Below are 72,089 nucleotides of genomic sequence, written 5' to 3' on the forward strand. Positions count from 1 at the left end.
AAAGTAAATTACACAAACGTTAATTCCTATTTACTTGATAAGTGAATCATATTGTGTTTGGTTAAGTCCGAACCTTTTTATCAAGTAACATACTTCGTTGTTGTATTGTCTCGATCTCGTATCCATAGACGATCACGCAAAGTGTGAACCGATTAGTTGTATTGTCTCGACTCAGTCCATAGACAATCACTTTCGAAGAAATGACTTATAGGTAGGAAAAGTTTTAGCTTGAGGTATATTTGGGTACCCTCACCTTTTCAAATTCTATTAAGAGATTGCATCAAGAACTTAAAAGAAAATAATATCTTGACCATGTCATAGACGTCATCACCTACAATATTCCATTAGGATTTGTAAAAAACAGCTTGAAGGTCTTCTGGTCCTGGGGATGACCAATTTTCCATGCTCTTAAAAGTTTGAAATATTTCCTTAACAGTTGATGGAAAAACAAGAATATTGTTGTCCTCTTCTGTGATAATAGTTGGTAGATAGTTATATAACTTTTCCTCAATGACATGACTAGAAGAAGTACTAATGGCTTTGAAATTTTCAGTCAACAAGCTGGCAATTTGGTGAATAAATCCAGACCCCATCTTTGTTCTTAAGAGAATCCATGTTGTTTCGGGCTCTTTTTCTTTTGGTAAAAGTATGAAAATACTTTGTGTTATTGTTCATATCCTTCAGAAAATTATCTCTTGACTTCTTTTTGTTGTATTCATACTGAATCTGATGCCATTTCTTAAGATCTTTACTGACCTCAATAGATTTTTCTGTATTTTCAGTAGAATAGAGGGAGAGATTGAATGGCTAACAACTTGAAAAAGCGGGGGTCTAACAACCACATCCAATATTTCGCTTAGCAATATGTATGGACAAACTCCAATATAATTTCAAGAGCATCAACTAGACTGTCAGACTCAATCAATGGAAATATATCCAAGAGTTGTATCTCTGTTTCACAATGTAATCAGCAAATCAAAAACATAGAATCCGTGAGCCTGATTACTATGTAAAACAACTTGAACGGTGCCAAAGACCAATGTTCAAGTGTTAATCAATATAATCAACAACAAAAGGTTGGATTCTCTAATTGATTGAACTACGCACAAAAGTGATATTTCTATTATATAAAAAAATATAATGCGGAAAAGAAATAACACAGACACCATAAATTTTGTTAACGAGGAAACCACAAATGCAGAAAGACCCCGGGACCTAGTCCAGATTTGAACACCATACTGTATTAAGCTGCTACAAACACTAGCCAGCTCCAAGTTTAACTTCAGACTGGAATGTAGTTTTGCCCTAATTAATCTCACAATGATCAAGGTACAGTTGCTTTCCTTACGTCTCTTGAACCACGTCGGATTCTGCGCACTTGATTCCCTTAGCTGATCTCACCAAAACTAAGAGTTACTACGACCCAAAGTCGAAGACTTGATAAAAATTTTTGTCTCACACAGAAAAGTCTATTGACTAGATAAATATGTCTCTCAAAGATATACCTATGAGTTTTGTTCCGTCTTTTGATAAATCAAGGTGAACATGAACCAATTGATAAACCGGACTTATATTCCCGAAGAACAACCTAGTATCATCAATCACCTCACAATAATCTTAATCGATTAACGAAACAAGATATGTGGAATCACAACCGATGAGAAGAAGATGTTTGTGACTACTTTTCAATCTTGCCTGTCGGAGAATAAATATCGAGCAAATCTTAAAGAAGATAGTACCCAATCACGGTAGAAAACAGCAAGATCAGAACACGCAATTACAGAGAAAATAGTTGGGTCTGGCTTCACAATCCCAACGAAGTCTTCAAGTCGTTAACCTACAGGTTTTCGTGAAAAACCTAAGGTTAAAGGAGAATCGACTCTAGTCGCAACTAATATCACACATGAGGTGTGGGGATTAGGTTTCCCAGTTGCTAGAGTTCTTCTTTTGTATAGTCTCCAAATTAGGGTTTGCAATCAATGTTACCTTGGTAACAAAGCATTAAATATTCACCGTCAGATGAAAACCTGATTAGATTCAAGCTAATATCTTTCAACCGTTAGATCGAACTTAGCTTGTTATACACAAATGAAATGTACCATCATTTAGATAAAGGTAACCCTACCTAAACGTGTACACTTAGTTGGTTCAACAATAGTTAACTAATGGTTAGCCATATGAGCACTTTCATATCAACCTTATTCATGTTTATCATAACTAGTTCAAATGACTCAAATGAAACTAGTTAGAGAGTTATTCATTTGTTTATATTCTCATAGAAGTATACAAGACACAATTGAAACTGATTCATCTTTCATGAACATTATAGCCAAGGTTTGCAAAAGATTGCATTTCTTATTATATAAATGTATTAGTTCATGAACAAACCGACTTTAGAACATAACCTACTTAAGTATGAAAACCATTTTACACTCCAAACTCCAGCATAAATTCACGGAACTTTAACTTCCGCCATTACGCGTACGGGTACGCATACTTAATTCCCGGACTTCCAACAACCAAATAGTACGCGCACGGGTACGCATACCATGGTTCCCGGTTTTGGACTTTACACAAATGTGAATACACTATGTTTATATCCAATCATGGTTACATGTTCTAAACCTTCATTTCAATCATTGAAACATTCTTGGAAGACGAAAATAGTTGTCTCACATAAACTATTAGCTTCAAAGCAATTTTCAATTGATCGAATGATCAATACGAAACATTCCGAGTCTACATCAAATGACTGTCTCACACAAACCATGTAAGATGTTACTCGGAGATTTTCACATGATCATCTTTTGACCTTCGTCAAGAAAAAAAGATGAACTTGGTTAAAGAGAAAGCTTACCAACACATATTCCGAGAAATATGTAAGCGAGTTAACCTCAGCTCGAAATCTCAAATGTGTATAATCGAATACTATATACGACTTTTGTCTCAATATAGGAGATAAAGTAGAAATATACTTTCCAAGTGATAGATGAGTTTTAGTCTCCACATACCTTTTGTTGATGAAGTTCGACAAGCTCTCCTTAGTAGTTCTTCACCTTCAATTGATGATCGCCGTGAAGTCTAATGCTCAACTACACAACTATCCTAGTTCGAGATATCACTATAAGTAGACTAGAAATCAAGAATTATAGTATTGATAACTAACATTGAAAAAAATATTGAGATCGAAATGCTTGCGAGTTCGACCGAGCAGTGCTCTAACACAAATAAAGGACAAACCGAAAGGATCTTACAAGCCTATAAGACTTGTACAACCTATAAGAGTTAAGCACGAAGGTTCCACAATATTCCAACAAATCGACTAAGATACTTAATTTTATTGTTAAACCGATTGCGTATGTACAATCGCTTATTTCGACAAGACCAAAATAAAGATCAGAATTAACTCTATTTCTCTCATCAGGCTCTAAATATTCAAGAGAATAACTTAGACCTTTCCCTTTAGACACGACAAACAGTAGGTTAGTTAACTAGTTTTTCTTGTCAAGACATTCGATTAGAATTGAATAACCGAATCCTCCAATTGATAAGTCTAACCAAGATCAGAATTAACTTAGTTTCTATTATCCGGAATCTAATGGACTAAACAAAGGACCTCGTAATTTTGTTAAGCCAAAAACAATATATACAAACCAAAATAAATTGACTTGTAATTATTTTTCTTAATCGAAAGCAATTGAAACAAAGTTAAACATTATAACACCATAATTGCACCAAATTTAATTAAGCAAAAATACTTGATAAACTTAAAGAAGATACCAAATCATAAGCCAATTGACACAGTTTTTCTTAACCGGAAACAACCGAATCATATAAAGCAATCCATACACAATAATGGAACATATTAATTTATCGGAATTTTGTTAAGCAAAAGCAAAATATATGCAATATAATCAGGCTTTTCTTAAACATGAAAACCGATTAACTAAAAAATAAAATCATTACCTAAATTTCCGCAGCCACTTCTCCCCAGAAAGATATATCATTAAGCGCAAGTTCAAATAATAACTCTCCTAGTGTTTGTTGTCATTCTCTCACAAGAACAAAAGAACAGTAGAATGAGAGGGAGAGATTGAAAGGCTAACAACTTGAAAAAGCGGGGGTCTAACAACCACACCCAATATTTCTCTTATCAATCTGTATGGACAAAATCCAATATAATTCAAAGAGAATCAACTAGACAGTCAGACTCAATCAATGTGAAAAAGCGGGGGTCTAACAATACCACTTAATATTTCGCTTAACAATCTGTATGGACAAACTCTAATATAATTTTTATGAGAATCAACTATACAGTCAGACTCAATCAATAAAAAGATATATCAAAGAGTTTATATCTCAATCTCTCGATTTAATCTTACTCAAGTAAACTGCGAGTCTCGATTAAAGAGAGATAAACTTGGACGGTACCAAAGACCAATATCCAAGGATCAATCAATATCAATCAACAACAAAAGGTCGGATTTCCAATTGATTAGATCAAGCGCACAACCTATATTATTTCTATTATATTAAACAAAATATAATGCGAAAAGGAAGTAACACAGACACCAGAATTTTGTTAACGAGGAAACCGCAAATGCAGAAAACCCCCGGGACCTAGTCCAGATTGAATACACACTGTATTAAGCCGCTACGGACACTAGCCTACTTCAAGCTAACTTCGGAGTGGAATGTAGTTGAACCCCAATTAGTCTCCCACTGATCCAAGGTACAGTTGCATCCCTACGCATCTGATCCTAGCAGGATATTACGCACTTGATTCCCTTAGATGATCTCACCCACAACTAAGAGTTGCTACGACCCAAAATCGCAGGCTTTAATAATAAACAAATCTATCTCACACAGATAAGTCTATCAAAGGATAAATCTGTCTCCCACAGACAAGTCTATCAAAGGATAAATCTGTCTCACACAGACAAGTCTATCAAATTTTTTGTTTCGTCTTTTGATATATAATCAAGGTGAACATAAACCAATTGATAATCCGGTCTTATATTCCCGAAGAAAAACCTAGATTAATCAATCACCTCACAACAATCTTAATCGTATGGTAGAGAAACAAGATGTTGTGGAATCACAAATGATTAGACGAAGATGTTTGTGATTACTTTTTATATCTTGCATATCGGAGAACTCTCACGATCTCAAGCCAATCAATATGATTGTACTCGTACGATAGAAGATGAAAGATCAGATCACACAACTACGATAAAAGTAGTATCGGTCTGGCTTCACAATCCCAATGAAGTCGTTAACCTGGTTTTAGAAGAAGAAAACCAAAGGTTAAAGGAGAATCAACTCTAGCTTACAAACTAGTATTACATGGACGTGTGGGGATTAGTTTGTAGAGTTGCTAGATGTCCCCTTATATAGTCTTTCAAATCAGGGTTTCGCCTTGCTCACAAAGCAAATGCTATCCACCGTTAGATGAAAACCTAATTTAGATTCAAGCTAATATATCTCAACCGTTAGATCGAAATCTTAGCTTGTTATACACAAATGAACTACACGCACTTAGGTTTTTTTAATCGTACCCAAACGTGTGCATTGTTGGTTCAATAATAGTCAACCAAAAGGTTAGCCATTTGAGCATTTCATACCAACCATTTTATACTTCACTATAACTAGTTCAAATAACTCACCTGAGCTAGTTAGAGAGTTGTTCAATTGCAAGGAAATCTCATGTACTACACAAAACACAATTGAAGCAAAGATGATTTGATTCACATGAATCGGTTCATGAAATTTATAGCCACGGTTTTCAAAAGCATTCTTTAGTATTTATGAGTTAAGTTCAGAAATCATCTTTAGATATATAACCTATACAAGTTCGCAAACTAGGTTCGCGGACTTGAAGTACTGGAAAGAGTTTTCAAACACCATCAGAAATTCTCGGGTTCGAGAGCTTCGCTGGTTCGCGGACTGGGTTCGCGAACTTGGCTCACGCATAATAGTCTGATAACTCAGCAGAAATTCTCGGGTTTGGGAACTTCGGCAGTTGCAGACTGAGTTCGCGGACTTGGCTACTAGACGATTTCCAGTATGGGACTTATGCACATATGTGTTTACACAACATACTTATGTCCACTATGGTTATGTAATCTAAAATCTCATTCCAATCATTGAACATTCTTAGAGGACGTTATATAGTTGTTATACTATTCCACTGTGGTCATAGTATTATTACACAGTGTCAAAGTCCAATTGTATCACATATTCAACAATAATACTATGGTGATATGTATCACTCCCCCTTAGTCAATACTCCATCTCAATCATGGAAACCACTCCCCTTACACAATGATCCGAAAACCATATGTATTTGTAGTGTGAACTACATATTAATTCTCCCCCTTTTTGTCAATAAAATTGGCAAAGGTACAAGAACGGGATCATAATGAAATTTCCACAAGAGACATTTCATGACTAAAATAAAAGATGCACATCATCTTAATTTAGATGCAATCACATAGCCGAAGCTAATAGCATTGATCAAGGAGTTTAAAGATACAAGATAACCCCTCTAAAATTCCACAGCCGCACACCCCTCAAGATATGACCATTAAGCACAAGTTCAAAAGAACTCTCCCCTATTTGATGTCATTCCCAAGGGAACAACAAGAGCGACCTTACTTTCGAGAGAAAAGAAGGATTTTAATGGAAACCAAAAACCATGATAAGTGATTTTCTATATCCAAAAACTCAATCAAATTAATCACAAGTAAATCCATGATTAACCTCATTGAAACATGCAATCAAACTAAACACAAAAAGTGCTTAACTTAATTGATTATGCTCAACATAAGAAATCTTACGGAACATGTGACTAACATAACCATTAGAAAATGATTAGGATAGCAGTTCATATACTCAACACAAGAGAACTCATAATTAATTACAAGAGAACTAGACTAATTACAAGAGAACCCATAACTAATCTAATTGGAATACAAACAACCAAAATAATCACGAAAGTAATCAATTTAATTGTCATTTGTTTTGCTCGACATAAGAGAACTTACGGAGCAAATAAATAAATAATCAAACAAGATGATTAATTTAGTTCACAAATGCTAACATACCTTACGGAACAACTAACCAGGCTAATCAAAATAATCAACTTAGTCATATCGTGCTCAACATAAGACATATTACGGAGCCTCACAATATTTCATAAGATATGAATCAATGAAGATCAATACTGTGGAATACACTAAGATCTATTCTATTTTCAATCATTATTTTCATAACAATAATAGACTTTATCCTTGTTCACAAAAGATTCTAACCTATTTTCCATCAAAGAATTGACAATATAGGCTTAACTTTTGTGTTTGTCAAAAGTCTATTCATCCTTAAATCAATACATGAATACCGATCATGAACGACTTTACTTTTGACAAAATAGGGACAACATAGTTCACGGGCGTAAACAACAAAATCCCATAACATATTGCAATATAACAAACCAAAGATTAAATATTGCAAACCATCATCCTCCAAATATTTTTAGAATTTAAAACCAATAAACCTAAAAAATAATACAAGAAGATGAAAATAATAGTTATGTGTAGTCACAATTATTGCTATTCGAGCACTAGTTATTCTTCCAACTAAACCAAAAAGAAGACATACCATGCAATAATAAACAAGCTAAAAACAGACTACAACGATATCCCGAACACGAACTAAGAACATAAGGACGGTTCAGAATCTTCATGAGACAACGGGTCTTTGAGCTTGTGATTGACAACAACCTCTGCATCTTTAGAAAGGATATCCTTGTTTGGAAGATCGTTTGCATGATTTTTCATGAGACCAAGGTCAGGATTAACCTTTTTCAACTCTGATTTTACCATATCAAGACGTTAAGAACCACATCAGTTGGAATCTTATCTCCAATATATGAATAGGAATCAGGAGATTAAGGAAAAGATCCTTCAACTTCAACAAAGGTTCCTTTCTTTTTATCGAACTCGAAATACACCGCATTATAAACGAAGTCTTCAGGTAAAACACAAGAACATGAAAAATAATCCATTGATAATAGGAAGCCTAGAGTGAGATATCTCAACTCGATAGGAGGGGTATATAAACAAGTTTCGAGAGACTTAGGGTTTATAAAATTGGTTTGTGAGAAAATCCCAGAACCGTACGTAACCGTAAGAAGAGGGTTCACAAAGCTCCGTCCCAAAAACTTTTTGTGACCACAACTTTTTGACTGAAAGAGTCCAAACTTTTGCTTTTCAAAATAAATTTTAAAGGCATAGAGCCAAAACTAGAAGCAAATAAGCACGGAGAATTCTTAAAAAAAAATACTCATCTAAAAGTGTTACCTGAAAATCCATCTAAGAACGATAAGAAATTAGCTAGATAATCAGTGTCACTTTGGCATAGAGTATACCTAAATATTTCTCACTCAACTAGGATTTTTGTGAGTAAGATTTCAACCTTGTGATTACTTAACACAAGTATGAGTTATTAGCTCGTTAAATGAAAATTATTTTTGGTTATCCTGTTCCTTACGAAATATTTGAGAAAAACCATTATGATGTGAAGGATATTCATAAAATTCATCAGAGAATTGATTCTTACCTGAAGGACATCGGTTTCTTCCTGATACCTTGTTCACATCAAAAGTATTATTACCTCCCCTTTTTACGATAGAAGGAATATGATCTTCTCTCAGAATGTTAAGACGTTTGTTCTGAGTTAGAACATTTAAGGAACTCATAGAACTGACTTTCCTGATAGGATACACAAAACGAGTACTGAAACCACTTGGTTTAGACATATGAAAGTAAGTTATTCCTTTGAAAATTACGTCAAAGGTGGGTTGAAGATGAATAGGGAAATTGTTACTCACATTAGAGTTTTTCATTTGTCTGACGGGTCCTTTTAAATAGGAAAAAGGACATACTTCCCGAATGTTAGAAAATACTGTCTTAACAATCTGTGGAGGTTTCCTCCTTTCACGTGATGTGCACCATTTTTTACAAGAGGGTATAAGCACATATGTTCCGCAAGAAGAGGACACTGATTTTTCTTCTGAATCTTCCTCAGTCACAGCAGTAGTTGGTGAAGATGGTCTAGGGAACTTTTTGAAACATCCTTGAATTGAGAGCTTGTTCAGGTGATGTTTAATTTCCAAGGTATCCCTTTCAAGACTCGCCTTAAGAAGAGATAAAGGCAAAGCTTCAGAGTTTTTGGAATTGTAGTCTCTTATTTCCCCAAGAAGAATTTTGACATGTCGTTTCAACCGATCAGCTTGAAATTTAACATAATTTAACATCAGTTCACATTCCTTAGATGTTTCCCGTTCATTTAGAGAGATAGACTATTTTGAAGGGTAATCGGAATAACACATGTCAGTGTTAGTCTGTCTCGTCAGTATAGAAGGTTCATCTATATTCGAGATCGAAGAACCCTTCTCTTTAATAGAGTTAGACGAGATAGAACTTTTATTTCTGGTAAAGCGTTTATCAGAGATAGTACTCTTGTCCATAGAGTCAGATCGCTACAAACACAGACTTGTGAGGTCTTAAACGTGTTTTCCTGCTCTGATACCAATTGAAAAAGCGGGGGACTACCAATACCACCCAATATTTCGCTTAGCAATATGTATGGACAAACTCTAATATACTTTTTATGAGAATCAACTAGAAAGTCAGACTCAATCAATAAAAAGATATATCAAAGAGTTTATATCTCAATCTCTCGATTTAATCTTACTCAAGCAAACTGCGAGTCTCGATTAAAGAGAGATAAACTTGGACGGTAAAAAGACCAATATCCAAGGATCAATCAATATCAATCAACAACCAAAGGTCGGATTTCCAAATGATTAGATCAAACACACAACCTATATTATTTCTATTATATTAAACAAAATATAATGCGGTAAGGAAATAACACAGACACCAGAATTTTGTTAGCGAGGAAACCGCAAGTGCAAAAAAACCCCGGGACCTAGTCCAGATTGAATACACACTGTATTAAGCCGCTATAGACAGAAGCCTACTCCAAGATAACTTCGGACTGGACTGTAGTTGAACCCCAATCAGTTTCCCACTGATCCAAGGTACAGTTGCACCCTTACACCTCTGATCCCAGCAGGATACTACGCACTTGATTCCCTTGGTTGATCTCACCCACAACTAAGAGTTGCTACGACCCAAAATCGCAGGCTTTAATAATAAACAAATCTTTCTCACACAGACAAGTCTATCAAAGGATAAATCTGTCTCCCACATAAAAACCCTAAAGTTTTTGTGGGTAGTGAAACAAGATGTTGTGGAATCACAAACGATGAGACGAAGATGTTTGTGATTACTTTTTATATCTTGCCTATCGGAGAACTCTCACTATCTCAAGCCAATCAATATGATTGTACTCGTATGATAGAAGATGCAAGATCAGATCACACAACTACTATAAAAGTAGCATCGGTCTGGCTTCACAATCCCAATGAAGTCTTTAAGTCGCTAACCTGGTTTTAGAAGAAGAAAACCAAAGTTTAAAGGAAAATCGACTCTAGCTTACAAACTAGTATCACACGTACGTGTGGGGATTAGTTTGTAGAGTTGCTAGATGTCCCCTTATATAGTCTTTCAAATCAGGGTTTCGCCTTGCTCACAAAGCAAACGCTATCCACCGTTAGATGAAAACCTGATTTAGATTCAAGCTAATATATATCAACCGTTAGATCGAAATCTTAGCTTGTTATACACAAATGAACTACACACACTTAGGTTTGTTAACCGTGCCCAAACGTGTGCATTGTTGGTTCAATAATAGTCAACCAAAAGGTTATCCATTTGAGCATTTCATACCAACCATTTTCTTCTTCACCATAACTAGTTCAAATAACTCACGTGAACTAGTTAGAGAGTTGTTCAACTGCAAGGAAATTCTCGGGTTTGAGAACTTCGGCAGTTTGCGGACTGAGTTTGCGGACTTGGCTATTAGCCGATTTCCAGCATGGGACTTATGCACATATGTGTTTCCACAACATACTTATGTCCACTATGGTTATGTAATCTAAACTCTCATTCCAATCATTGAAACATTGTTAGAGGTCGTTATATAGTTGTTACACTATTTCTCGTCAAAGCAATTTTCAAGATGATCGAAACATACATGACTTGCGTCACTAGGTAAAGAAAAACATGGTCAAAGCGAAACGCTTACCAACACATTTTTCGAGATATAGATAGGCGAGGTATACTCGGCTCGAAATACCAAATGTGTATAATCTAAGTCTATATATATAGCCTCCTACTTTTGTCTCAAGAAGTAGGAGATAGAATAAATAGACTTTTGAGTGACAGATAAGTTCAAGTCTTCACATACCTTTTTGTCAAGAAGTTCCACCGGTTCCATGAGTAGTTCTTCCACTTGTATGATGAATCGCCATGAAGTCCTTGAGCTAACTACACTTACTATCCTAGTCTGAGACTTATCTATAATAGACTAGAAATCAATACTTATTGTTTTGATCACTAACATTGACAAACACGCTTGATATAGCAACGCATGCGAGTTTGACCGAGCAGTGCTCTAACAATCTCCCCCTTTGTCAATTTTAGTGACAAAACTATCAATACATACGGAATACAAAAAAGATAATGAAACTTTAGTATCTCCTATTCCATAAGTCTAATCCTCAACATTCCTTGAAATCTTCGTCCTTCCAAGTACTCCAATGATCCCAAAGGTTGTAAGTTTAGTACCACCGTTGTTGAAGATCCGTAGCTATAACAATGAGAAAGCATTGGTCTCGATCATTGTTATACAGTGTCATAGTATTATTACACAGTGTCAAAGTCCAATTGTATCACAACTTCAACAATAATACTATGGTGATATGTATCACTCCCCCTTAGTCAATACTCCATCTCAATCATGGAAACCACTCCCCCTTACACAATGATCCGAAAACCATATGTATTTGTAGTGTGAACTACATATTAATTCTCCCCATTTTTGTCAATAAAATTGGAAAAGGTACAAGAACGGGATCATAATAAAATTTCCACAAGAGACATTTCATGACTAAAAGAAAAGATGCACATTATCTTAATTTAGATGGAATCATATAGCCGAAGCTAATAGCATTCATCAAGGAGTTTAAAGATATAACCCCTCTAAACTTCCACAGCCGCACACCCCTCAAGATATGACCATTAAGCACAAGTTCAAAAGAACTCTCCCCCATTTGATGTCATTCCCAAGGGAATAACAAGAGCGACCTTAATTTCGAGAGAAAAGAAGGATTTTAATGGACACCAAAAACCATGATAAGTGATTTTTTATATCCAAAAACTCAATCAAATTAATCACAAGTAAACCCATGATTAATCTAATTGAAACATGCAACCAAACTAAACACAAAAAGTGCTTAACTTAATTGATTATGCTCAACATAAGAAATCTTACGGAACATGTGACTAACATAACCATTAGAAAATGATTAGGATAGTTGTTCATATACTCAACACAAGAAGAATCTTATGGAATATATGAATACTCAACTAGAATAATTACAAGAGAACCCATAATTATTCTTATTGGAATACAAACAACCAAACTAATCACGAAAGTAATCAATTTAATTGTCATTTGTTTTGCTCGACATAAGAGAACTTACGGAGAAAATAACTACATAATCAAACAAGATGATTAATTTAGTTCACAAATGCTCAACATAACATACCTTACGGGAAAAAAAACCAGGTTAATCAAAATAATCAACTTAGTCGTATCGTGCTCAACATAAGACATATTACGGAGCCTCACAGTATTTTATAAGATATGAATCAATGAAGATCAATACTGTGGAATACAGAAGGACCTATTCTATTTTCATAACAATAATAGACTTTATCCTTGTTCACAAAAGACATTATTTGCATAACAATAATAGACTTTATCCTTGTTCACAAAATATTATAACCTATCTTCCATCAAAGTGACAATATAGGCTTAACTTTTGTGTTTGTCAAAAGTCTATTCATCCTTAAATCAGTACATGAATACCGATCATGAATGACTTTACTTTTGACAAAATATGGGATAACATAGTTCACGGATGTAAACACCAAAATCCCATAACATATTGCAATATAACAAACCAAAAATTAAATATTGCAAACCATCATCCTCCAAATATTTTTCGAATTTAAAACCGATAAACCTAAAAAATAATACAAGAAGATGAAAATAACAGCTATGTGTAGTCACAATCATTGCTATTCGAGCACTAGTTATTCTTCCAACTAAACCAAAAAGAAGACATACTAGGCAACAATAAACAAGCTAAAAACAGACTCCAGTGCTATCCCGAACGCGAACTAAGAACATATAGACGGTTCAGAATCTTCATGAGACAACGGGTCTTTGAGCTTGTGATTGACAACAACCTCTGCATCTTTAGAAAGGATATCCTTGTTTGGAAGATCTTTTGCATGATTTTTCATGAGACCAAGGTCAAGATTAACCTTTTTCAACTCAGATCTTACCATATCAAGACACTTCTTTGCATCAACAAGTTTCTGAACGTTAAGAACCACATCAGTTGGAATCTTCTCTCCAATATATGAATAGGAATCAGGAGATTGAGGAAAAGATCCTTCACCTTCAATAAAGGTTCCTTTCTTTTTATCGAACTCGAAATACACCGCATTATCAACGAAGTCGTCAGGTAAATCCCAAGAACATGAAGAAGAATCCATTGATAATAGGAAGCCTAGAGTGAGATATATCAACTCGATAGGATGGGTATATAAACAAGTTTCGAGAGACTTAGGGTTTACAGAATTGGTTTGTGAGAAAATCCCAGAACCTTACGTAACTGTAAGAAGAGGGTTCACAAAGCGCATTCCCAAAAACTTTTTGTGACCACATCTTTTGACTGAAAGAGTCCAAACTTTTGCTTTTCAAAAGAGAGTTTGAAGGCATAGATCCAAAAACTAGAAGCAAATTAGCACGGAGAATTCTTAAAAAAAAATACTCATGTAAAAGAGTTACCTGACAATCCATCTACGAACGATAAGAAATTAACTAGATAATCAGAGTTACTTTGGCATAAAATATACCTAAACATTTCTCACTCAACTAGGATTTTTGTGAGTAAGATTTCAACCTTGTGATTACTTAACACAAGTATGAGTTATTATCTCATTAAATGAAAATTGTTTTTTGTTATCCTTTTCCTTACGAAATATTTTGAGGAAAACCATTATGATGTGAAGGATAATCATAAAATTCATCAGAGAATTGATTCTTACCTGAAGGACATCGGTTTATTCCTGATACCTTGTTCACATCAAAAGTATTATTACCTCCCCTTTTTACGATAGAAGGAATCTGATCTTATCTCAGAATGTTAAGACGTTTGTTATGAGTTAGAACATTTAAGGAACTCATATAACTGACTTTCCTGATAGGATACACAGGATGAGTACTGAAACCACTTGGTTTATACATATGAAAGTCAGTTATTCCTTTGAAAATTACATTAAAGGTGGGTTGAAGATGAACAGGGAAATTGTTACTCAACCTAGAGTTTTTCATTTGTCTGACGGGTCCTTTTAAATTGGAAAAAGGACATACCTCCCGAACGTTAGAAAACACTGTCTTAACAATCTGTGGAGGTTTCCTCCTTTCATGTGATGTGCACCATTTTTGACAAGATGGTATAGGAACATCTTTTCCGCAAGAAGAGGACACTGATTTTTCTCCTGAATCTTCCTCAGTCACAGCAGTAGTTGGTGAAGATGGTCTAGGGAACTTTTTGAAACATCCTTGAATTGAGAGCTTGTTCAGGTGATGTTTAATTTCCAAGATATCCCTTTCAAGACTCTCCTTAAGAAGAGATAAAAGCAAAGCTTTAGAGTTTTTGGAATTGTAGTCTCTTATTTCCCCAAGAAGAATTTTGACATGTCGTTTCAACCGATCAGCTTGAAATTTAACATAATTTAACATCATTTCACATTCCTTAGATGTTTCCCGTTCATTTAGAGAGATAGACTATTTTAAAGGGTAATCGGAATAACACATGTCAGTATTGGTCTATCTCGTCAGTACAGAAGGTTCATCTATATTCGAGATTGTAGAACCCTTCTCTTTAATAGAATTAGACGACATAAAACTTTTATTTCTGGTAAAGCGTTTATCAGAGATAGTACTCTTATCCATAGAGTCAGATCGCTACAAACACAGACTTGTGAGGTCTTAAACGTGTTTGCCTGCGCTGATACCAATTGAAAAAGAGGGGGTCTACCAATACCACCCAATATTTCGCTTAGAAATATGTATGTACAAACTATAATATACTTTTTATGAGAATCAACTAGACAGTCAGACTCGATCAATAAAAAGATATATCAAAGAGTTTATATCTCAATCTCTCTATTTAATCTTACTCAAGCAAACTGCGAGTCTCGATTAAAGAGAGATAAACTTGGACGGTACCAAAGACCAATATCCAAGGATCAATCAACATCAATCAACAACCAAAGGTCGGATTTTCAATTGATTAGATCAAATGCACAACCTGTATTATTTATATTATATTAAACAAAATATAATGCGGAAAGGAAATAATACAGACACCAGAATTTTGTTAACAAGGAAACCGCAAATGCAGAAAAACCCCGGACCTAGTCCAGATTGAATACACACTGTATTAAGCCGCTACAGACACTAGCCTACTCCAAGGTAACTTCGGACTGGACTGTAGTTGAACCCCAATCAATCTCCCACTAATCCAAGGTACAGTTGCACCCCTACGCCTCTGATCCCAGCAGGATACTACGCACTTGATTTCCTTGGATGATTTCACCCACAACTAAGAGTTGTTACGACCCAAAATCGCAGGCTTTAATAATAAATAAATCTTTCTTACACAGACAAGTCTATCAAAGGATAAATCTGTCTCCCACAGAAAAACCCTAAAGTTTTTGTTTCGTCCTTTGATATATAATCAAGGTGAACAGAAACAGATTGATAATCCGGTATTATATTCCCGAAGAACATCCTAGATTAAACAATCACCTCACAACAATCTTAATCGTATGGTAGCAAAACAGTATGTTGTGGAATCACAAATGATGAGACGAAGATGTTTGTGATTACTTTTTATATCTTGCCTATCGGAGAAATCTCACGATCTCAAGCCAATCAATATGATTGTACTCGTACGATAGAAGATGCAATATCAGATCACACAACTACTATAAAAGTAGTATCGGTCTGGCTTCACAATCCCAATGAAGTCTTTAAGTCGTTAACCTGGTTTTAGAAGAATAAAACCAAAGGTTAAAGGAAAATCGACTCTAGATTACAAACTAGTATCACACGGACGTGTGGGGATTAGTTTGTAGAGTTGCTAGATGTACCCTTATATAGTCTTTCAAATCAGGGTTTCCCCTTGCTTACAAAGCAAACGCTATCCACCTTTAGATGAAAACCTGATTTAGATTCAAGCTAATATATCTCAACCGTTAGATCGAAATCTTAGCTTGTTATACACAAATGAACTACACGCACTTAGATTTGTTTAACCGTGCCCAAATGTGTGCATTGTTGGTCCAATAATAGTCAACCAAAAGGTTAGCCATTTGAGCATTTCATACCAACCATTTTCTTCTTCACCATAACTAGTTCAAATAACTCACGTGAACTAGTTAGAGAGTTGTTCAATTGCAAGGAAATATCATGTACTACACAAGACATAATTGAAGCAAAGATGATTTGATTCACATGAATCGGTTCATGAACTTTATAGCCACGGTTTGCGAAAGCATTCTTTAGTCTTTATGATTTAAGTTCAGAAATCATCTTTAGATATATAACCTATACAAGTTCGCAGACTAGGTTCGCGGACTTGAAGTACTGGAAAGAGTTTTCAAACTCCAGCAGAAATTCTCGGGTTCGAGAGCTTCGCTGGTTCACGGACTGGGTTCTCGGACTTAGATCACGCAGAATAGTTTGATAACTCAGCAGAAATTCTCGGGTTTGAGAACTTAGGCAGTTCGCGGACTGAGTTCGCGGACTTGGCTACTAGACGATTTCCAGCATGGGACTTATGCACATATGTGTTTCCATAACATACTTATATCCACTATGGTTATGTAATTTAAACTCTCATTCCAATCATTGAAAAATTCTTAGAGGACGTTATATAGTTGTTACTCTATTTCTCATCAAAGCAATTTTCAAGATGATTGAAACATACATGACTTGCGTCACTAGGTAAAGAAAAACATGGTCAAAGCGAAACGTTTACCAACACATATTTTGAGATATATATAGGCGAGGTATACTCGGATCTAAATACCAAATGTGTATAATCTAAGTCTATATATATAGCATACGACTTTTGTCTCAAGAAGTAGGAAATAGAATAAATAGACTTTTGAGTGACAGATAAGTTCAAGTCTTCACATACCTTTTTGTCGAGAAGTTCCACCGGTTCCTTGAGTAGTTCTTCCACTTGTATGATGAATCGCCATGAAGTCCTTGAGCTCAACTACACTTACTATCCTAGTCCAAGATTTAGCTATAATAGACTAGAAATTAAGACTTATAGTTTTGATCACTAACATTGACAAACATGCTTGATATAGCAACACATGCGGGTTTGACCGAGCAGTGCTCTAACACAATAGAAATATATCCAAGAGTTGTTTAAAAGTTCATTCTATCTTTTACCAATATTTGCATAAAAACATAATAGACTTAACTTTTGAACATATATGAGATAATCATAGTTCACGGAGGTAAACACACATCCCATAAAATATTTTTGCAATATATAAAACCAATAAAGATTAATACTACAAAATCATCTTCCAAATAACTTAGAATTTAAATAAATAAATCTAAACACATTGCAAGATGAAAATCGTTGGAAAAACCTAGTTATCCTTCTTAAACACAAGAATAAATTCTCATAAGAAGTTTCCTAGACATTAAGATTCTTGAAAAATTATTTATCATCCCCGAACTCCTTGTCGTCAACAGACATTGGAACATAAGGTTCATGAAGAAAGGAATCAATTCCAACACACCTTCTTGATTGATGCCGAACAAGGGCCTTCTGAATTTTAAGAGATCTTAGAACAATAAACTTTATTTGCTGCATCTCCATCCTTGTTTCTTCCAACTCTTCAAGAACACCAGAAAACTTCTGAAGATTTGAGGGGTTAGCCCTTAGTTTCTTCATATTCTTCATTTTCTCTTCAAAGTTGTAGGGGAATGGGATTTACATTTTTCCTCTATGATTGATGGCTTAACAATCATGTTAACATCTTTTCCATTAGAAGCTATGATGCTTGGAGTCTCCATTCAAATACAGGATAGTGAGAGAAATACACAAAACTAGCTCCACAAGCAATCTTTTGATAAGAATACTTTTCAGGGAAGGAAAAAAGGAATGTAGGGTTACATAACCTATATACAAACAGAGTATGATTCACGTACGAACAACTCTTAACCCTAAAAAAGGTAAAATTGTCGCTTTAACCTCTTTTAATGATCAAATAGGGTAAACCTTTTCAATACCATTTGAGGATATGAAAAGATCAACTGAATTCTAGAAAACAAAAAAAGAAGAAAAATAAACAAGATATTTTCTTTTCTTAAAACCTGATTGTGCATAACTCTTATCTCTTTGAATTCGGGCACATGAAACAAGATGCACCTTCAACACAATTAGGTTGTGTTGGGTGAACAATAATCTGTTCACCATGTGATTTCTGTATGGAATTCTCATTTCTCTTTTTCATAGGTCATTTAAATCTAGTTCTTTTCTGTAGAGGTCTAACTTTTTTTTTAGAAATTAACTTCTTCGGATATGAGTTAAATTTACATACCTCAGATGGATTTGAATTCAGAACAAGTTTGAGCTTGTTTTCTAATTGATTTTCTCCCCGTTGAAGTTTGTTGACATATCTTACTTTATGTTTGTACTTGAAATAATTAGAGAGTTCATGACCCTTAATAGTACAATAAGAACATGTCAATGTGGAGGATGGTTCATGCACTATAGCTGAGTATGATGCTAAACAAATTGAAGTACTTGAAACATCTGAGATAGAATTTTCAGTAGATAGAGTAAAATCAATTTTATCCTCCAAAGTGGTCGAAGAAGTTTCTCCAGGAAGAATATCAAGATTGATGTACGTATTGCTACAATTATCAAAATTAATATTTTCTCCAAGGAATGTAACACTTGATTTTTCATCTTTATTTGAATCATAGTGATCATACATTTCATCAAGAGTTTCAGCAAGACATTTGTTTCCAGTGTATTTTCCACGATTTGGACACTCATTATCAAAATTACCAAAACCTTTACACTTGAAGTACTGTAGCATATCCTCATCATCAGTGTTGACAGTGTCCCTATTTTTAGGAGGGACACGATCATGAGGTTTAACTGATGATCTGGGTTTATCTCTGGTGAACTGTTTACTTCTCTTCAAAAGAAGATTTCTAAATTGTCTTGTGATCAAAGATACTGAGTTATCAAGAGCTTCATCTGATGAATCAGTCTCAATTGCCAACACTTTTTATTTTTGTCAAGTAATTTAGTGTTCTTTTGTGCTTTGAAAGCAATATCCTTTCCATATTTGGATATATGCTCATGATCAAAGATCTTTAACTTCCCAACAAGAGTATTTCTGGAAAGTGTTTCAAGGTTATTTCCCTCAACGATTGCATGTTTTCTAGAATCGTATCTAGCTGGTAATGACCTGAGAATTTTCATCAAAATGTCCTTTTCAGGAATAGTCTTACCCAATGCAAAAGATGCATTGAAAATTTGAGACACTTTGTGATTAAACTCATCAAATGAATATTCATTAGCCATACGAAGGTTTCCCAATCAGAATTTAGGTTTTGAAGCCTAGATTATTTTTTAGAGGTGTTCCCTTCAAATACGGTTTCTAAGATATCCCAAGCATCTTTAGACTTATTGCACGTAGTAACATGGTACTGAAGATCTTGGGTAATGGCATGGATGATAGTATTTAATCCGTCGAATTTTTTCTTTGCAGCGGGAATCTCGACAGGATCATACTCACCAAAATTCTTTGGAACAGTTACACCGTTTACAGTAGCCATTGGAGAATTATAGCCATTAACAACACGAACCCATGATTGAAAATCACGCGCTTGAAGAAACGCACGCATAGCAATTTTCCACCATAAGTAATTCGATCCATCGAAGACTGGCAGTACGTTTATAGAGATAACACTTCTGTCCATAGATTCAGATTGCTACAAACACAAACTTATGAGGTCTTAGCGTGTTTGCCTGCTCTGATACCAATTGAAAAAGCGGAGGTATAATAACCACACCCAATAATTCGTTCGACAATATGTATAGACTAACTCCAATATTATTCAGAGAGCACCAGCTAATAAAGCGATCTCAACCAAGAAAGATACCGAAGAGTTATATCTCTTTTTCTCAAATCAATCAGCAAATAAAACAGATAGAAACCTATGATCCTGATTGATGTGAAAAATACTTGGATGACACCAAAGACCAAAGCCCAAGTGTCAATCAATTTATATCCAACAACAAAGGTCGGATTTACCAATTGATTGAACTACGCACAACCTGTGATATTTCAATTATATAAACAAATATAATGCGGAAAAGAGATAACACAGACACCAAAAATTTTGGAAACCGTAAATGCAGAAAAACCCCGGGACCTAGTCCATATTTGAACACCACACAGTATTAAGCCGCTACAGAGACACTAACCTAGTACAAGTTAACTTCGGACTGGAATGTATTTGAGCCCTAACCAAGTCTCACACCGATTAAGATACAGTCGTGTTCCTTACGCCTCTAGAACCACGCTGGATTCTACGCAATTGATTCGCTTAGCTGATCTCACCCACAACTAAGAGTTGCTACGACCCAAAGTCAAAGACTCATAAAAAAATCTGTCTCCCATAGATAAGTCTATTCTGATAGATAAATTTATCTCCCACAGAAGTACCTATGATGTTTTTTTCCGTCTTATGATAAATCAAGGTGAACAGGAACCAACCGATAATCCAGTCTTATACTCCTGAAGAGCAGCCTATAAATATCAATCACCTCACAATAACTTAACTATATGGTAGTAGAAGTTACTGCGGAACCACAAAGTCTAAGACGAAGAACTTTCTGATTATTTTTTATATCTTACCTATCGGAGATAAATCTCGAGCAAATTTTAGAGAAGATAGTACTCAATACGATACAATAAGTAAGATCAGAATACACAACTACAGAGAAAATAGTTGGATCTGGCTTCATGAATCCCAAATGAAGTCTTCAAGTCGTTAACCTAATATGGTTTTGAAAAAACCTAGGTTAAAGGAGAATCGACTCTAGTCTGCAACTAGGACACATGAAAGTGTCGGGATTAGGTTTTCCAGTTGCTAGAGTTATCCCTTATAATAGTCTTTTAAACCAGGGCTTGCTTTCAATCAAAGCTAAGATAGCTTAGTAACAAAGCATTCAATATTCACCGTTAGATGAAATCCTGATTTAAGATTCAAGCTAAGTATGCTTAAAAATAAAGAAATTAATCTCCACCGTTAGATGGTCTTAGCTTGTAACACACAAATAAAATATGCCTTCATTTAGATATGGGTAGCCGTACCTAAACGTGTATATTGAGTTGGCTCAATAACAGTTAACCAAAGTTAGCCATATATATGGACATTTTTGTCTTAACCACATTCATCTAACACCTCTAGATCAAATATGATGATCAATCAATCATGAAATATAATCAAACGAGCCTAATTGTGTTTCACATATATTTGTTCAATTGTTCACTATCTCATAAAAATATAAATAAACCAATTGAATCAAAATCGGATTGATCTGTAATAGTACAAAGTACTTATACATTCATGAACATTAAGCCACGGTTTGCAAAGATTGCATTCCTTAATTCATAAATGTATTTATTCATGAGTATGAAAAACATACTTAACCAATTTTTGAACTTAACCATTGTGTTCTCTAACCAGGTACGCAAACAACAGCTCCGGACTTTGGCCTTGTCCAGCCGTTCGCATATTAGGTACGCGACCAACAGTCCCGGACCCAACTCAGGTAGAACCATTCGCATACTAGGTACGCAAACAAGGTTCCCGGACCTCAACAGTTAAAACCGTTCGCATACTAGGTATGCAAACAAAGTTCCGGACCTGAATCACTACAAAACAGTTCGCATACTAGGTATGCATACCGTGTTGTATCCAGACATTGTTAATTGTTCTAAACTCCCATTTCAATCATTGAAACATCCTTAGAAGACGACAATAGATGTCTCACACAAACTATTAGCTTTAAGTAATTTTCAAGTTATTGAATGATCAATACGAAACTTTCCAAGTCGACATCAAATGATTGTCTCATACAAATCATGTAAGATGTTTCAAGGCAATTTCCACATGATCATCTCTTGACTTATTGTTTAGTTTCCAACAAATGAATTATCTCCAACTAAACTTGTCAAGAATAATGATGAATATAGCTAAAGCAACAAGCTTCCAACACATATTTCGAGAAATATATAACCGAGTTAAACTCAACTCGAAATATCAAATGCATCTAACATAAAAGTCTATATAGCTATACGACTTGGTCTCATTAGGAGATATAATAGAATAGACTTCTGAGTGATAGATAAGTTTTATTCTCCACATACCTTTTGTTGATGAAGTTCCTCCAATCTCTCCTCAGTAGATCTTTTTCTTCAATAGATGAACGCCCTGAAGTCTAAAACTCAACTACACATTCTATCATAATCCGAGCCATATCTATGAGTAAACTAGAAATCAAGAATATAGTTTTGATCAACTAAACTTGAAAAACAAGCTTAAGATAGAAACGCTTGCAAGTTCGACCGAGTAATGCTCTAACATTTGCACCTTGCTTCCTGAGTTAGCTTGTGATCGGTTACACCTTGCTTCCCAAAGGTAGCTTATGATCGATGCCAACTAACTTCCCAATTCATCTAGTAACTGGTTATACCTTGGTTCCCAAAGTAACTTGTTACTGGCTACAACTTGCATTCCAATATAGCTTGTGATCGGTTACACCTTGATTTTCAATATAGCTCATGACCGGTTACAACTAGCTATATTATATAGGCTATGAGCAGTTATACCTCAAGTCTCAACAAAGTTAAGATAGGTTCTACCAAAGTCATCTTTCACTGGTCATCCAAAAGATATTCAATTAATAACAAGACCAATCATGATTTCCCTTTCGATTATGAAAACAAGTTCATACATCTACTTCCTTAAACTAATGTAAATATACATAGTTTTCTAGGATGGAATCATAGCTATATACTGCACACACAATGTAATAACTATATAGAATAGATTATGTCGATGTCGTATTTATGCAGTTCCAAAAGATAAGCGTTTATAATTCGTAAAATGTTTTCCTTGACACTTTGATCATACTATTATGACCAAGTCTCACCACTAGAGCATTAGATACAATATAATCAGCTTCGCATGTTATGTTTTCAATATAACACGACTTGAAAGATACGTTAGGAACGAAAACAAGATCAAGTCAATATTATTAACCTCAAGTGGAAGGATGATGTCGTCATTGTAGTCGTTACTTCTTCTCATTCTTCAGGTCTTCGGAGTAATACTTGTATTTCTCAACATTCCTAGACTTTCTAGTCTAACCTAAACGAAGTTGACTCTAATATTTAATCAAGCGATGCTAGATGAGTTTTGATACTAAAATATGATACCCAAACTTGATATACCAACGCTTGGTAGGTTCAACCGAGTTATGCTCTAACAAGGATTTTGAGTTCTGATAAGATCTTTTAAATGATCTCTGGTATCATAGTTTTATGACCTTATACATTCCAAGAAATTACTCTCGTGATTATGTAGTTATTGAGAATCAACAGACTAGTAAATAAAACTGGAGGGAAAAGTTTTACAATCAAATCTATATGACTTGCTTAACAAATTAAAAAGTTGTAAACGTATAATGCAATAAATAGTTACACAATGGCAGTAAGACAAGAAGAAAGAAGTTAAGAAGTAATGGCTAATAAATACCTGGCTCTGCCTTTGTGTTCCATTGCATTGTTTCCTCCAAGCTATGAACATGTGAGTATGATGAGATGTTGTTGAAAGGCCACTATTAGTGATGGGTGAGATAGGTTGAGGACAGTTGGTGGTGATCTCTTCTTCAATATGAAGTCTTTTTCCTACTCTAGAAAATGTTGTTTATCATCAGAAATGGTACCAAGAAAGGAATCCATATTAACAACAGTGCCATCTTTGGAAGGAACAAAAGCAGGTGTTTTTTAATTCTTCAATGAGTTCTTATTCGAAATATGAGTAATATTGGTGATCTTGAGATTTTGTGATCCTATGTTACTTCTCACTTTTCTTAGGAAATACGACTTTTCATCTGCCTTCATCAGGAAGTTAGCTGCATCTTTACATACATGTTTGAAGTGATTGATGATCAAACATTGAAGACAAAGCTTATTTGGTTGTCTTTCATACAAGAACTTGATTAACCTAGTGACTCATGCATTAGTCAAAGATTTGACTACTCTTCTTAAAGGTTCAGTAAGATTAATCTGAAGACATACTTTTTAACTAACTCTGGATCATATGTTCAGACATAAGGCCTTTTAGTTGCATCCAGAAACATTGAAACCCCCAATCAGCAATAGTATAAATCTTCTTAGGAAAGTAATTATGAATAACCAGAAGATGACCATTAACGTTTCCATGGTCTTAGATCCCAAAATTGTTTCAGAATATCCGAGCTACTGAATTTATAAACCATGATATTTGGACCAATTTCAACTACCTTAAAGTCTTATGCTGGAATGAAGGGCCATATAAAGTTGATATGTTTTTCTACCATTTTAAGACTTATTCTGCCTTCTATTATTAGTTTTCCAAATAAACTAGCTTTCCATTCAGGTTCTTCAACATCTTCTTGATTTTTATCATTTTAGAAAACCACCACTTCAGAGGCGTCACCTAGTTCAAAGATAGCTTGCTTGAACTTGGTGACAAGATCAGTGACTTGATTAGTGTTTTCAGTATCCTTGACGAGATAGGTATTACAGTACCAGTAGGAGGATGAAGGATATAATTGCAGGACTTGATAATATGTGTGGAGAGAAGATTAGGGTTTAGAGAAAACTTTTCTCGAGTAAAATTTCTGAAAATATTTCGGTGCAACATATCCAGAGGAATCTGTTGATTGAAAACTAAATGTTTTGTATGACAATCAACAAGATTGAGGAAACAAAAAAGGAAACAGATTTTCAAAATGTAACCTATTTGACCAATTATTAAGTGGCTAGGTGGGCGGGACTTGTATTTTTTGAATCGGAACTGAGTTTACAATGGTTTTCTTGTATCTCACTGTAATGGCCTTTAAACATTGAATCATCACTTCAAAGAGCTGAATATCATACTCTGTAAACGCATTTGAAAAAGCGGGGGTCTAACAACCACACCCAATATTTCGTTTCGGAAATCTTTATGGACTAACTCCAATATAATTCCAAGAGAATCAACTAGACAGTCAGACTAAATCAAGGAAAATATATCCAAGAGATATATCTCATTTCTCAAACCAATATGCAATCGAACATATATAAATCTGTGAACCGGATTGATATGAGAAATAACTTGGATGGTACCAAAGACCAATATCCAAGTGTCAATCAATTTCAATCAACAACCAAAGTTTGGGTTTACCAATTGATTGAACTGCGCACAACTTGTGATATTTCAATTATATAGAAAATATAATGCGGAAAAGAAATAACACAGACACCAGAAGTTTTGTTAACGAGGAAACCGCAAATGCAGAAAAACCCCGGGACCTAGTCCAGATTTGAACACCACATTGTATTAAGCCACTACAGACTCTAGCCTACTACAAGTTAAGTTCGTACTGGAATGTAGTTGATCCCTAACCAATCTCACACGGATCAAGGTACAGTCGCGTTCCTTACGCCTCTTAAACCACGCCGGATTCTGCGCATTTGATTTCCTTAGCTGATCTCACCCATAACTACGAGTTGCTACGACCCAAAGTCGAAGACTTGATAAACAAATCTGTCTCACACAGAAAAGTCTATTGAATAGATAAATATGTCTCCCACAGAAATACCTACGAGTTTTTGTTTCGTCTTTTTATAAATTAAGGTAAACAGGAACCAATTGATACACCGGTCTTATATTCCCAAAGAACTTCCTAGTAATATCAATCACCTCACAATAATCTTAATCTATGGAAGCAAAAAAAGATATTATGGAATCACAAACGATGAGATGAAGATGTTTGTGACTACCTTTTATCTTAACTATCAGAGAATAAATCTCGAGAAAATATTAGAGAAGATAGTACTTAACACGATAAAACAAAGTAAGATAAGAACACGCAAATACAGAGAAAATATTTGGGTTTGGCTTCAGAATCCCAATGAAGTCTTTAACTCGTTAACCTATAATTGTTTTAGGAAAAACCTAGGTCAACTAGTATCACACAAGAGGTGTGGGGATTAGGTTTCCCAGTTGCTAGAGTACTCCCTTATATAGTCTTCAAATCAGGGTTTGCAATCAATGTTACCTTGGCAACAAAGCATTCAATATTCACCGTTAGATGAAAACCTGATTAGAGTCAAGCTAATATCTTTCAACCGTTAGATCGAACTTAGCTTGTTATACAGAAATGACATGTGACTTTTTTTAGGTATGAGTAACCGTATCCAAACGTGTGCACATAGTTGGCTCAACAATAGTTAACCGGAGTTAGCCATATGAACACTTTCATATCAACCTTGTTCATCTTAATCACAACTAGTTCAAATGACTTAAATGAAACTAGTTCTAGATTTTTTCAATTGTTTATATTCTCATAGAATTAATACAAGACACAATTGAAGCAAAATCGAATTTGATTCACTTGAATCAATTCATTAACATTATAGCCACGGTTTGCAAAAGATTGCATTCCTTAATATATAAATGTATGCGTTCATGAACAAACCGGTTTTAGAACTTAACCCACTCAAGTATGCTAACGGGTACGCATTCTTAGAGTTCCGGACTTGGTCTGGGTTTGGCAATATGCAAACGGGTACGCATACTATTGTACACCACCAAACTCAGTGGAATTCCCGGAATTGAACTATTACGCCGGTACGCATATGGGTATGCATACTAAGTTCCCGGACTTTCAACTAACCAACTAGTACGCATACGGGTATGCATACTCTGATTCCCGAACTTGGAAAAACTTGCAACAGTTAGCATACAAGTACGTCTACTGTGTTATATCCAATCATGGTTAATTGTTCTAAACTCCATATTAATAATTGAAACATTCTTGGAAGACGAAAATAGTTGTCTCACACAAACTATTAGCTTCAAAGCAATTTTCAAGTGATCAATACGAAACATTCCGAGTCTACATCAAATGACTGTGTCACACAAATCATGTAATGAAGATGTTACCAGGCGATTTTCACATGATCATCTTTTGACTTTTGTCAAGAATAAAGATGAACGTGGTTAAATCGAAAGCTTACCAACACATATTTAAAAAAATATGTAAGCGAGTTAAACTCAGCTCGAAATATCAAATGTGTATAATATAAAGTTTATATAGCTATACGACTTTTAGAGAAAAAAAAGACTTCTGAGTGATAGATGAGTTCAAGTATCCACATACCTTTTGTTGATGAAGTTCCACAAGCTCCCCTTAGTAATTATTCGTCTTCAATCGATGAACGCCGTGAAGTCTAAAGATCAACTACACATTCTATCCTAATCCGAGACACAAATATAAGTAGACTAGAAATCAATACTTATAGTTTTGGCAGCTCAACTTGACAAACAAGCTTGAGATAGCAATGCTTGCGAGTTCGACCGAGCAGTGCTCTAACAACCTCCCCCTTTGTAAATTTTAATGAAAAAACTATCAATACATATGGATTATAAAATAAATAGACTTTGTAGATTCTCATCCAAATGCTTGATTTCCTTGGTTCTTCAAAATTACTCGAAATATTCGCCACTTCCAAGTACTCTAGTGATTCTGAACGTGTTCAACTCAGCATCATAGTTGTTGGAGATCCGTAGCTATAACAATATATAAAAACAAGATGTTTTCGTATTTTTATACAGTGTCATAGTATTGTTACACAACATCAAAAGTTCAATTGTATCACAACTTTGACAATAATACTATGGTGATATGTATCGGTCCCCCTTAGTCAATACTTCATCTCACAATGAAAACCACTCCCCCTTACATAATGATCCGTAAACCATATGTATATGTAGAGTGAACTACAAAATAACTCTCCCCATTTTTTTCAATATAAATTGGCAAATGTACAAAAACTAGTGGGATCATAATGAAATTCTTACAAAGATACTTCATGACTAAAAGAGAACATATCAACTTTGTTTCTATGATTTCACATAGTCGAAACTTAGTGTATTCATCAAGGTTATAAAGATACAAGATAACTCCTACAATATTCCACAACCGCATTCCCCACAAAGATTTGGCAATTAAGCACAAGTTCAAATAAGAAGACCTTACTTTTACAAGAAAAGAAGGATTTCTTTGGACATTAACAAATCACATGAAACATGAATTTGTATCCAGAAAACTCAATTACATTAACCACAAGAGAACCTCAATGATTAATTTAATCGGAAATGCTCAACATAAGAAAACTTACGGAGCCATACAATACTTTCACATAGAAGTGGATCAGGGAAAGATCAATACTGCGGAATATATAAAAGTTCATTCTATCTTTTATCAATATTTGCATCATGACATAATAGACCTAACTTTTGAAATATATGGGACTATCATAGTTCACGGACGCAAGCACACATATCCCATAACATTATTTGCAATATATAAAACCAATAAAGATTAAATACTGCAAAATCATCTTCCAAATAACTTAGAATTTAAATAAACAAATCTAAAAACATTGCAAGATGAAATCGTTGGCAATAGCTATGTGTAATCACAATAATTTCTATTCCAAACCCTAGTTATCCTTCTTAAAACACAAGAAAAAATTCTCATAAGAAGTTTCCTAAACACCAAAACGAAGAGACAAACAAACTCGTAAAGAACATACAAGATGATTTTCCCTTAGAAGGTAGAATCAATGTTTTTCGCACGGATTTACACCAACAATGGCTACCAAAGGCGTATAAAAATATTTTCTTAACAAAGAAGAAAATACAAAGTCATTAACAACCATGCACTGTAGTTCACATAAGAGGATTGTGAACATTCAAGAATCCCAAAGTAATGCGTACTACTACCCATTCTTGAACTTTCTTATTTGTGATTCACCAACCATATTCTTACACAAGCTACAAATGAGCTTAGAAGAGCAGTACTCCAAGAATCCAAGTGCCCAAGTCCAAGAGAAATGGAACAAGTGCGACGAAACGGAGCAAAATACTCAAAACAAGAGATGGAAAAAATACCAATATTAACTCATCCAAATCCAGGGTTTCTCATCACCATTTTGAAGATAATTCAAAGAGGAAAAGAATGCAAAAAGAATGAGGACATTCCGAGTTCGGGCGAAGAAGTTACGTCCCAAACAAGTTTTTTATCGAATACCCAATACAGTAAAAGTTTGCAAACGGGATTTCGTGACCTGGAGCAGTTTGCAAACTGGTATGCGAACTGAAGTCCCTGGATTTTAATTTTAAATGATGGTATGCATACCTGGTATGTGTACCATGTAGGCCAAACATCCCGAACTACTATTTTTGAACCTTAAACACAAATCAAGTTAGGTAGACATGAACGATACACAAGGTACATGGATCATGATAAGCACTTTAAGAAAATAATAAAAACATAAATCTTGATCAAGTTTATAGACATACCTTTTAGAAAAATCCAATCGTGAACCCTACGTCTTTTACCAAAAATTCAATGTCTTACCTAACACAATATGTGCGCCCCAATTCTCGTGTTTCCCTCACCGTATACATAACAGGGTGTTCCTTGGTGAGGATGCACTTATAAAACAACCAATTTGTATTGAGGTGAACAATGTCTTGCTCACGACAAGTGACTGAAACAGACTTTTTCCACAACTATGGATTTTTCACCATTTATAGTTTTTGGCTTATTCCGTTTCACTTTTGGATTATCATGAAAGAGATCGCTTTTAGAACATTTCACATCCAAATCCATCTTTCAAAATAACTTTTTAAGTTCCAACATCATGGATAATGCCTTCTCCATAGTCATGGAATTTTCTAGGAGATCATTCCTTTTCACACTCAAAGCATCATTGACTTTCTTTGGTTTCTACTTCTGAGCGCGTTTAGGAACAACCAGAACCTTCTTCCCATTACTCTCTTCTAGAATTCTCGGAAGAGAATTGGATTGACTATTCTTTTGCAAGTTAGTATTTCTCCAATTGGGAGCATCGGATCTTGTCTTCGTCTTTACAAAATTATCCTTTTGATAATCATTACGATTGTGAAAAAGCTTCTTATGACGTTTATAGGCAAATCTAGGTTTATCACAGAACTTATTACTTTGCCTAAAGGTTAGACAGTTACAACCTGTAATGTTAACGGGATTAGCCTTAACATATGATCTTGGTTTCCCAACTTCTCGTGATGCCCAAACAAGAACATCATGAAGTTTCTCATTCCTTATACGAAAACGACATCTCCTTTCCAGGTGACCTTTGTTTCCGAAATAATGACAAATATAAGGAACGTTCTTACCCGGATTCATGTGTGCTGGTTTTGGAGGTTGATATATTTTGCTCTTTCGAACCTTAACTGCCGGCGAAGGAATTTCACTTTTGCCATCAGTGGAAACCTTTTGTTGAGAAGAATCACTAGCCTTGACAAATTTTTCCTCTTTGCTAGTACTTGGAGCATTTATTCCCTTATATCCCAATCCTCGTGTATCACGATGATTTTTACTTGCTCCTAGCATAATGGTTGATTTTCTTGAACTAGTATTGAACTTTTTCAAGTCATTTTCCAACATCTTGATTTTATCAAGAGCAACAACTAAATCAGCCTCAAGGAATTTTTGTCGAGCGGGATAAGCGCTTTCTCTGTCATCAAAACTTGCTTGCTGAGAGTTAATCCTTTCTTCAGTTTCTGCAAGTTTCTCTTCCAAGAAGAAGTGTTTTTGATAAACATTATCACATTCAAGTGACTTTGTACTCATTTTTTCCTTAGAATCTTTGAGGATCGATTCGCAAGAACGAATCAAAACACAAGGACCACAGTAAATCCTTTTTTCTTGTTTTCTCAACAAAGAGAAGTCAGAAGAGATGTGACATGAGAAGCTGTCATCTTCTTCTTTTCCAACGAATTAAATAGCTTAACATACTTTGAGCCTTCTTCATCAACATCTCTATCAATATCTGAATCACCTTCATCAGAAAGTTCATCCAACTTTCCTTCTAGGCGTGTTTCCTAGTCAACAGTTTCTACATCAAGAGAATGTTTAGATATTGACTTACATGTGACAGTTTTCTCAGGTGGATCCAAGATTTTAGAATCATCTGGTAATTTCTGAACTGGTACGTTATTAGAGATAGACTCGTCCATAATAATCATATTGCTACAAACACAGACTTATGAGGTCTTAGCGTGTTTGCCTGCTCTGTTACCAATTGAAAAGGCGGGGTTCTAACAACCACACCCAATATTTCGTTTCGGCAATCTATATGGACTAACTCCAATATAATTCCAAGAGAATCAACTAGACATTCAGACTCCATCAAGGAAAAATCCAAGAGTTATAACCTGGATGGTATCAAAGACCAATATCCAAGTGTCAATCAATTTCAATCAACAACCAAAGGTTGGATTTACCAATTGATTGAGCTACGCACAATCTGTGATATTTCAATTATATAGAAAATATAATGCAGAAAAGAAATAAAACAGATACCAGAAGTTTTGTTAACGAGGAAACCGCAAAAGCAGAAAACCCCGAGACCTACTCCAGATTTGAACACCACACTGTATTAAGCCGCTACAGACATTAGCCTTCTACAAGTTAACTTCGGACTGGAATGTAGTTGAGCCGTAATTAATTTCACACTGATCAAGGTGCAGTCGCGTTCCTTACGCCTCTTGAACCATGCCGGATTCTGCGCACTTGATTCCCTTAGATGATCTCACCCACAGCTAAGAGTTGCTACGAACCAAAGTCGAAGAATTGATAAACAAATCTGTCTCACACAGAAAAGTCTATTGAATAGATAAGTCTGTCTCCCACATAAATACCTAAGAGTTTTTGTTCTATCTTTTAACAAATCAATTTGAATAGGAACCAATTGATACACCGGTCTTATATTCCCAAAGAATAGCCTAGTAATATCAATCACCTCACAATAATCTTAATAATATGGAAGCGAAACAAGATATTGTGGAATCACAAACGATGAGACGAAGATGTTAGTGACTACCTTTTATCTTACCTATCGGAGAATAAATCTCGAGCAAATCTTAATACTCAACACGATAGAACAAAGTAAGATCAGAACACGCAACTGCAAAGAAAATAGTTGGGTCTGGCTTCAGAATCCCAATGAAGTCTTTAAGTCGTTAACCTTCAATGGTTTTAGAAAAAACCTAGGTTAAAGGAGAATCGACTCTAGTCGCAACTAGTATCACACAAGAGGTGTGGGGATTAGGTTTCCCAGTTGCTAGAGTTCTCCCTTATATAGTCTTCAAATCAGGATTTGCAATCAATGTTACCTTAGTAACGAAGCATTCAATATTCACCGTTAAATGAAAACCTAATTAGAGTCAAGCTAATATATTTCAAATGTTAGATCGAACTTAGCTTGTTATACACAAATGAAATGTGACATCTTTTAGGTATGAGTAACCGCACCCAAACGTGTGCACATAGTTGGCTCAACAATATTTAACTGTAGTTAGCCATATGAACACTTTCATATCAACCTTGTTCATCTTAATCACAACTAGTTCAAATGATTCAAATGAAACTAGTTCTAGAGTTGTTCAATTGTTTATATTCTCATAGAAGTATACAAGACACAATTGAAGCAAAATCGATTTTGATTCACTTGAATCAATTCATGAACATTATAGCCACGGTTTACAAAAGATTTCATTCCTTAATATATAAATGTGTTTATTAATGAACAAACTTATTTTAGAACTTAACCCGCTCAAGTATGCAAACAGGTACGCATATTTAGAGTTCCGGACTTGGTATGGGTTCGCCAGTATGCAAATAGGTATGCATACTGTCGTACACCACCAAACTCAGTTGAATTCTCGGACTTGAACTTCTATGCCGGTACGCATACAAGATTGCATAATAAGTTCCCGGACTTTCAACTAACCAACCAGTACGAATACGGGTATGCATACTATGGTTCCCGGACTTGGAATAACTTGCAATAGTTAGAATATAAGTACGCATACTGTGTTGTATCCAATCATGGTTAATTGTTGTAAACTCCATATTAATCATTGAAAAATTATTGGAAGACGAGAATAGCCGTCTCACACAAACTATTAGCTTCAAATAAATTTTCAAGTGATCAATAGATCAATACGAAACATTCATTATTGTCTACATCAAATGACTGTCTCACACAAATCATGTAAGATGTTACCAGGCGATTTTCACATGATCATCTTTTGACTTTCGTAAATAATAAAGATGAACTTGGTTAAAGCGAAAGCTTACCAACACATATTTCGAGAAATATGTAAGCGAGTTAAACTCAGCTTGAAATATCAAATGTGTATAATATAAAGTCTATATAGCTCTACGACTTTTGCCTCAGTAGGAGATAGAATACAAATAGACTTCTGAGTGATAGATGAGTTCAAGTCTCCACATACCTTTTGTTGATGAAGTTCCACAAGCTCCCCTTAGTAGTTCTTCGTCTTCAATCGATGAACGTGGTGAAGTCTAAAGCTCAACTACACATTCTATCCTAATTCGAGACATAGCTATCAGTAGAATAGAAATCAAGACTTATAGTTTTGGCAGCTAAACTTGACAAACAAGCTTGAGATAACAACACTTGCGAGTTCGACCTAGTAGTGCTCTAACAACATTGATCATAGCATAATACAAGCCAAACGCTATAAGGGGAAGAAGAATCTGTAAACACATTTGGGAGAAGAAGAAATATTACTTTGCCATACCGAGTTGAAAAACAAAATAGAGAATTATATAAAAGATAATTGAGTATTCATCAAATTATAAGAAAAAAGATTAAATAAATATACTAAAGAGTTAAAGTAAAGATTTAAGAAAATTAAAAGTAACTAGATTAGAAAATAAAACATGATGGTCAAAAATATTTAAAAACCGAATTGACTTAGGAAATGAACCGACCCTTAGAACAGAACTTCTCTCTCCCGCAAAGATTTTCATTTTATAATCTTTTCTATTTAAAGCATGGGTGTACAATTGCACAGACAGCTCAGCTGGCTCTCAAGTCCAATTTTAATTAATTTAATCCAATTTCACTTATTTTTACTCATTTTGCAACCCCTTAAATGCGGCCATCAGTAACTTGCTTACCCAATCTGCTAAACCTTGCTCCGCCCTGTTCTAGCATGAGCCTCTGAGCCTCCTTACTTCCTGATCGAGACCCCTATTTTTAGTATTGTTTATTTAAAAGTTAATTTAGTACAAATTAAAACTAGGGTCAACCAGCCGACCCGCCCGAGCTGACTATCTTGAGTTAGGGTTAGGCAAACTTATCTGCGAAGTAAAACGGTCCAGATTCGGGTTAATCATATTAACCCGCCATGGATCGGCTCTTCCCGGGCCATCTCCAGATCTAAGCACGAGACACAAACTTAGTTTGCCATATTATTTCATCAAGAAGACTTTACTAGAAAGAAACAACACATACAAAAAGAACAAGTTTTCTTTTTTGATGGGTTACTGCAATGACCCTTAAATATTAGCAATTACAAGATCCATAACCCCTACTTCTTCCAATGAGGAAGCATGAGAACCATTGAGCTAATCGTGGTTCTCAAAAAAAATAAAAATAAATAAATAAAATAATGAGAGTAGGTTGGGTTAGCTCAAAGATTCTCAAAATTAAAATATATTTTGGGGCCAATCACAAAATGGTCCTACTTTTTATAATTTGTTTGCAGATTGGTTATGCCTTTTCATTTACCTCAAGAATTGATCATTTTCCATCCGATTTAACTTTTTAGAAGAAAATGGGGTTATGTTTTCCAAAAATACCCTTACCTGAATCATCACCTTATTCCTTCTGTCACCGCCTGAACCGCATCACCATAAGTATGAACCGCACCACCACCACTTAAACAAACCCCATTCGCATCACCATAAATATGAACCAACCACCACCACCACTTGAACAAACCCCATTGGCTGAATTTGAACCTCCACCACCTGAACCCACCACCGCCATCTCTTGAACCCACCCGAACAACACCCACCACCCGAACAACACCTAAACCCACCACCTTTACTAGGGACAATTAGGTAATAGCCCTTACCAATTTAACTTTAAATGGTGGACCCTGTGTGACATGACTCTAACCCTAACGGAATTATGATCATTTCGAAAAGGGGTTGTAACACTAGGATTATTTTGTAGATGGTGTCCTAATACTAGGACTATTTCTTACGTTCCCCGTTATTTTCTCTTGGAAAATTTGCGACTACAGTCCACTAATAAAAAGATGGGCCATGCCATGTCATAACAATGTCAATACTTCAAATAAAGGTAATAATTTCCCTAGTAGGCTAGTACATAGCACAATATAGACAGTAGAAAGTACGCTATTTGCTCACGGAATTTAGCGCTGTGACCACTGACCCTTCAATTTATCTGACGATTTTCATTAATCCCGACAGTTTCTTTCTTTTTGGTCATAGGTGATTAGGGTATCACTCCAGACTGTAGAGGTTAAAAACAGTCCACTATTTGCTCCCTACTTCACATACCAACATATGCCCGGAAGAAAATAAATTTACGCAGCAGCAGAGGAGGAATCATGTCATGGATTACTGTTTACGGAGCACCAGTCATCACATTATGGGTCACCCCAGAGTTTTACAATGATACTTAAACTAGATAGAAAGTCTAATGTCTGAACTTCAGGCTATCATCCACAACAGGCACTCCATTCTGTTAACAAGCACTGATCGATGAATCATATAAACTGAGCTTGCGCTCCATGTATTCTTTGATGACTTTTACTTGTCTTTGAGGATGTTTACATGATTTTTCCAAAGTTTGTCACGAATAATATCACAATGATCAATAACCACCTCAGTCCTTCCTCTTTTGATGGATAGTCCAGAATCTGTCTCCCTGGCCTGAGTATAAAAAGCAAAAACATTTATGAGACTGACACATCATCAGGCATTTGTAAACAAAGTGTAAGATGTGGTTTTCGAAGTGACACGAAATAAGAATTCAGCTTGACCTTGAACACGCAGGTTCCTTTACAAAATATGGCTGGTAGCTCAGCGTAATTTATATAAAACTGTTGGAAAAGAATTTCATTTTTATCCTATTTTTGTTTACCCTGCAAAATGACATGTACTAGATAAAGTCAAAGAAACATTTTGAAAATCTTAAGCTATGAGAAAGAAACAGTTCATCTAGGAAAGACAGTTTTCCCACAAAAATGAAAACAAACTAAAGGTTTTTGTTGTTAGATGTTGGTAGGGGTGTACACCGGGTCGGGCAGACCAGCTCAAGCCCGATTGTAGCACAGGCAGGGACGGATCCAGGAAAGATAAATTTCCTTTTAAGACCCGGGGTAGAAGTCTTGGTCAAGCAAAAAAAAAAAAAATTGGCTTGTGGGCTGGAAAGCCTACCCGGGCTAAAGCCCCCTTTAGCCCAGCTGTAGGTCCGTCATTGAGCACAGGCGGGGCCGGACGGGCTTGTAGGTTTTAATACCCATTAAGGTTAACAGGCCAGGCCGGGCAATAACAAAATTTTAATGCCCATGGCCCGTCCATACTCATGAAACAATACAGGTCGGGCCTGGCCTCGGGCCCAAGAGATAATTCAAAATTTTAAAGTATATAGGTTTGTCCTTTTGGCTTGATGAATGATGATATATCTGTAATCGTTCAAATGATAGTTCAAACAATTCATATTCATTTACTGTGAAATGTAATTCCGAATTTTCTCTAACCGTAATAAATTATCCAAATATGAAATTTAAGTTCTTGAGAAATCCATCACCCTAGTAGAAAACTTTATTTCAGGCCATCGGCAGCTAGGCAGGCCGGGTGATTAAACAGGCTACCGGGTAGGCTAACAGGCCGGACTCTAATATTTAAACAAAAACCCGGGTCCGCCCACTTATAATTATTGGACAGACCGGGCTAACCCATGACAGGATGTCGGACGCCCATGGGCTTCTTCGGACCCGGGCGGTACATGGCAGGCCGCAGGCTTCCGAGCATTCTATACACCCCTGGATGTTGGCTTGATTTTCGGAAACACCAAACTGATCTCCTAAATCAGTTCTCCACCGACTAAGTTGTTTAGAGCAACTGCAGTGGACGACTAAAACCCAAATTTTTAGTCGAGTGGGCTGGCGTAGTGGGACGGACCATCGATCAAAATTTGATCAAAGAGTAAAACCCAGACCAAATTTGGTCGGCGATCAAGACCAAACCCAAATATAGTCGGGCGTTTATATAATGTCCGCCTACCCGACGGGCGTTGATATAATGTCCGTTTGTAGCCGCGCGTTCGTAAAGTTAACGCCTGGTGCAGGGCGTTGGTATAATGTCCGCCTGGATGGGGCGTTGGTATAATGTCCGCCTGGTTGGGGCGTACGTAAAGTTAACGTCGGGCACCCAGGCGTACATAATGTTAACGCCTCTCTTGGGGCGTTGATATAGTCATGATCTTTACTCACAAAGTTTTCAAAACTTTGCTTGGGGCGTTAACTTTATCAACGCCCCATTTTTTATTTTATTTTTGAATATGTCGGGCGGAATCCTTACAAACGCCCCATGTCAGGCGTTATCTTTATCAACGCCTTATCAACGCGTGACCAAATATACTCTTTTCCCACTACGCCAAGTGACGGACTAAACCCAAATTTGGTCTTTTTTTTTTAGTCTTTGGTCTTTCGTTATACTCGCACCACTGTGGACGCTCCCCGATAGTCTGACGGATAATATTTCTATCGGCAGCTAGGCACCCCGATAGTTATACCAAGAATCTTATTTCTATTTGTATTAGAAATGTGTTCTCTATTAAGATTTCTATTTCGAGACAGTTTCTAGTTTAAATAGGAGTCATAACCCTTTGGTTATAGGATCGTGTGAATTCTGAGAGGGGTGAGAAGGGACACGTTGTCTATTCTCTGATTTTGAATAAGAAGTTGATTTTGCTGCAGTGCACATCACTAAACCACGGTAATTCTGTGTTCTTGTTTAATTTCCGCACAGTTTTTTAGTGTTTCTGGTACAAGGTCCTGGGTGCTTGAGAAGTAGCTAATCTCAAGCACACCAATTTTCCCTAACAAGCAACCCATAATTCATCAAAGAAAATAAAACTTTCCTGTCAAATTTATACACATAGTTTTAGCTTTTATTACCTCTAATTCAGCTTGAGCTTCACTCTTCGTCATTCCAGATCCAATCAGCATCCACAAACAAGAGTTGTACTGGTTATTAATATGACCTACAGAAGAAAATGTGCTGGTAATTTTATAGTCCATTGGGTTAAAAAACCTTAACTAAAGATCAAAATTTATCTGGCACATATAATAGTCAGTCTCAAGTGAAGGTGGTTCCATTTAGGGCTGCACATAACCGACTCGACCCGCCGACCCGACCCACACCCGTCGAAAAATACCCGTACCCGAACCGACCCACCTAGGTATGGGTCGACTATGGGTGAGGCACGTGAAAACCCACCGTATGTTGGGTCGGTTGCGGGTAGGAACTTCCTTCACCCGACCCGACCCACCAACCCGCCCAATATTCCCTAGCATGCTACCCCTTAGATTTTCTATCCTAGAATGAATCTCAGCCATTGGATTGAAAAAATAAAATACCTAACCCTAACTAAGCATCGCACTCGCAGCCCACACCTATCACTTCGGCCTCTTCTTCTCTCCTTCTCAGAGACAGAGTCACAGAGACTCTTCTTCCTTCGTCAATTCGTTGTTCTTGAATCTTGATTAGTGAACTGAAGGTATGAATCAACTTAAAACTTGTTCCCAACTAGTTGAACTCTATGTACTGTTGATTGTTCTTGACTTTCTAAATAAATCTAGGGATTCATTTGAAATTGATTTCAATTTCCCGCAAGATATAAAATATGACGGGTAACCCACCACCCGACCCGACCCAACCCGCCTTATTGTGGGTTGGGTGAAAAGCGACCCATTGTTATGGTGGGTCGGTTGCGGGTGAAAAGTTCAATTACCCACCATCAGTGGGTCGGGTGGTGGGTGAGGCCAAACCCGACCCAACCCGACCCATGTGCAGCCCTAGTTCCATTAACTACTTACAAACATCTTACCTCCATGCCAAATAATCTCGAACAATCTCAGTAGATGGGTAGCAAATGGTACGAGCATCAAAAGAAGGTGCGGACTTCAAATCTTTGTCCAGAAAAAATTCTTTCCATTTCATGACATAGACAGATGTGAAAAAAGAAACAGTGATGGAAACTATTTTGCTGCATAAATCAAGAAAAGAATAAATGAATATTGAATGAAGTTATTTTCTGCTGCTAATGGACGTAGGCACATCGCCAAACCACATTATATCTGTGTTCTTTTGTGTTCTATATGCATGAGCTTCAGCTGAAGATTTTTTGTTTCTAATACCGGATCCTGGGGGTGCCTCGAGGAGCAATATGAACCTCTTGGCACAACAATTATGACCTTGAACTTTGGCATCCCTTTACAACATTTATGCATTTCAGCACTTAACTTTCAATGGGTTAACAATGAAGCAGTAAAAAGGATTGGTAACAAACCTGGGTCAAACAAAGCTGAAATCCAAATTATAACAAGCATATAAGAAACTAATATCACAAGAGAAAAAAAACACATTGAAATAATGGAGAAATAATAAAATAAATTCATAAAATTTCCTGTACTCATCACTAAATCCATATGAGAAGACTATATCTGGAAATTCTTCAATCGTCGCCTTTGCACAAGCATTCATCAGTTTCAAAGCTCGCTCATCGTTTGGTTTCTCAAATTCATGCTCCTCAGAAAATCTAAAATAACAACCATAAAATCAAGTCCTTGGAATGTTTGTTTCTTACAACTACCTCGTGGAGACCAATGAAGTGTTCAAGATTACACTTTCAATGTGTGTTAAGTTCTTTCAAAATATTTTTTTTAACAATTAGAGGTGTAAATACTCCCTCCGTCCCACTCCTAAGTGACCTATTTGAAATTTGAACAATTTTTAAGGCAAGCAAGTAAAATATTACTTTTAAGCATTTTTTACAATTATACCCTTATGAATAATAACTATCGAAATTTAGAAATGGTTTACCTCTCAAAATACTCCACGGATGTTCGCAAACTTAATACCATTGAAAAGTATTTTAAAACACCTACGTAACGAATATAAACATGCCTATCAAATTATGCATATTTCGTATATTCTTTATAATTAACTAAAAGGATAATTCCGGAATATCTCATTGTTTAATGATATAGGTCACTTATCATTGGGACAAAATCTAAAATCAAATAGGTCACTTAGGAGTGGGACAGAGGGAGTATGAAATTACACAAACCATAACTTCTTTCAGAGAGCTCATCTGAACGCTGAGCTTCTTGATGGATTTCCTTTTTTTCCTTGCAAAATTTCTAGTTTTCTACAGTTCAAAACACGGCTCATATATGTAGGTGAAGTGAACTTACTGCTGGAAATGACGTCCATTTATTCGTACAACAATCCATGTAGATGGCATTAACTTGTCCTCCACTTCAAATAACTTCACATACTCGTATTTGCTGTTTGCCATTTTTATACAAAGTCACCAAATTTCAAACTTGAAACTTCTTGTCCCACTCTGAGGAGAAAATAATATTAATGCAGATTTAAAGGGCAGAATCTTTTAAGTCCATTAAAATAGTCAGCATCAAATTTTAAAACTATTCCAAAACTCAAACGCAGTGGGATCACTTAAACTGTAAATGATCCAAAAACACCTATTTGTGAGAACTAAGAATGAGATAAAAACAAGACATATGCGTTCAAGTCGTCTTTAGTGGACATATTTATCAAACAGTTAGAGTCCAAAGTACACGATAAAAACAATGTAGAGAAATATGTATTCCTAAATTCCAAAAATAATGGGGGCACACTATTTCTTAAATCATGATAGTAACATCAAGCATTTAACTCCAATGGTGTAAGAAGTCTTACCACTTGAGGTGTACAAGTATTCCAAGCAAACTTCTTTTTCTTCAAAATTGTCAACCTCTGGTACTGAAACCCCGAAACGGACAGATGAAAGCTCCCCCCACCCTCAAAATTGTCACCTGCTAGCACAAAGTATAACTATTTCTGGTTTCACAAACAGGAACAAGAGAAACCCTTCCACTTTTACGAAAACCCTAATTTTTGGGTGCCACTTCTCCTTTGCAACATTTTTCTGCTTACCGGCCACGACACGCAGCATATATCCTCTCCAGGAACAATTTCAAGCTTGTGCACAGCTCATCAAAAGACGAAAAACCCCTTAGCCAAAACCGTAATACCATAAGATATCCCCAAACGGTAGTGCTCAAGATTTTTAAAAATCATAATTCAGCCAAAAAAAAAAAAATGTTCTTGTTTAATTCTTGCGAAAGCTGCTCTAGGTACAACATCTTCGCGTATTGCGGGTTTATATATTGATGGAACTGGTCACTCTCAGACTCTGTAACACTTTATTGAGTTGGTGAGACTTGAAAAAACGAAAAAGATATGAATTAGGGGCCTCTTACAAAAGCATACATATTAAAAAAATCTAAGCTACATACTAACAATCTGAGCAATCAATAGGTTATTGCCATTACACTGAAGTCTATATGAAAATCTTTTGCAGTTTACACAGTTCGAATTTAACCAGTTTGGACTTCTTCTCATGGAGGGTTTTGGTTGCGGTAAGATCTATCCGTGCAGCAAAATGGTCTTTGCCGTCTGGTACTTCTAACCAACTTGAATAAAGTAGCTAGTCCGAAAATAAACTTCAAATTAGTAACCAACATGAATTCAGAAAAAACCTTTATCAAACACTGTTACTTTCACCCACAACTACACAACCAACTCCCTCAACATGTTGACAACCTGCAAAGTGTTAGGCCGCTTTGAAGGAAAATCTTCAACGCACTGCATGGTTATCTCTAAAAACCTGATCATCTCTTTAGCTTCCCCTGTTTGATAATCGACACAACTTTCCGTGTTTGGTGGTAGCAACTCTTGATCAATCACTTCTCTTCCACTCCCTTCTCGCACTTTCATCTTAACCCACCCGACTAAATTTGTATCCCCATAGTCATCCTTATCTGTCGGCCTTCTCCCTGTCAAGAGTTCCAATAGTACCACTCCAAAAGAGTAGACGTCTCCTTTAGCGGTGCACCTAAAGCTCTGATAATACTCAGGTGGGACGTACCCAGGTGTGCCTGCAAGTGTGCTCACACTTAAATGCGTGTCGAGTGCACTTACTAGCCTCGCCATTCCAAAATCTGATACTCGAGCTTCCAAGTCATGGTCTAGAAGTACATTGCTCGACTTCATGTCACGGTGTATGATGTGAGGGATACAATTGTGGTGTAAAAAGCATAGTCCTTTGGCTGCTCCTCGTGCAATTTTCTTCCTTTCCTCCCAGGATAATCTCCGTCCTTCACCTGTCTTTGTCCTCCCATGAAGCATCTCTTCGAGGCTTCCAAACTCCATGAACTCGTACACAAGAAGCCTCTCCTCCCCAATTTTGCAATAGCCCAATAGAGGGACAAGGTTCTTGTGCTTGATTTTTCCTAGTGTTTCCATTTCAGCCATGAACTCTCGGTCTCCTTGGCAACTTAAGCGTATAAGTTTCTTAATTGCAACTGTTGGACCATCTTTTAATGTGGCTTTAAACACTTCACCAAATCCACCACACCCAATTAAGCTTGCCGCCGAAAACCCATTTGTAGCTTCGATGAGTTGTGAGAATTTGAGCTTTTTCAGTTGCAGTTGGAAAGTTGCTACATTGATACTCAACGGTTCCTTCTCCTTGTCTATTTTCCATGTTGTTGCTGCATGTGAATCTTGTAAGCTGCTAATCATTTTCACTTCTTCAGCCTCTTTACGTCTTGCTCGCATTGCGATTGCCCATACTATCAAAATACATACTGAGGCAACTGAAACAAGAACTCCCAAGACAATACTATTAGCCCATGAAGCCGCTGTCGGTTTTCCACTTCCTTTTCTGTCGTCCATAAAGGGCGTTGTAGGTGCATTTTCAGATTGACATGGAGGGAGGGGAACCCCACAGAGCCCCGGATTGTTTGCATACTGACTTGCAGGAAGAGTGCTAAGCTGTCCCCTGGACGGAATCGTACCAGATAATCTGTTGTTAGACAGATCAATCTGTACCAAAAACGAAAGGTTTTCGAATGATTCCGGGATTGGACCTTGTAAATCGTTGTGAGATGCATCAAAAACACCAAGATTGGTGAGTTGACCGAAATTTGCAGGGATTTCTCCTGAAAGATTGTTATGTGCCAAATCTAACACTTGTAAGGCCGACATGTCTCCAAATTCTTCAGGGATTTTCCCCCAGAGCTGGTTGTAAGAAAGATCTATGTATTCTATTGTTTGATAAAGAGTCCACATACTCAAGATAGCTCCTGAATATAGTCTAGTGAAATCACACGACTTCAAAGTTGGCACCTCCAGAAGTCTCTCCGGTCGAATTCCTGCAAATTCAAGCAAACCTCCTACTCCTGTACACGAGTTCCCCACATTTCGCACAAATGCTGCTGTATTACCAGAGAGGATTCCACTCAACGACTTTGCACCAAGTTGTCGACCGAGTCTCGGTGGTATCTCGCCGCTAAGCTTGTTCGTGTTCAAATCCAACCAAAGCAAACTGGTGCAGTTCATCAGCTCTTTAGGAATCTCACCACTCAAGCTATTGTTAGCTAATTGAAGAACAGCTAACCTTGAGAGCAGCCCAAATTCGGGAGGAATAGGACCAGTAAGTCCATTACTTGTGAGAGAAACCCATTCAAGATTTGTTGAATTCAGTAGTTGAGTAGGAATTTCACCACTAAGGAGGTTATTATTGAGAATGAGATTCTTAAGTTTCCAGCAAGCCCCTAATTCTGCAGGAATTTGGCCACTTAAAGAATTGAACCAGGCCATTAACTGCTCAAGATTCTCAAGCTTTCCAAACTCCTTAGGAATAGGACCTGTTAGATAATTAATACTGAAATCAATGGTCTTTAGCTGAGAACAGGAAGAAAGATCAGAAGGAATGTCACCTGTCAGAAGATTATCAGGGAACCTTAGTTCTTCAAGTGATTCAGCACCAGGACAGACACCATGAGGAAGATTTCCAGAGAGCTTATTTGAGCTAAAATCAACAATTCTTAATCTTTTGCATAGTGAGATAGAAACAGGAAATGACCCAGAGATGAAGTTATTGCTCAATAACAAGCTATCTAATGAACCCAAACCGGAAAGTATTGAATCTGGGAATGAACCTGATATATTGTTATTCGCCAAATCAATAACTTGAAGCCAAGAACAAGAAGACAATGAAGTAGGAATTGAACCTGAAAGATTGTTATTTGCCAGACCAAGTTGTTGAAGTGAATCACAAAGACCACCCAGTTCAGAAGGAATTGACCCCATGAGTTGATTGTGAGATATATCTAACCTCTGTAAACTGTTAAGTTCACTAACAGACTTAGGTATCTCTCCTGTAATCATATTGAATGATAAATTCAAAGTGTTAAGGTTTCTACATTTGGATATGGAGGAAGGAACAGCACCCATTAAATGGTTTCCTGATAAATCAAGATGCAACAAACCAGAGCAAGGAATTCTTTCAAAGTTTAGACCTGAAATTGATCCTGTCAGATTGTTATAAGAAAGATCAAGATGTTGTAACTTAAATGAATTTTCTAAAAGGTTTTCAGGAATGGAACTAGTTAGATTATTGTGAGAGAGATTTATATATACAAAATTTGGATGCTTGGAGAAAAAGCTAGGAGGGATTAAACCAGCTAATCCAGTAAACGAAAGATCGAGCTGTTTCAATCCAGGTGGAAGAAATGGAAGTGAAGAAGATGAATTCAAAGCAAATGAGTTCATGGAGAGATTAAGAACAGATAACATGCTTAAAGATGTAAATGGGTAAAATGAGATAATACCAACAAGATTACTCTTGCTAAGATCAAGCTGAGTAACTCTTCCAAGAGTACAATTAACTCCATGCCAGTTACATGGATTTCTATTGAGTTGCCAACTTGATAAAACTTCATTTGGATCTTTATGAATCATTTTTTTGAATAGAAGAAGAGCTTCACCGTCTGTTTTAGTTGTAGTAGTAACAGAAAATGTCTCTGTTGAAGAATTTAAAGGTGATTGAAATACTAATATTACCATGAAGAGAATACTTACTCTTAGAGAGAGGAAAAGCTGTAATGGCTTCTCCATGATAGAGAACCAGAGCTTGGTAAACAACACAGATCAGAGAGATAGAGATAGAAAGAGAAGGAGAGAATGCTTATTATTATTATGATGAATGTTTCTTCCAGTTAGCAAAGAAAAACACAGAGAGATAAATAAGAGTAAAGTTTTAGTAAAAAGAAGTTATGTAATTCATTACTTTGCTTTGCCTTTCTCTAGTTTTTTTTTTTTTTTTAAAGTGGAAAGGAGGGAAAGTGAAAGAAATACATTTGAGGTAGAGAAAAAAAAATACTCGACTCATTTATGCTGGTGCAGTGGTGCTCTCCAGTTCTTTGTTGGAGTACCGAGTCTAGTGACACCAATGATAGAGAGATTCTCCTGATTGGTGTTGGTTTCTCGAAAAACCGCATCAATTATCTACTCAAAAACTGTCCAAGACTCCAATGACACCAAAAGATTGTTTTTGTTGGGTCTTATGGCATGGGGTTTTATAAAATCAAAATCAAAACGGTTTGTTATGGAATAAAAATGAAAAGGTTCCATTCGTCGTGGTTATTAGGGACTTGCGGTTTGACTCACTTTATCTTTTCCGGGATTGTGTAAACTCCATACAGAAGTACCACAACAGATACAATTATTTATACTGGTTCTTAAAGCACAACGTCAATAACAATGATTATCATCCTCTTTTTCGCATGTTTAAACATTAAAGTAGTCAAAAGCTACAGTTGATCACTTGATCTCACTCTCTCATTCGCATTCATATTGCATAAAGTGTAGGATATTAGAGATACCGTGGAATGAGGAATGTATACGAATTCTACTTCATGATCCATTTTGCAGAATTGTAAAAGGAAAAGAAGATGATTCACGGATTAGTAACTATGTCTATGGGTCTGTAAAGCACTTTGAAACCTATACTTAGATAGTGAGCGAATTAGTTATGAATTGCATCGAGATGCAGGAAATAAGTAGGGGTAGTGGTAGCATAAGTGGTGGCTAATCATATTTGAATGGCAGAGTTGCTGTAGTGTTAACCCCACTTAGTTATTTGTTGTTTTAATAAGATCCATATATAGTGATGAAAGTTACTTTCTATCCAAAAAATAAAGAAAGAAAATAGTGATGATGATGATACTCCCTTTGTATTGTTAAGAGGTACTATTTTTTGGTTAAGGGGGCTGTCAATGTGTTTCATTTAAGTGGTGCTAAACACACCGAATTTTCTTTCGAGATTTCTGCCGATCCAATAGCCTTGGGGATTTGTCCAATCAAGAAAGACATGGGAAATATTTTTTCTCTTTCGATTCGGCTTTCTTCTATTTTGGGAAATGGAAGCTTGAATTATAATAAGGAAAGGGCAACACTAAAAACTAGACTACACTGTGAAGACTCGATTTTCAAGTCGTTCGACATGATCTTGAGACTCTATATTCCCAATCTGTATGGACAGATGGAGCACATCCTTTGCTCAACCATTTCATTCTAAAAGAAAGGAATTCGAACCTATAGCAAATACTTGGTGAGTCAGAGTTCGTTTTACCGAGAATGGGCGGTAGGATAACCAGTTCCAGATTATTCTCCTTCTGTAGCGTCTCTAACTTATCATTAATAGAATATCCCTGGCTTGGGCTTAGGTAAATCCAACTATTTGATGCAAATATTCTAAACTATTATGTAATCTAAAGAAGCTGAGAAGTTGCCCCGTACCAACTCCGAAAAACATCGTTAATAGAAGCATCGGAAATTTAGAAAGGTGGTTAGGTTAGGACCTCACAAGATAGAAGAACCCGAAATTGAGCCTCGTTAGCAGGCTCGATTCAGTGTCAAAGATTAGCATATCATTCTCAAGAGCAAGATAAGTAAAAGCATCTATGACATATGTATCGACTTCAGTTCCTCAACAAGTAAGCAGGCCGAAGATTCATTCAGAACCCAGCTGCTCTAACATTGGGATGGGTGTCTGGTTTATTTCGCTTGTCTCTGTCGGTGAAAATTTCGGAATCCTCCCAAAGTAAACCTAGAGTTGTTGTTAGAGCATACCTCGTATGAACCCACCAAGCGTTGGTATGTCAAGTTTGGTTGTCATATTTTAGTGAATCAAAACTCATTTAAAGGGTTGCTTGATTATTTATTAGAGTCAACTTCGTATAAGTTAGCTTGAAAGTATTAGGATATAAGACATTACAAGTATTACGTGAAGACTTGAAGTATGTGAAGAAACAAGGAGCTACAACGACGACATCATCCTTCCACTTGAGGTTAGTAATATTTGAATTGAACTGTTTCATTCCCAAACGTATCTTTCAAGTCGTGCATATTGAAAACATAACTGCGAAGCTATGAATGATTATACTCTTGTTAGACATAGTATTAAGGAATAAAATACGAAGTATAACGATTATCTTTTGAACTTCATATATAAGACATCGACATAATCGTATGAATGCTATTGTGATTATGTATGGGCATGAGGTGAAGATTTCGTCCTAGGAAACAATATTTTTACATTAGTTTAAAGGAAGTAGAATTCATAAACTTGTGTTATGAATCGAAAGGGAAATCGCTAGGCTTATTGGTATTGTTATTCATTGCAAATATTTTGAATTACCAATATGTGTATTTAGGTATAACCGCTCATGACTTGCTTATGTTCTTGGTAAATCTATTCACAAGGCCTGACTTTTGTATTGGTATGACTTTTATTAGTGAAACCGATCTTAAGTAATCAGCTGAGATGGTATGATCGATTTGTTGTAATTGGTATGACCAACTCTAGACAAAGGGGAACCGATCCTAGTAAGAGGTGCAACCGATCACAAAAGGGGAATCGATCCTTGTAAGAGGTGCAACACGTTTTTTAGACATTGGGAACTGAACCTAAGAACATGTGCAACACGTTTTTAGAAATTGGGAACCGATCCTATAGACATGTGCACCAAATACAAGTTAGATACCATATATATATATATATATGTAGGAACCGATCCTAGTACCTAGTCAACCAAATTTTGGTAACTGGCGTGACTAATTCTAGTACCCACATGGAGGTAGAACCGAAACTTGTTTTGGTAGAACCGTGAAACCCATGTTTGGTGATTTGATAGGATAATCAATCACGTAGTTCTTGGAAGCCAGATGAACCAATTCTAAACTTGTTTGGAAGTGTGACAAATCGGTTCCAAGATTGTAAGTATGAAAAAGGACTTACAAAGTAAAGATCTCGACATACTTTGAACATGTGCAGTAACGCTTATCTTTTATTGTTCAAAGATATTCCTTAATAGCTAAAGGAGAATCCCGGATTGAAAATAAATTGAGAATCTTTTAATTAAGGTTTTTAATTTTATTTGAAAAATAAAAATTAGTAATGTGCATTTACTAGTTGGAGATTTTTTAAGAGATTCTGGTCAATATTTTGACAGTGCATTTCCAGGAATTATGGAAACCGAATTTGGAATATATTGCATATCTTGAGAATATTTTCGGTTTTAGAAATTCCTTGGTGTCCAAACTTCTTTGGTCTATAAATATTGAAGTTTGCATTTCGAGAAAACTAATCCTCAAAGCCAGCAAAACTACCTAGTTGTGTTGTTACTGGTAGAGCCGCCTATTCGGAGAGGAAAGTAACCTAATTAGGCGAAATCTCTTACGGCGGCTCGGTTTACAAACTTTTTTGGGATTGAGAAGCTCTATTAGTACTGTTGGTGGGAAACTAGATAATTGCAGTTTATCTTTTGTTTTCGATTGATCTGATTGACTAACAGTTGTTGAACTTTGATTGCACTTAGTTTGTTTATTCTTGAGAATCTTCTCTTCTGATATAAGATTCACTCAAGCTCGACGGGGATCTTTAGACTGTTTGTAGATCTGAAGACGTCTTGTGATAATCCATTGTTAACAGACTCCGTTCTGTGTATGATTTATCACAAGATATTCAAGTTAATTGTGTGCAGGTGTTTATTGAATATCTAAGGAGATTTGAAGATGAAAAAGATTTCTAATTTGAGTTCATAATCTTTAGTGTGCACAATACTTGTTTCGGGTAAAGAGGATCCAACTATAATCGGTTTATCTTTGTGATAGATTGGATCGATTAGTTGAGTAGATCTGCATCAATACAATTCTCTGTGATTAAAAGTATTGATTGCAAAATCTTGACAATTACTTTGGTAGTTGTTATTGGAAATATCTAAGGACCTGATAAAGGAGTTTATTGGGATAAACGAAAGATCCTTTTGTCATACTCATATCAATTGGTTGAAAAGAGTTGTTACCTAACAGATTTGTTGTTCCTTTACTGTTTGGAATACGAACCAAAGGAATTGTTCCAAGTGCGTGACTTATTGCAAGTTGGAGGCGAAAGGATACAAATGGTACTAGGTGAACTATAGGTTTAGTTGCTTGGTCTCAACTATACGAAGTTGGTTTGATTTTGTATAGCGGCTTAATCCTGAGAGTATTCAATTCTGGACAAGGTCCCAGAGTTTTTCTGCATTTGCGGTTTCCTCGTTAACGAAATCTTGCTGTGTCATTTACTTTTATTTTCCGCAATTATAATTATTGTTATTATAATTTAAAGTAAATTACACAAACGTTAACTCCTATTTACTTGATAGCAATCCTTTTGTGTTTGGTTGAGTCTGAACCTTTTATCAAGTAAACATACTTCGTTGTTGTATTGTCTCGATCTCGTATCCATAGATGATCACACGAAGTGTCAGCGATTAGTTGTATTGTCTCGACTCGGTCCATAGACAATCACTTTCGGAGAAAAGACTTATAGGTGGAAATTTTTTAGATTGAGGTATATTTGGGTACCCTTGTCTTTTTTCAGTTGTTAATTCCATTGGGCATGTTGTCTTCTTTTTAATATGAGAAGGCGCAGTTAATGTTTGTGTCTCACTCGAGGAATCCATTGAACGTTAGTTTTACTCTGATACGTGAGTTATCACCGCACAAAATATTCTGGTGTTTGGTTCTCTATTTTTAATATTATGTCCGCATTATACCCCAGTTTGTAATTTTTATTTTGGGGGTAGTCTCACTACTCTATGTGATGCCATCATCGCTTTACTTCTTCAGAGCGATTGTTGGTTCGTGTCTGCCTTATCATCTGTAAATCCGCTATAATTTTCACCAATTTTATGATATTAAATGCTTACTCGTTTGACTATATTTCTAGATCGTCTAATCAAGTAAGGATTGCGCCGAGCTAAATAATTTACACACAAACCTGCCTATTATTTTGAAACGGGGGGAGTATAAGTTATTTTCTTGCCGACACATGATGTTCTCATTGTTGATGGATATCTGTACCTGTTTTTTGGATCTATTTTCTTTGTGGCTTTTCATTTTTCTTGATTTGGTTGTCTCTGCTTAGGTTCAGTGGTCTTTATTTTTTGCTCATACGGATACAGACTTCTCAGGAAAAACCATCGTTTTTTACGAACCTGCTTTTACGAAGATAGATCGGTAATTTCCTTCGTACTTTGTGTACACCTGGCTCGTAGCGTGATTCTTTCTCTGCGGGGTTTTGTTCTAGTGAAGATGGTTCAATCTGGTAGTTGAACCTGCTGAGGTTTATTATTTAGGTCTGATAGTCTTACAACATGTTGCTTCCTACGATTCAAAAAATAGTAAAACTACGAAATTTGGAACCATACAGTAAGTGTAGCTACTGGATACAAATTATGATAAAAAAAAAATTATGATACAAATTTATGGGGCTGAACTAGTCCCATAAATTTATGTTCAAAAAATATCAAATAATGTTAAGCTTAGAACCATACTTACATGCATACAAATTATGATTAAAAATTTCATGATTCGTTGTGTGGAGGCCATATTGATTAGCAAATCCTTGCGCTGCAAAGAGATGGTATACTAATTTTATAGTGCCCTACTTTCAATCCTTGCATATGCACACCGCATAGGCTAAACTAGTCTTATAAAGTTAAATTCAACAAATATCAACTATTGTTAAGCTTGGAACCATAGTTACTGTTAGAGCATAGCTCGGTCAAACTCCCAAGTATTGATATATCAAGCTTGTTGTTAAATTTAGTTGTCAAAACTATATCTCTATTTCTAGTCTACTTTAGTCAAGTTTCAGATTTAGGATTAGAAGTGTGTAGTTGAGTATCAAAAACCATCAAATACGTTGAAGATTGGAGATCAAACGAAGACATCAACGAGGACTTCATCAACAAAGGTATGTGGTTACTGATTTCATTTGGATTCTTGTTCAATTCTACCATTTTAATCTATCAGAATAATTGCTCACTCTATGGAACAATTCCAATGACAGTATACATACATTTATATATGGACTCGAGGTTATTTGAGAAATGACTTTAGTGACAATAACCTTTATCCCTGGAAAGGTTCTTATGTTGTAGGGAAAGAGCTTACGAATTCATCGAGCCAAGAATCACTCAATTCCGAGTTATAACGAAGAAGTTATGAGTGATTTATTAAAGAAACAATTATAAGTGTTGCTTTTACCGTTACAGTTCGTAAATAGGAAACAACCGCGAACTGTTTGTAATGGTTCACAGACTTGAGCGCAAATACTTGATTAGAATCCTTTTTTAGTCAAATTTTTGATGTTTCCTTATCTAGGCAAGATGGTTGTTCTTCCAAACACTATTTATTGCCATATTAAGTGTTTGTGATGTTTTAGAGTTCATTCCTAAATTAAATTGTGATTTATTCACAAAAATACAATTTATGCTAAAATAATTATTTATGCAAGAGTTGTAACTTAAGAAAGGCTCTCAAAATAAGGAGAGTCTTGAAAAAGGAAAATAGCGCAAACTTTCTTAGGATTCAAGCTACCTTTTTCACTATAAATAAAGGGTTCGTGAATGCTACAATTTTTATCCCTTGGAAAATTGGTGTAAACTTCATAAGGTTGTTTTCCACGTCTTCTGCTCTTCGTGAACAAGAGTGACATAAATAAGTCTTTGCTTTGGGGATCGCAAAGCCGAGTTGGTAATAATCTTCGTGCTAGTTGCGCAACTAGTCTAGGTTTTCCAACTCTTGTCTATTATTAGGTCTTCTCTTTTGATATAAAATCATTCAAGAGTTGTTGGTCATAAACCCTAGGTTTTGATAAATTTCAGTTCACGATCGTATACCGACACTAGTTGTCCGAAATCGGAACTAGAATGAAAACTTCGACTAAGGTATCTCATAAATTCCTTAAGAAATTTTAACAAGATATATCTAGATTTATTCTAGTTGTTCTTGTTGTAGAATTATTAGGGTTTACTTAACTTAGAAATTGAGCTTTGGAATCTCCCAAGTTCACTTACGAAAATCAAGTTCACGGACTCCTTGTATGTACGCATACTGATTATAAGTTGTAGAGTATAAACCCTAATCTACAAGTTTGTTTTGATATCTCTACTTTTATCTGGTAGTTGTTCGACACAAACATAAGATTTCCAAAACCTTGGTTCACATCTGTTTGAGGGTAAAAACAGTTTCTGCTGGTTTTGGTAATTTCATGTGTTGTGGGTGAGAAACGAGTCTAAACCCTAAACAATGTACTGCAAGGGAGTACTTTAGATTCGAGAGATCAATCTATACAAATCCAGCCTAAACCAAGAAATGGTCGTTCCAGACTTGCTTCGGTCACAAAGTGAAGAGAGAAAGGTTGGTTTTGGGGAGGGAAGCGAAGAGAGTGTTGAGACCAGAATAGTTGATTCTGGAAGAGTGGTTGTTTGACCTGTATCAGAAAGTGAAAGCTAACAGATGGGAAAGCTAACCAGTGATTTCTGAGTGTTGTATGACCTAAACTTGTTGTTTGGTGGAAATAGGTGGGACCTATTTATACAAGTCGCAGCGAAACGTACCCTGGTCTCGTAAGAATTGGAAATGGTTTGAGTAAATGGAAGGAAACGGTAATGGGTAACGCCTGGAATTGATGTTCCATAATGAAGGAAACGTTTCACCATTACTCCTTGTATTTACTAATCGCCTCATTCTTATGACACTTTCTTGTAACGGGCGTAATGTACGCTGCACACTGTAAACCGCCAAACCAATACCCTAATGAGCATCCCCCAGTTTGTGACATGTGTTGATGTCTCGAGTGTTTTCGTGGAAAACATATAGCATGTCGTTGTTGTTTGGCAAGTTGAGCTTGGGAGACTTTCCGTCTCGGCGGTGACCCTCGACGGTTGAGATTTTGCATCTTGAGAGGAAGGGTAGCCGCTGATTATTGTAACCCTTCGTTTGGTAACCAGTGGTATGAAAGCATGGCCGGCATGGTTTTGACATGGTTAGGCGTGGCCAAGCTAGGATTTTGTCATAATTTAGGCGCGACCAAGAACTAGGGTTTTGGCATAGTTTGGGCGCGGCCAAAATTAGGGCTTGGCGTTGGGCCAAAGGTTGTCACGCGTTAGTTGGTGACCTGGGACTGCTAAGATCTACATCTTATATGGAAGGGTGGCCATTGATTGTTGCAAACCTTCGTTTTGGCAGCCAACGACGTGAAGGAAATGCTGGCATGGTTTTGGCACAGCGGTGCGGCTGGCATGGTTGGCATGCCTTGGCGTGGAGATGTGGATGGCACAGCATGCATTGGCACATGTGGCATGGTTGCATGCCTTGGCGTGGAGATATGGCTGGCACGGCATGCCATTGGCACATGTGGCATGGTTGGCATGCCTTGGCGCAGAGATGTGGCACGACATGCCATTGGCACATGCGGTATGGTTGGCATGCCTTGGCGCGGAGATGTGGCACGGCATGCCATTGTCACATGCGGTATGGTAGGTGTGCCTTGGCGCGGAGATGTGGCTGGCACGGCATGCCATTGGCACATGCAGCATGGTTGGCATGCCTTGGCACGGAGATGTGGAACAGCATGCCATTGGCACATGCGGCATGGTTGGCATGCCTTGGTGCGGAGGTGTGGCTGGCACGGCATGCCATTGTCACATGCGGCATGGTTGGCATGCCTTTGCGCGGAAAGGTTGCACGGCATAGCATTAGCACCTGTGGTGCAGCTGGCATGGTTGGCATGCCTTCGGTGGCGAACTTGGACGGTTGAGATCTGCATCTCAGATGGGAGGGTAGATGTTGATTGTTGCAACCCTTCGTTTTGGCAGCCAGCGACATGTGGTAGGGCCGGCATGGCTTTGGCATAGTTTAGGCGCGGCCAAAATTAGGGTTTAGTACAAACCGTGATGTTTGGCCTTGGGACGGAAGTTGCCATGCGTTAAGTATCAAACTTGGAAGGTTGAGATCTGCATCTCAGATGGAAGGGTAGTCGTTGATTGTTGCAACCCTCCATTTTGGCAGCCAGCGGCATGTGGTTGGGCCGGCATGGCTTTGGCATAGTTTAGGCGCGACCAAAATTAGGGTTTAGTACAAACCATGATGTTTGGCCTTGGGATGGAATTGCCATGCGTTAGGTGGAAAACTTGGACGGTTGAGATCTGCATCTCATATTGAAGGGTAGTCGTTGATTATTGCAACCCTTCGTTTTGGCAGCCAGCGTCGTGCATGGATTTGGCATGTGTTAGGCGCGGCCAAAATTAGAGTTTGCATGAACCGTGATGTTTGGCTTTGGGCCACAAGTTTCCATGCGTTAGGTGGCGAACTTGTGTGGCTGAGATTTGCATCTCAGAAGGAAGGGCGGCTGTTGATTATTGCAACCCTTCGTTTTTGCAGCCAGCGTCGTGCATGGCATGTTGGGACGGCTGGCATGGTCGGCATGCCTCGACGCGGAGATGCGGTTGGCACGGCATGCCATTGGCACATGTGGCACGGTTGGCATGCCTTTGCATGGAAAGGTTGCACGACATGCCATTAGCACATGCGGTGTTGCTCGCATGGTTGGCACGCCTTGGCGCGGATATGTGGCTGGCACGGCATGCCATTGGCACATGTGGTGCGGATGGCATGGTTGGCATGCCTTGGCGCGGAGACGTGGATGGCATGGTATTCCATTTTCACGGTGGTGCGGCTGGCATGGTTGGCATGCCTTGGCGGTGATATGTGGCTGACATGGTTTTCCATTGGCACGGTGGTGCGGCTGGCATGGTTGGCATGCCTTGGCTCGGAGATGTGGCTGGAACGGCATGCCATTGGCACATGTGGTGCGGATGGCATGGTTGGCATGCCTTGGCGCGGGGATGTGGCTGGAACTGCATGCCATTGGCACATGTGGTGCGGCTGGCATGGTTGGCATGCCTTGGCGCGGAGATGTGGCTGGCACGGCATGCCATTGGCACATGTGGTGCGGTTGGCATGGTTGGCAGGCCTTGGCGCGGAGATGTGGCTGGCACGGCATGCCATTGGCACATGTGGTGCGGCTGGCATGATTGGCATGCCTTGGCGCGGAGATGTGGCTGGCACGGCATGCCATTGGCACATGTGGTGCGGCTGGCATGGTTGGCATGCCTTGGCGCGGAGATGTGGTTGGAAAGGCATACCATTGGCACATTGTGGTGCGGATGGCATGGTTGGCATGCCTTGGCGCGGAGATGTGGCTGGCACGGCATGCCATTGGCACATATAGTGTGGAAATTAGGGCTTGGCCTATCGAAACCCTAATTAGCATTAAAAAAAGGTACCCTGGTAATTTTCTCGCAGACATATTAAAGGGTTCAATAAATGCGCTTGGTGGGGACATTATTACTCAAGTTCTGTGACGTTACTGTCTGACTAGGATTTTACTATTTTAACCCTAAGCTAAAAACCATCATCAACATTAAGTCCCCTGCTTAGCTCGGAACAGGGGCATTGTTGCGAGGTAAGCATGAGATGGTGACATACGAGGACAGAAACGAAACGCAAGTCATGAAAGATGGTCCGGAAGATTCGTATAACCTTTTTCGAGAAATAAGGAGAATTTGCGATCCTGGCATTTGGCGGCTTTGCGTAAATTCTGCTCGTGGCACTGAAGGTTAGGCCGCGGAGTGGTAGAGACGATTGATGTCCGGGATGCAGACTGTTGGTCGGCTTGGAAGGGAGCCGTCATCGTTGGTAGGATTGGAATGGATCCGTCAGCATTGGTCGGCTTAGAATAGAGTCGTCAGCATTGGTCGGCTTGGAATGGAGCCGTCAGCATTGGTCGGCTTGGAATGGAGCCGCTTGCGTTGCGCGGATTAGAGTTGAGCTATCTTGAGTTCCTCGAAAGGATGACGACTGGCTTCAGTTCCGTGGAAGGATGACGACCGGCTTCAGTTCCGTGGAATGATGGTAACTTAATCTAAATTAGGGTTTGGCATGCCGAAACCCTAATTAGCGCCCTTTACTAGATTCGCTGTAGAATTCTCGTACGGACTCGGATTTTGACGGTCCGCCCCTCCATTCTGAACGAAAAAGAATTTCCTATCTCCCTTCGAGGGAATATTTAGGTTTTGAGCTCGTTCGGGAGGTGTGTACAGCTCGACAGTAAAATTCAGTGAGAATTCAGGAGGAATGTTACGGGCCCGAGGTGGCATAGTGATAGACACATTTTTGTGTCTAATTTTTCCTCAGTGTCCGTATTGTTGGAACTCTATTTTTGTACTAATATTGTGTTTTTATGTATTTTTAGGAAATAAACATTTTTGGAAAATTCGGCTCGAAAAGTTGATTTTGGCACCCGGAGGACAAGTGTTATTCGGACTCTCTCTTTTGGATAAGGGGTAACCTAATTACTGGGGGCACCCCCAGGTCACCCCCAAGGCAGATGTTATTCGCACCCACAGTTTGGTTAGGGGGCAGTCATCTTCATTTGAATTTAAAGTTTTGGCGGGAAAATATCTTTTCTCTCTGGCAGATTTGCCAATTGATTTTTGGGCGTGTTGGAGATCGATTCAATGGATGGAATATTTTGGAAAGATTTGCTTGATATTAACATAGTTAACATGCGTGTTGGAATAAATCAAAATGGGTTGTACACGCTGTTTGATTCAAAACAGGAAATAATATTTTCATAAAACAGAGGAAGAGATACGGGGATTTTTTTGTTGTATTCCGGGAAATATATATGCAGTAAAGGCAAGACATTGATTTTGTATTATACATTATTGATGGGGAGATATTTTGAAGCACTTTCCAGCGTAAAAAATGATTCTTGTGAACTGGCAGGAGAAGAAAATATTGAAAATATTTTCCAGAGTAAAGAGGATGATTCTCGAGTTATTGTGAATGATTTATTCCTCCTGTTGTGTATAAATAGCATCTTGGGTTGGAAGAGAAGGTTGTCGAGAGTTTGGGGTCGAGAGGAGAGCTCAGGAGGCGTGAATCAAGAGTTTTCAGAACTCTGATGCTGCTGCTCCTGCTGCTCGTGAAGAACAGGGAAACGGCGACGGTTTATTCATCCGTCGTAACAGTTTCTTCAACCGGATTGCAACGTTTATCTTCATTGTAACAGTTTCTTCATCCTCGTTTGCAACATTTATCTTCAGATTTGTAACGATTATCTTCAGCAGAACAGTTGAGACTTGAAACAGTCGGTCTGTAACGCATATCCGCTGTTACAGATTTCCTGTTTCATTGTTTTCTCTTCTTGTAAATACCAATTGAGCTTAATAAAATATTTTAAGAGGTATTTCACCATGATGAGCTAAACCCAACACTGGGACGACGGAGGAGGCCAAACTTCATACTTGGGGTAATTTCATTTAATTCTTTTTTATGACTTTTGCATTAATTTAAAATTGAAATATGATTTGAATTAATTGGTTGTTATTTAATTTGATGATGTATGCTTGGCTTCGGTGTTTTGATACATCATGCTTAGGACTTACAATCAATGTTTTGAAAATCTACTTTGGCAAAATAAGAGTCCATATAATTTATGTTTTGAGCGATTATTGTCGAGAATAAATCATTGAGCCCTATGTTATGAAAATTGGTCGAATCATTAGTCCCAGGACCTCTCACCATTGTTAATATTTTTTTGTATATATATTTTTTATCAAATCTAAAAAAAATTATCCTTCACAAGTCCGAGAGTTTGAACCTCATTACTACAACCACGAAAAATCATTAATCACATAGTCGCGTCCAGTCACCTATTCCAGCTCATGGAGAAAGGAGTTCAAACTTTATAAACTTCGTCCGCATGAAAAGAGGTATTGACCCTCTTCTGTTGCTCGTCTGGATCTGTGGTTTCGTCTGCAGTGTCTCTCCAGTGGATTCCAAAATTTATCAAAACTCCACTGCATTCTTGGGATGGATGGATGGAATATATGCTCGACAACGATCATGTCAGGGCTAATCTTGGAGATTGTTGTTGCATTGTCGGTCCATCCTTGACTTTAGGTTGTTCAGTGTCTGGACCTTCTGATCGCGATGATTGATATATTGTGGATGATTGTATGGTAGAAATCTTCCGAAGACACGGGATGAAATAGATGAGCTGGGAGACATTTTGTCGCCGATGTGATGCTATCAAGTCTTCAAGGACTTTGTTCCAAGAGACATCCTTCGAACCAGCTTCTGAATCTTGAACTATCGTATGGAATGGGATGCGTTGAGCAGTCCCCAGTTATATTTGTGTTAGATCCGATGGCATGGCGGAATATGTGAATGTATCTTTGTGGCGTGCTTTTGGAGTTTTCGATGCACATGTACGGCTTCATGTTGAGAAATTCCCGCGGCTCGTAAAACTTCGGCAGTGATGATGTTGTAATCAGATATAACCAAGTTGAGGGGAGTGAAAGCGTCTCATGCTAGTAGTCCCCATGTGTATCCTACTTTCATCGCATCGCCTTGAATCCATGTCCACGGGATTTGATACAAGCTTATTATACTCTTCTGGATATGACGCTGGGATGCACATGGATGAAATATTCTGGATAGCGAAGAGGCAGGAATGAGAGAGTTATGTTGTTTATCGTGGATCCATCTGTTTCTTCAAGTAAATGTCTCAGCCGCGTCTCTGGAGTTATCTCATGAGTCTTTGATGGTCGTCGGGATGGACTGCGATGAGCAGTCCCCAGTCGCATTTTTCTTTAGTTTCTGAAGTTGTTTTCCTCTGAGAAGGCTTGGGATCCGCCGTGGCCTCGTAAAGTGTTGAAAGCGTCTTCTAGACAGAGATGTGATGATATTCTTGCGCTACACCCTTGAAGAGTAGATGACCTTGTTGTGGTTATGACCTTTTGGTTGACTGTGTCTTCTGAGCTTTGACAGTGAAACGATTCCTTGTAGATCCCCAGTCCCCATGTATGGTTTACATGTTTCCATCTTGTATGGTCAGTGGGTTGACCATGATAAAGACATCACCATCGTGCGTTCGTACTGGTGATTGTGTTAGTTCTTCGAAACTAAAATATGGAGGAGTACGGGTTACCTTTGTAGTGATTGCTGCTTCAGTGAAGCTCTGGCTGGTATCAAAAAATGAGCGGCAACAGTTCTTGGTAGCAGATGTAATCAGAAGAGACTACATTGGCGTGGGAACAAAGTAGGTTAGCTAGAATTGTATTGGGCATCCATGGAAGTAAAAGGATTGGATGGATGCGTAAGTGAGAAAACTGTCCATGGTCACGAGTTTTGGCGGGATGGATCAAAAGGTGGCCATGACTACGAAGATTGGATGGACGCGATCATGATCCTTGACATGGGGAGTGTGGTGGCACGACCCTTTGCAGGAAGGAGTGGTGTTGAAGTGGCTTCGGCTCTTGGAGAGGACGTTGAAACTTAAGGATCCAAATGCTTTTCCGGATCCTGGAGAAGCTTATGGAGATAACGCTGAAGCGGAGCGGCTGCTGGAGCAAACGTTGAAGCGGAGCGGCTGCTGAAGCGAACGTTGAAGCGGAGCCGCTGCTGGAGAACGTTGAAGATGAGCCACTTCTGGAGAGAACGTCGAAACGGCGCCTTGAAACTCTCAGAGCCTTGACGGTTACAATGTTGAAGCCGAAGATTGCGTCACTCAGCGTTCTGTCACACTCGGCATCCCTTAAGTGAACAGTGGTTAGGAGTCCCCAGTTCCATCTATCGATCGTGCTTTCCAGGAGAGGTTGGGGTTTGGGAACGGCTTCCCTGGCTGGAAAAAGCTGTTTTCCTGATGCAGTGCGGTTGAGGGATGCAAATATGTCTTGACGCTACGCCTTGGATAAATATATAATATCACATAAATGTTTCATCATAGACTGCACGATTTTGTGGGAGAATTCCTCAGAAATCATGCATATCCTGACGGGAAGAGGGTCTTTGTGAATTCAGGAGGGTTTCTGATTTCCTTTGCCTCGATTTTGGATAAGTCGTTCCTGATCTTTACGTGTGATGAAATTGGATTGCTGATTCCCTTCTACTGGGCGTTCTAGAGCAACGCGATCCCCTTCATCTATAAACGCACGTCCTACTGAAGTGCCTGCGCCGGATGTTAAAAGTATTCCTTGTCAGCTCCCTCTTGGGTTGACGTGACTCTTATGGTGGCCGCTCCGTCAGTGTCTTGAGGAAATAGGTATCTCTTTTCGAGTTATAAACACGTATGTCTGACCCTTACGAGAACATTTTGCCTTTCCATCAAATCAATAGTCGTAAAAGCAGGTCGGCTTCTTCCGGCTCTTCCAGTATCTTGCCCTAATAGTGCAGTAGCAGCGTATCTGGTGACGGTTGAAGCTTTCATACTTGAAGAAACTTTGGGGTGGCAGAAGCGGCTCTATTTCTGGTGATCGTAGGTGTATCGTGCAGAGATGGCGCGGTTTTGATCACGGATTGTTGGAGCTATTGCGCTGTTTCGAATGGTGAGGATGGCGCTGCTTTGGATGGTTATTGAGCGGAGAAGATGGCTCGGGAAGGGCACAAGATGTTAGCATTGGAAAGGATGCAAGCTTCTGGCGCTGGATCGGCTTGGAATGGGCGCTGGCTTGGCATGGGCGCTGGCTTGGATTTGGTATGGCGCAGACTGTTGGCTGGGCATGGTGCGGACTGTTGGCTTGGCACAGCGCTGGCTTGGCGCGACGCTGGCTTGGCGTGGCGCGGATTGTTGGCTTGGCACGATGATGGCTTGGAGTGGCGCGGACTGTTGGGCACCGTGAGGCATGTTCTTGCGGGACCAGTTGTCTCTTTCCATACGTATCTCAAATAGGAAATCCTTTCCTTATTAAAATTCCAATAATGTTATGCCTATAAAAGGGGTTGGCTCTCCTCTCTTTTTTTTTGAAAGGCTAACAAAGCGCCTGGTTTATGGTTTTATTTGAATTGATAGATAATTGTTATCTACGAGGGTTTTGGATTATTCTTTTGGAATGAATTTTTTTAGAATAATGTTGTTTTGGTTATGACTGTAAGTAGCATAAGTACCTCGAGAAAGCTATGGAATTGTGAATGTTGTGCGACAGTAGAAAGCGTGAAATGAAACATGGGAACAAGATGACTATCGGTTTTCATCGTCTCTGTGAAGATTTTAAGTAGTAGACCATGTAATTTGCCTAACAAGACTTACTCGGTTTTTTGGATCTCCTAACGGAACTGGATCTCCCGGGTGCAAGTCCAAGTTTTGTGGGAAGCACCGCCGTGATCGCAAGAAGTCCCCAGTCACTCCTTGTCGTGTGATAGCTGATAATTGAGCCATTGATTTCCGAGCAGATTTTTTTTGCGTCTACTATCTTGAGATCGGCATTTGAAAGATGAAATCAGGAATTGAAAGTTGATATTGTAACCAAGAGATTAATCTCCCACTGTGGTCGCCAATTGTTTGAGAGTGAAAACAGTTTCTGCAGGTTTCGATAATTTCGTGTGTTGTGGGTGAGAAACGAGTCTAAACCTAAACAATGTATTGCAAGGGAGTACTTTAGATTTGAGAGATAAATCTGTACAAATCCGGCCTAAACCAACAAATGGCCGTTCCAGACTTGCTTCGGTCACAAAGTGAAGGAGAAGGGTTGGTTTTGGGGAGGGAAGCGAAGAGAGTGTTGAGAACAGAATAGTTGATTCTGGAAGAGTAGTTGCTTGACTTGTATCAGAAAGTGAAAGCTAACTGATGGGAAAGCTAACCAGTGATTTCCGAGTGTTGTATGCTCTAACCCAAACTTGTTGTTTGGTGGAAATAGGTGAGACCTATTTATACAAGTCGCAACGAAACGTACACTGGTCTCGTAAGAATTGGAAACGGTTTGAGTAAATGGAAGGAAACGGTAATGGGTAATGCCTGGAATTGATGTTCCATAATGAAGGAAACGCTTCACCATTACTCCTTGTATTTACTAACCGCCTCATTCTTATGACACTTTCTTGTAACGGGCGTAATGTACGCCGCACGCTGTAAACCGCCAAACCAATACCCTAATGAGCATCCCCCAGTTTGTGACATGTGTTGATGTCTCGAGTGTTTTCGTGGAAAACATGTAACATTTCGTTGTTGTTTGGCAAGTTGAGCTTGGGAGACTTGCCAGCTCGGCGGTAACCCTCGACGGTTAAGATTTTGCATCTTGAGAGTAAGGGTCGCCGTTGATTATTGTAACCCTTCGTTTGGTAGCCAGCGGTATGAAAGCATGTCCGGCATGGTTTTGACATGGTTAGGCGTGTCCAAGCTAGAATTTTGTCATAGTTTAGGCGCGGCCATGAACTAGGGTTTTGGCATAGTTTGGGCGCGGCCAAAATTAGGGCTTGGCGTTGGGCCAAAGGTTGCCACGCGTTAGTTGGTGACCTGGGACGGCTAAGAACTACATCTTAGATCGAAGGGTGGCCATTGATTGTTTCAAACCTTCGTTTTGGCAGCCAACGACGTGAAGGAAAGGCTGGCATGGTTTTGGCACAACGGTGCGGTTGGCATGGTTGGCATTCCTTGGCGTAGAGATGTGGCTAGCACGGCATACCATTGGAACATGTGGCATGGTTGGCATGCCTTGGTGCGGAGACGTGGCTGGAACGGCATGCCATTGGCACATGTGGCACGACATGCCATTGGCACATGTGACATGGTTAGCATGCCTTGGCGCGGAGATGTGGCACGACATGCAATTGGCACATGCGGTATGGTTGGCATGCCTTGGCGTGGAGATGTGGCACGGCATGCCATTGGCACATGCGGTATGATTGGCATGCCTTGGCGCGGAGATGTGGCTGTCACGGCATGCCATTTGCACATGCGGCATGGTTGGCATGCCTTGGCGCGGAGATGTGGCACAGCATTCCATTGGCACATGCGGCATGGTTAGCATGCCTTGGTGCGGAGATGTGGCTGGCACGCATGCCATGGGCACATGCGACATGGTTGGCATGCCTTGGCGCGTAAAGGTTGCACGGCATGCCATTGGCACATATGGTGCGGCTGGCATGGTTGGCATGCCTTGGGTGGCGAACTTGGACGGTTGAGATCTGCATCTCAGATGGGAGGGTAGCCGTTGATTGTTGCAACCCTCCGTTTTGGCAGCCAGCGGGATGTGGTAGGGCCGGCATGGCTTTGACAAAGTTTAGGCGCGGCCAAAATTAGGGTTTAGTACAAACTGTGATGTTTGGCCTTGGGCCGGAATTTCCATACGTTAGGTGGCAAACTTGGAAGGTTGAGATATGCATCTCAGACAGAAAGGTAGTCGTTTATTGTTGCAACCCTCCGTTTTGGCAGCCAGCGGCATGTGCTAGGGCCGGCATGGCTTTGGCATAGTTTAGCCACGGCCAAAATTAAGGTTTAGCACAAACCGTGATGTTTGGTCTTGGGCCGGAAGTTGCCATGCGTTAGGTGGAAAACTTGGACGGTTGAGATCTGCATCTCAGATGGAAGGATAGCCGTTGATTATTGCAACCCTTCGTTTTAGCATCCAGCGTCGTGCATGGCTTTGGCATGTGTTAGGCGCGGCCAAAATTAGAGTTTGCATGAACCGTGATGTTTGGATTTGGGACACAAGTTTCCATGTGTTAGGTGGCGAACTTGTGTGGCTGAGATTTGCATCTCAGAAGGAAGGGCAACCGTTGATTATTGCAACCCTTCGTTTTGGCAGCCAGCGTCATGCATGGCATGTTGGGACGGCTGGCATGCCTCGGCGCGGAGATGCGAATGGCACGGCATTCCATTGACACATGTGGCACGGTTGGCATGCCTTGGCGTGGAAAGGTTGCAGGCATGCCATTGGCACATGTGGTGCGGCCGGCATGGTTGGCATGCCTTGGCGCGGAGATGTGGCTGGCACGGCATGCCATTGGCACATGTGGTGCGGCTGGCATGGTTGGCATGCCTTGGCACGGGGATGTGTCTAGCACGGTATGTCATTGGCACATGTGGTGCGGCTGGCATGGTTGGCATGCCTTGGCACGGAGATGTGGCTGGCACGGCATGCCATTGGCACATGTGGTGCGGCTGGCACGGCATGCCATTGGCACATGTGGTGCGGCTGGCATGGTTGGCATGCCTTGGCGCGGAGATGTGGATGGAGTGGCATGTCATTGGCACATGTGGTGAGGCTGGCATGGTTGGCATGCCTTGGCGCGGAGATGTGGCTGGCACGGCATGCCATTGGCACATGTGGTGCGGCTGGCATGGTTGGCATGCCTTGGCGCGGGGATGTATCTAGCACGGTATGTCATTGGCACATGTGGTGCGGCTGGCATGGTTGGAATGCCTTGGCGCGAAGATGTGGCTGGCACGGCATGCCATTGGCACATGTGGTGCGGCTGGCATGGTTGGCATGCCTTGGCACGGAGATGTGGTTGGAAAGGCATGCCATTGGCACATTGTGGTGCGGAGATGTGGCTGGCATGGCATGCCATTGGCACATGTGATGTGGATGACATGGTTGGCATGCCTTGGCGCGGAGACGTGGCTGGCATGGTTTGCCATTGGCACGGTAGTGCGGCTGGCATGGTTGGCATGCCTTGGCGCGGAGATGTGGCTGGCACGGCATGCCATTGGCACATGTGGTGCGGCTGGCATGGTTGGCATGCCTTAGCACGGGGATGTGTCTAGCACGATATGTCATTGGAACATGTGGTACGGCTGGCATGCCTTGGCGCGGAGATGTGGATGGCACGACATGCCATTGGCACATGTGGTGCGGCTGGCACTGTTGACATGCCTTGGCGCGGAGATGTGGCTGGAGCGGCATGCCATTGGCACATGTGGTGAGGCTGGCATGGTTGGCATGCCTTGGCGCGGAGATGTGGCTGGCACGGCATGGCATTGGAACATGTGGTGCGGCTGGCATGGTTGGGATGCCTTGGCGCGGAGATGTGGATGGCATGGCATGCCATTGGCACATGTGCTGTGGCTGGCATGGTTGGCATCCCTTGGCGCGGAGATGTGGCTGGCATGGCATGCCATTGGCACATGTGATGCGGCTGGCATGGTTGGCATGCCTTGGCGCGGAGATGTGGCTGGCACGGCATTCCATTGGCACATGTGGTGTGGCTGGCATGGTTGGCATGCCTTGTCGCGGAGATGTGGCTGGCACGGTATTCCATTGGCACATGTGGTGCGGCTTGCATGGTTGGCATGCCTTGGCGCGGAGATGTGGCTGGCACGGCATGCCATTGGCACATGTAGTGCGGAAATTTGGGTTTGGCCTATCGAAACCCTAATTAGCATTAAAAAAAGGTACCTTGGTAAATTTCTCGCAGACATATTAAAGGGTTCAATAAATGCGCTTGGTGGAGACATTATTACTCAAGTTTTGTGACGTCACTGTCTGACTAGGGTTTTACTAATTTAACTCTAAGTTAAAAACCACCATCAACAACACCTAAAGGGAAATCAAAACCGGTGTTTTGTGGATTCAAAACCCAAAAAGTCTCACTGAGGCGGAAGCAACTCTTAGGTTGTAAAGGACGCCATCTAAGGGAATCAAGTGTAGAATCTTGCAAGGTTCGAGAGACGTTAGGAGCACGGGTGTAACTGGATTAATGTGACGATGGGTTCGTCTCAACTATATTCTAGTCCGAAGTATTGATAGTAGGCTAGTGTCAGTAGCGTCTTAATACAGATCGGTGTTCAAACTGGACTATATAATTAAAGTAAACGCAAGTGATTCGATAAATAACCTAAAAATTTTAACTAAAACTGTATTGAACCTACTATAGATGGTGAAATTTGGATAAGGGACAAAAGCGTGATTTCAAGACCATAGACAAAACTCAACTCTCACGGGAGAGATTAAGCCCTTGGTTCTCAAAGCACCCATTAGCCAGGATTTCTAGTATACGTCCCCGCGAGACACTGCTGGTTGTGATGCCGTGATTTTTAGGGCACATCCTCGACGAGATATTGCTGGTCACGTAGGTTCTGTAGAGCGTAAAATTTCCTTGACAGACTTATGAACCAGAACAGCCGCAATTCCAGCATGTCTTCGCGAGATGTAACTTATTGTGATGACATGATTCCTAGTATACATCCGTGCGAGATACTACTGGTCATGTAGGCTCTGTAGATGTGTAAAAACGTCCCCGGCAGAGTCATGACCGAGATCTTAGACATACATGTCTCCTGTAAGCACGACTCACCTTATTTGAGATCAAGGACTGATTCCTAGTACATCATCACGAGATACACTAGCCATGTCAACTCTAGGCTCTGAATTGACTTACTGAGGCTTCAGAATAATTCCTAGGGAATCCCCGCGAGATACGCTGGTTATTCTGCCTCTGGGATCTTTCGACGGACTCCTAAAACATCCTTCTGAGATACACTGGTCATGTCGACCCCATAAATACGGAAAAAAATTAACTCCTATCACATCTTTGCTACGCTGGTCAAAAACAAGTGAGCCTAAGTCTCGTAGAGACATTATCATGCGCGCAAGCCTTCTTTTCTATCTCAAATATGTCTCAGCTGACTTTGGAGAGATTCCACCGCGTTGGACAGGTCTCGGACAGACTGTATCGCGTCATCCAACTCTCAGACGGCTCCAAACACGTCATCCAAATCTCAGACAGCTCCAGACGCACGTTGGATAATTTCCAGACATCCCCAGCTACGTCGGCCAAGTCTCAGGTGGCCTCATCTGAGCTGATCAATCTCAAACACACTCACGGCTAGTTGATTGGGCATGAATTGTACACGTCTATCAAAAAATGTAGATAACTTCTCTTGATCTCCACATGCTCAACAAAGGGACCCACAAGAAATAATACGGTCTCCACGTGACATATGTAACAGGCCATGAATAGAGGGAGCTCAACCTCATCTTTTCTCACACTCTGCACTCGATTTCTAAGGCAATCCATGCCTTTTCACGTGACTCATCCTAGTCATTCTCATATTTCAGAGAACATATCTCTATCTTGGCCAACTCGGTTAAAGAGAATATTTCTCTCTCTCAACACATTATCACAAAGGCTGACTCAGCTTCACACGAATGGGCGGATAAAAATTAAGGTTTTGTTCTGGAGGTCTACGGTATGTGTGAGAAATACCTGGCATATTTCTCACCGCATAAGAGATTAACGGCGGTGGAATAATGACATAAACTTAACCTAGTTTCTCACTATCTATTCCTGGAGAGACGGGAGATTTGCTCCTCACGGCACGGCAAGCAACCCCTATCTTCACCGACCTGAGATTAGATAATTCAGTTATAAATAGGTCCTCTATTTCTCCAAGCTAACGGAACTTTCTCATAACCTCTCAGAGAAATTCTTCTTCAAACCCTAGAATTCCCCGATCTCTCTCTCTTCATCTGCTTCTCTCCATAAGACCAACCCTAAGCCTCCTTCCCTGTGATTGAAGCAGCCTTTGAATGGCCACTGTGCGTGGTTTAGGCGAAGACTGTTCATGCTCAACCTCCTGTAACTCACCTTCAAAAATTCTAGAATCCCACTTTTAGCCTCTCACCGATTTTATGTAACTACATTTTGGCGACCACAGTGGGAGGTTGTTCACTCAGTTACATATCTCAATCGAAGGAAGACGATTCCACTAATCCAAACACAAAAAATATCTGGTTGATTCAGTCTCTGTCATCCATTACAAACATGGTCGAGAGGGTTATCCTTATCAGCATTGTTCTCTCTCAGACGATTGTTTGACCTTAATGAATGGAATAATGACGTACTGGATTGCCTGAATCTCTCCATACATAACAAAACTCCATAGTAACCTATTTTCATGAAAATCTATTTCTAATCCTTGAAAACATTAGGTAGGACCAAGACGAGCTCCTGGGGGACTCAATAAAATCTTGAAAAATCTCAGATCGGCGTCCAAACTTATCTTAAAACGCATTTAGAGTTACTAGTAGGGATAGATCCAAAAAATCTATAACGAGTACACGTTCCCTAGAGAAGGAATACTAAAATTGTTGGGAATAGGACGGACAGGATCCAGTCTGTCCGCAATCGGCCTCGCCAGAGAAGATGGAGCTGATGTAGTTTTTACGGTGGAAGTATGAGATTCGATTCTCGGACTTTTGAAAGGGTCGGTTTAAAGATTATAAGACAAAATACTCGAAAACTAATTAATTTTTGTTAAGCAATGAGAGATAAGCCTAGGGTTTTGGATTCCACTACTTGTGATGCTTGTAAAACTAACAATTCATTATCTCAAAGAATTACTCGTAAAATACTCAAAACCATATTGAACTCAATATCATGTTTTCGAACATAAACGTTTAAGATTAAATATGCGACTTTCGTCGTTACACAAAAATATAACCTCCTACGCTTATAAAAGATCGGTAGAAACTACCCAAAACAATTAAAATGAAGCATTTATATAAGAGAAATTACTAATAATGAATATCACAAATAAAAGAGTAATAATTGTATAAGAAATAAAATTATTAATAGTACATATCAGAAATAGTTTCTTCCAAAACCATAGAGGATAAATTAGCTGCTCACATGAAAAAAATGCAAGAAAATGGATATATCATTGTATTAAGAATATTAAAATGCGCTTACAACGATTTTCAGTCACTAAAGATTCAGCCACTGCAATTTAGTTACAAGAGGTCTTTCGCTACTGAATGGGGAACGATAGACATTCTTTGTAATTGAATGAGTGACTGATTTTGCGACTGTTCTGAGTGTGCTTTTGTTCTTCGTTCTTCTTCTTCAATGGCAACAGCAGCAGAATTGCTGCAGAGCTTGATTTATTTATTTGTAGCTCTTTGTTCTATCCTAAACTCTTTGTCCTCCCTCAAGACTCCCCGCAAGCTCTTATATACAGCACAGGCACGAAATCTCTCGAGTAAATGCTCAAAATATCTCACAGTAAGTATGGTTATCGCGGGAATATTTTTTTTCCTTCTATTCATCTTTCATGTGTTTGGTGGTGTTGAACTCTCCACATAAATGCGTCCATCCATCTGACCTCATCGCTCTCAAGGACTATATGATGATCTAAACTTCAAGATTCCAGCGAATATTTGGTCCAAAGTTCGCTTAAGTCAAGGGCCCTCAACCTGATCACAGGGGACTCCGGAAGTTTACCTCACTTTACTATTTTACTTATAACTCTTTCATTATGTATCCGATTGACCTAGTTCTTTTTTGCTCGGATTTGTGTTTCATCGTCTACAGGATAAACTCAGTAAAATCTCAACCTTTCGTTGATCAACAACCAAGCGAAAACTTGTATAAAGGGTCCAAAAAATTCGGGATGTATTCAAAAGCGTTGCAGAGCCACATAGGATCATAAATCGTCATCCAAGATACATCTTGTCGTTCTTCCTACTTCGGGGGATCATGACTAGAACACGACAAAGTATAAGACGACCCTATCTTCCAAGACAACGCTTAGCCAAAGCTCACACTTATCTGAAGATGCAAAACCTACGACCGATATGCTATCTCAACACACATCCCGTCAGAAAGAAAATGAGACCTAGCAATTGTACGACCAAGTCTCGATGACCTCCATCTCATCTACACCAGCAATTATCCAATATCATTTTCCGATGGGACCTCAATTAACCCAAGACGAAGAAGGAGAATATCTTTGCAGCTGAATCTATCAAGAGAAAAGAAATATGTAGTGATCCTCGTGAGGTTAACTATTCATGCTACTCATCCAGATGGTTGCTAGCAGTTCCCGCAGTCAAAGCCTCTTCTCCGAAAGATCGTCTCGATAAGATAGCCCATGTCTTAGAGTCGGACGTGACGAACGAAGAGCAAGATACGACGACCACTTATGGCTCCCCAAATAAATAAAAAACACTTCCTTAAGTTGGGATGTACCATAGGGACTTTCGAAGAACTCCACCATCAACAACCGTCACTATCCTTAAAGCATGTCACTTCCGTCACTATCCCTATAATGTGTTTATTTTTCTACTGGTCCTATGACGCGTCTACTTCTCTTAATTTTGGTTTACCATCTCCCGAAGAAAGATAGATCTCGATAGATGACTTGGATACATAAGTTCACATGAATCCTTGTCAAGACACCTAGTAGAGGCGGAACAACAACTTCATCTTTTCCACGAAGACACAAGGCCAGTATCTCTACGTGACTCTTCACACAGTATTTAACTCAGAGATTATCGTTTTCCTTCGTTGAAGACTCAATCTCGTAAGCCAAAATGGTCTTACTTCATTTTCCAAGTGAGTCAATAAGAATCCCTAGTCATATATCAAATTGGGGACTAATGGAAAACCGTGTGTCACACATATGCATGACCAAGATGAGGTGACCCAAACATCCAATTATTAGATAACATATTTAGAAACAACCAATGAAAGAGTTTCTAAAGAGTGGGACACATCAAGATCATTCAACTCCTAACAACCACATCATAAAATGTTATTACTCGACGACTAGGAAATTATAGATCGGCCTTCAAAATGGTGAAGGGAACTAAGGAGCGGCTCATAATTTAGTCACATAATTCGACAAACTGGGACAAATGGGTATAGAATTCAACAACGCTCCCTTGATGAAAATATTCGTCTAGTATCTCCTACCACGTGTTAAAAGGAATGATATTTATAAATACAATCCAAGAGATATCATCAAAACACTTGAAGGAATTGTAGCTGAAGATCTCTGAAATTCCTGAGTTCAACTTTACATGGATTTATCATCGGAAAAAAACAACTCCAAATCCTAATTTTACTCTAATAGATGAAAGGAGGGTCTTTTGTGTTCGTTAGTTGGGATAAACCACTGAAATCGGACGTCAAACGAAGTTTCCACAACCTCCAGAGTGAAGGACGCGCAAGGGAAGACTTCCTATTACGAATTTAACTTAAGGTTTTCACCTACTCGCATACCCGACGGAGCAATCGAGCGTTTGCGTCAAGTTCGAACTCATGAGGGTTCCCTTACTTTACCAGATGCATACGAAAAAGGTCCAGAGAGAGAAAATATCAACCCTGAAGAAAATCATACGAGAGAACCCCCTAGATAAAATCTCTTGCTTCATGTCCAGCTGCTTCACTTTGGCCTCTGCATCTCGAGCAACCTGCTTAGCATGTTCCAGCTCTTCATATA

The 72,089-nt window shown here is 38.6% G+C and overlaps 1 protein-coding gene across 2 annotated transcripts; it reads right to left on the reverse strand.

The window, feature by feature from the left end:
* Positions 1–42,335: 42,335 nt before the first annotated feature.
* LOC113303151 (serine/threonine-protein kinase BRI1-like 2) lies at positions 42,336–45,884 on the reverse strand. 2 transcript variants are annotated; one of them, XM_026552152.1, is made up of 2 exons: positions 44,620–45,884; positions 42,336–44,547 (listed from the first exon to the last, which is right to left on the reverse strand). In XM_026552152.1, exons 1-2 carry the CDS (start codon positions 45,797–45,799, stop codon positions 42,407–42,409), a joined length of 3,321 nt encoding a protein of 1,106 aa, XP_026407937.1. In that variant the 5' UTR covers positions 45,800–45,884; the 3' UTR covers positions 42,336–42,406. The 2 variants fall into 2 exon arrangements, with proteins under 2 accessions (XP_026407937.1, XP_026407936.1); XM_026552151.1 differs by having other exon boundaries at positions 42,336–45,884.
* Positions 45,885–72,089: the final 26,205 nt, after the last annotated feature.

Source organism: Papaver somniferum, chromosome 8 (assembly GCF_003573695.1).
Source record: "Papaver somniferum cultivar HN1 chromosome 8, ASM357369v1, whole genome shotgun sequence".
NCBI lineage: Eukaryota > Viridiplantae > Streptophyta > Magnoliopsida > Ranunculales > Papaveraceae > Papaver > Papaver somniferum.

What these genes read in the sequence shown, in the direction of transcription:
- LOC113303151 (XM_026552151.1), bottom strand. Translation starts at nt 45,799, where the DNA reads ATGGAGAAGCCATTACAGCTTTTCCTCTCTCTAAGAGTAAGTATTCTC.